The following is a 72,089-nucleotide window of genomic DNA, read 5'->3' on the forward strand; positions in this document are numbered from 1 at the left end:
CAGCTGCTGTGGGCTGACAGGAATGACATGAGAATCAACATGCAACATGATCACACCGGTAAGTCTTATCGCGCCGTAATGGGGGGCACTTAAGGTTAGATTTATAGAAAGCTCATTAACTATTTTGCTGTGGGGTTAAATGTTGTTATTTTGGTGCATATTTATGCTAATTTCCTTTACAAGTTGTTGTCAGTAAGATGTGCGTGACCAGTAAAACCAAAATCTAATGTCCAAAATTAAAAAAACATAATGACCACTGTCTTAACTTTAGGCTGACATTAGTGGACACATCTGTGGAAAATAGACAGACAGACAGACAGACAGACAGACAGACAGACAGACAGACAGACAGACAGACAGGCAGGCAGGCAGACAGACAGACAGACAGACAGACAGACAAATAGATAGATACATGCATACATACATACATACATACATGGTGGAATAAAAAAAGTTTCAAGACACACCACCAACACACCAACAAATGGCAGCACAAGGCTGCATGCACAGTCACAGGGAGCACCAACCTTCATAAGTCAGTTTGCCAAAAGACATCGTCCTGTGAACATCAGGAGCTGTGCAACTGGTGCTATTCTGACCATGTGTGTTACCACGTCTGCTATTCTGACCACCTGTGCACCCTTTCACCGGGTTCTACTCACATGTGAGTTTCTTACAGGAAACAACATGATCTCATCTCCGCACCCATCCTACTCACCAGATTTGGCTACTGGGGACTTCACCCTCTTCCCGAAGATGAACATCTAGCTCAAAGGTCACCGTTATGACACCAGTAGGGAGATTCAGCGTTAATTACAGAAGACTTCGAAAAGAAGACTTCCAGGACATTTTCCAAAAGTGGGAGGGGACTATGTTGAAAAAGTGTAAACGTAGATAAATAAAGTACTTTCTTGTAAACAGAGCTAGTCTCGAAACTTTTTGATACCACTTCATAGATACATAAATAAACCTTTATTGTCATTGCGTAGGGCAGGTACACAGCATGAAATGCAGTTTAGCATTTAGAGTGATTGCCATTCCTCCCATTCCCAGCCATGGATCATTGTTGCATAATTGAAGCTCACAAGGATCTCTGGAGGATCTCTATTTCTAAGTGTGATGTAAGGAATAGAGTGCAAAAAAAACTTAAGTAAAACTAATAGCCAGATATGATGTGGAAATTTTCACAGAACCTCTTATGTAAATAAACACAATTTTCCATTTAACCAGCCATTAGGGTTGCACAAGCCAGTGCACTCTTAGTGCCAGTCTCAAGCCCGGATAAACGGGTAGGGTTGCATTAGGAAGGGCATTCAGTGTAAAACATGCCAAATCAAATATGCGAATCACGAATCAGAATTTTATACCGGATCGGTGGCGGTCGAGGCCTGGGTTACCAACGACCGCCACAGGTATCGTTAACCAACAGGGTACCGGTGGCTAACAGCAGGGAAAAGAGAAGTGGAGGAGAGTGGAGGTTTGGGTTGGTACATTAAATGTTGGTACTATGACTGGTAAAGAGAGAGAGGTAGCTGATATGATGGAGAGGAGAAAGGTAGACATGTTGTTTGTTCAGAAGACCAAGCGGAAAAAGAGTAAGGCCAGGAATATTGTAAGGGGGTTTAAACTGTTCTATCATGGTGTGGATGAAAGGAGAAATGGTGTAGGTGTGATTCTGAAGGAAGAGTACAGTGAGAGAGTAGTGGAGGTGAAGAGAGTTTCTGATAGGGTGATGAACGTGAAGCTGGAAGTTACAAAAAAGGTGATGATAAAGGTCATCAATGCCTATGCTTCACAAGTGGGTTTTTGAGATGGAGGAGAAGGAACAATTCTTTAGTGATTTAGATAGAGTGGAAGAAATTGTACCTAGGAAAGAATGGTTGGTGATTGGGGCAGATTTAAATGGGGATGTAGGTGAAGGGAACAGAGTTGATGAGGAAGTGATGGGTAGGTTTTAAGACTGGAGAGGAATGTGGAAATGCAGATGGTGGTATATTTTGCTGAAAGAATGGAAATGGCAGTGGTGAACAGTTATTTTAAGAAGAAGGAGGAGCATAGGGTGATAAGAGTGGAGGTGGGTGCACACAGGTGGACTAGGTTTTATGTAGGAGATGCAACCTGAAGGAGATTGGAGACTGTAAGGTGTTGGCAGAGGGATTGTGCTGGTCCGATCTTTAAGCATAAGGGAGATGTCCAGACCTGCAGTAACTACAGGGCAATAAAGTTGATCAGTCACACCATGAAGTTATAGGAAAGAGTAGTGGAAGCCAGGCTGAGGGAAGAGGTGATTATCTGTGAGCAACAGTATGGTTTCATGCCGAGGAAGAACACCACAGACACATTTTTTGCTTTTAGAATTTTGATGGAGAAGTATAGAGAAGGTCAGAAGGAGTTGCACTGTGTGTTTGTGAATTTAGTGAAAGCGTATGACAGGGTGGAGAGAGAGGAGTTGTGGTATTGTATGAAGAAGTCTGGTGTGTGCAGGTTAAGAAGAGCCTGGAGAGGTGGAGGTACGTGCTGGAGAGATGAGGAATGAAAGTCAGTAGGAGTAAGACAGAGTACATGTGTGTGAATGAGAGGGAGGGCAGTGGAGTGGTGCGGTTGCAGGAGAAGAGGTAGAGAAGGTGGAGGAGTTCAGGTTCCTGGGGTCAACAGTGCAGTAATGGAGTAATTCAAGTAATGGAGAGTGTGTTAGAGAAGAGTGAGAGCAGGAGTGATTTGTAATAAAAGAGTATCTGCAGGAGGGAAAGAGAAGGTTTATAGGACTGTGGTGAGACCTGTAATGTTGTAATGTTTAGAGACAGTGGCATTGAGTAAAAGACAGGAGGTGGAGCTGGAGGTAGCAGAGTTTTCGTTCAGAGTGATTAGAATGGACATGATTTAGCGGGACAACGCATGTAGGTTGTTTTGGAGACAAGGTGAGGGAGGTGAGATTGAGATGGTTTGGACATGTGCAGAGGAGGGACATAGGGTATATCAGTAGGAGAATGCTGAGCCACCAGGAGGGAGGAAAAGAGGAAGACCAAGGAGGAGGTTTATGGATGTGGTGAGGGAAGAAATGCATGTGGTTGGTTTGAAAGAGGCAGATTTAGAGGACAGGGGGGCATGGAGACAGATGATTCTCTGTGGCGACCCCTAATGGAAAAACCAAAAAGAATAGGAAGAAACACAATTTTTCATTTAAAGCTTCCTTCAGAAAGACACTGTTAGACTGCTAGAGTCAGCAGTTACCATGATATAGTTTAATAATATAATATGGATGTCCAATGTTTTTTATCTCTTAAACTTTTTCCTGTTTGCCATTTTTAAACCTACTATTTTGTACCTTTGCACTTGTATTCATTATGTCTGCCTTAAACCCACACTTGTATGATACAAAGATTTCCAGGAGACCTGGACATCAGATTTTCTCCTTTTAAAAGCATTTCTCAGTGGAATACCTTTTTTGAAACCAGAACTATCCAAAATACCCTAAAGGAAACAATCTCTTTTTTTAATAAATATAATCAAACAGATGATATGTAATTGATTATAATGTCTCAGAAGCAGAAAACAAAGCCAGGAAACCTGATCTAGGAGTAGGGGTGGAAAGGGATATGACAAATCCCCAGCATAAACAAAGGTAAATTCTATGAAATGTCATCATTAGACCAGATAAAACACACAAATTATGACTCAGGCACAATGATGCCAACTTCCGTGGGAAAGCAAATTACATCATGATTACTGGAATGCAGTGGTGGATGTGCATTTCACACCTACTGTAGGCCTTCAGTGGTGTCTGAATCAATCCAACTCCTTATATAATGACCCCAGTTTTCTTTGCATTTTTGTGCATTATTCCATGCATTAGAGTTTTCCTGGGGATTTGAAATGAAGGCGAATTGTGTGCTTTTTGTGCAAATTCTACAGGAAAGAAAATTCAAAAGTATAAAAAGTTCATGAAAAAGCTTAACAACTGTTTAACAACTTAACCTTTCTTGGCAGACCTTTCGTCATAATGTCCAGCTTTTCTTGAAAATGTCCTTGTAAGTATATCTGCATCCAAATCATTTTCTTCTCAAAAAAAGTTACTAAAACAACTTTTTCCCATTGTGTCCACTCCTCATAGCCAATTTAACTGCCAACAACTTACACAGTGGGGTTCTGCTGTTGGTGTTGATGTTGAGTTTATAGTGAGAACATTGAAGGTCCCCTGGCTGGTGGTACCTTCAATGTTCTCACTATAAACTCAACATAAAAATGTACAAGGTAAAAAAAGTTTCAAATGTTAAAAAAATGGTAAAAGAAGTGCAAAGTTTCAAATGTTTGCAACCAAGTTGGTGAGGCTTATCCTTTGAAGAGTGCACAAGGAGTGTCAGTTACACCAAAACGATAAATGTGAATGAAAGACGCCACAAACTTTTTAGTTCTGGCTGTTCCATAATTCTGGATAAATTATCTTCCTCTTGCTAGCCCTCTAAATTTGTAAAGTAGTCAAGCAACACAACAAAGGTTTGTAGGAATTTCTGCTTATAATTTGCATACAAACAATTCTTCAGTAGGTATTTGAAAACTTGATGAACATGTTGGACGTGTACTGTTTGAGTGGCACCATAGAAGAGAATATTATCTATAAAAACTACTAAAAACTACTGTCTGTCTAACGTGTCTCACAGCATTGGTGAAAAAAATGTGCAACAGGCATTTGCAATTCCATATGACATTATTATCTATTCCTAATGTTTTCCAATCGTACTGAATATTTAATTAATTATTAAACTGATATATAAACTACAGTATATCGCCACAGAAACTAAAAAGCCAGAAAGGTAACAATAACAGTTAAATGATGCAATGTAAAGGACAAAGAAACATGCCATTTTGAATAAATCTTTGATTTTCCTCTAAAGCTTTGCTTAATGTTCATATATGTGACTAGGACAAATGGCACCAACTAGACCATCAGTGACACAATCACAGGGGATTAATAGTTAATGTGGTCATGTAGGTCATTCTAACAGAACGATCGACACTGCCACAGTCGTCCATGGTTGAAAGACAAAGGAACAGAATTTGCTGTGGAGTACTGAGCCTCCCATGTTTCCTCATGTACGAAGTGGTATCAAAAGGTTTTTAGACTAATGGTGGTAACTGGTGCTTCAAGAGCAGAAGGAACATCATTGAAAGACGACGAGAGATCAGGCAGACCTTCAGCAGGCTCGACCCCCAAAAATGTCGATACCATTCAGCAACTTGTGCATGATGATTATCGGAGAACAATCCACCAGACCTGGCTCCTGCAAACTCCTCCCTCTTCACGAAGATGAAGATCCAGCTCAAAAATTGCCGTTTTGATGCAATTGCGGCGATCCAGCGCAAACGGCAGAAGGTGCTTGACACGCTTTGATAAGAAGACTTTCAGGACACATTCCAGAAGTGGCAGGAATGCTGAGAGCGCTGTATTGCTGTGCAGGGGGACTATTTTAAAGGTGATAGTGTGTAAACATAGATAAATAAAGTACTTTCTTGTCAACAGAGCTAGTCTTGAAACCCCCACGTATGTCAAAGAACTTGGAACTTTAAGTGTGTTACATCCGCGGTGACACAGTATGAGCAGCCATTTTAAAAAGATTTGCATGGTTGGCTTCACCTGTCTTCAAGAACCACTCTCCCCTGTTAGGTGAAACATATGTGCAGAAAATGGGGGGTTTTGGGGTCTGGGCCTGGCAAGTAACAAGGTGTTGATTTTTTTTTAGTCAGTAGCACTGAAAGTAGTGCCAGCTGCATGATTGTAATTGTTTATATGGCGAATCTTTCTGCAGGGATTTGTTTACTTAACATTAAAGCTGTAAATTTAAGTCTTCAGGACAAGCTTGTCTTGACAGATTTTGCCCTCTGTTGTTTTTTGGAAGCATGAAAAGCTGTTTTTTATTATTGTTCATTTCATGAGTGAAAAATAGCGAGGCTGGCGAGCAAGCGCAAACTTGTTTTGTGGATGTTCCACAGCACAGCTATAAATGGATAAAATGTGATTATGGTGCTGTAATTGGAATGGAAAAAAATGCGGGGCGATAACAGTACTTTTGGTTCCCGCTGGTTTCACATGGCACCACCCAGGCACTGATTATTTTCCTATAACAGCACGCCATGTCACGTTTTCTTCCTTACATAAACTGTTCTGTTATAGAGAATTGTCTACACTGTTAGTCATGGATATTTCCTGTGACACCCTGCGCCATGGCATGCGAAGCACCTTCGCATGTGAGCCGCCACATGTGACTTTTCAGATTCTCAGAATTTCTATGAATAAAATGATGTGAGACATGCAAAGGCAATGACAGCCTCCATCAACACGGCCTCTCCAGCCAAGTTCTTTCCTCTTTCCAAATATGGAGCGTCGCTTACATATGCAAATGACTTTGTTTAAATTTGTATGATATGCAAATAGTTTAGAATGCTTTCCCCGATTGTAGTGCTTTATGTTGTATTTTGTTTGAATGCTTTATAGTGTGTTCGCGTGAGCCTTCGTGTAGCGTGTGGTCATTATGTTGTTGATTGACTAGGCGAATTTTCTCAGGTTGAGCACGCACAGGGTGGTGGCATCTATTACTCACAGCATATCATCAAACTTTTGTTTAAAATCGTGTAATTTGTGACGTGCGATTGTGTACATACACGCGCTTGTCTGCAGTCTGTATTCAGGTTTAGGACAATACAAATACAACGGGAGCACAGATTTGCCTAATCGGCATGGGCATGGACGGTAAATGCAAGTCAAACAAGTGTGAAGGTACATGCAGCACGCTACATTATAAACTTTTACGTCCAGGTGTGTATGTATGAGAGAGAGAGAGAGAGAGAGAGAGAGAGAGAGAGAGAGAGAGAGAGAGAAAGAATGAAAGACAAGGGAGTGCATGACAGTATGCAAGTGCATGTATGTCTTCATGCAGGACAAAGCGATGATACGAGTCGAGATAAAGTGTTGAACTTGCATGACTTGCGTGCGGTGCCATGGCGGATCCTTTGTGAACACAGGGTGCTTCGTCGGTTCCTGGCTGTATAGAGGTTCCATCTGCATGCTTGCATGTTTGTAGCGTGACACCGCCCTGAACGCAGAGCAAAAAAGAGGGATTGAAGGTTGGCGTTTGAAGTGCAGCATGAGAAAACGAGCTACCTGCACGCCATCTGCGGCAGGAAGTCCCTGATGTGGGCAGCAGCTGTGAAGCACACTAGGCCACAAACTCCTGTCGCTCTCCTGTAATTACTCAGGTGTGTGCAGATATGGAAGGGTTTATTTTCTCAATAAATCTGTCATGCAAATTGACTGAGATCTTTAGGTTTCTAGTCCGACTGAGTTTTGTTCCAGACCAATATCACCAATAAATTGCAACATTAGCTTTGGAACACTTATATCCCTGGCGTCATACAATTATTCGACCAGCCAATCGTTTTGCATAATGCATAATGCATCAAGTTATGTAAATTAACATAGATTTTGATCGATTCTTTTCTATTTGTCAAAACAAGGTACATTAAAATATTCAGAGACAGAGACACTTTCATTCATTTTTCACACTTTTTTATATTTTATTGTACCTATAAACGTCTGTCAGTGAGACAAAATTCCTTGTGTGTGTGAGATCACACTTGGCAATAAAATCCATTCTGATTTTGATTCTGATTAATATAGAAACAAAACCCACTTATTAATCACCTGTTATGAAAGAGTCGTGTCAAGTATGAGCAACGAAATGACACCGGAGAGAGAGAGAGAGAGAGAGAGAGAGAGAGAGAGAGAGAGAGAGAGAGAGAGAGTACTTTGAAATATGGCACGGCAGTCATGTTAAGAGACGACAGGTTTTAATGGAGACAGAGTGCGTGTGAGCTCATCTGACAGCACGTGCGACTGAAAAGCACGCGAACATTCAAACAGGAGAAACGGTAAGCAACTCTCACGCCATTCACAAGTATTTCACGGATTACTATAACGCAATTAATTAATGGATCCCAATTTTTATTTTTACATTTATGGCATTTGGAGGACCTATCCAGAGTCCATTTATCCATTTATCTCCTTCATACCTGTACAACTGAGCAGCTATAGGGTTAAGGGCCTTGCTCAGGGGCCCAGTAGTGCACTCTTGGCGTCTTGGCAGTGATTTGAACTCAACCTATGTATCCAAAATCCAATGCCTTATCCACAAAACTACCACCTCCGCCAATAGATATATCTTTATATATTATTATATCCTTATGAGCTTCCAAGTTTGTGGAACAATTTAACTTTGAAAAGAAATAAATAAATAAATAGGAATATTTATTTATGAATGTCTCAAAACCACTCAATGACATAATCTATATGAAGAAATACCTGACTAGTGGATACCTGACTAAAAGATTTTGTTCACATTTACTGTTATAATAACCTCCACTCTTCTTGTGAGATGTTCCACTAGATTTTGAATTGTGCTTGTGGAGATTTGAATGAGATTCATTCACAAGGCTGTAAGTAAAGTCAGGAACTGATGTAGATGAGGTAAGGAGGCCTGGGGTGCAGTCATGACTCAAATTAATCCCGAAGGTGTTCGATAGGGTTGAGGTCAGAGCTCTATAGCAGGAGATCTTCCACTCCAACCCATGTAAAGCATATCTTCATGGAGGAGTTGGCTTTGTGCAGAGGGACATTGTCATGCTGGAACAGGTTCGGGTCTCATAGTTCGAGTAAAGAGAAAATTTCATGCTTCCGCATCCAAAGACATTCTATACAATTGTGCACCTTTAACTTTGTGGTAACACTTTGTGAAAGAAACACATATTGCTGGGACACTCAGGCGCTCCAATACACACACACACACACACACACACACACACACACACACACACACACACACACAAATGTAATTAGAATTTGCTTAACCGTGGTACTGTGTTCACAGAAACCATTTGAGGGCATTGTATGTGAAAACATAAGTGTTTTTTTATAGTGTTTATTCAGGAGTGAATTTTTGAGTCAGCTCCAGTTGGTCACCACTGGTCAGGGGAAAAAAGTCTCCTGAGAGCAATTCACCAGTGTGCTCATTAGAACTGCAGATTTTGCGTGAGAGCAAGTCGCTCTGTCGCCGTGTAACAATGGTTGCGTGTGGAAGCGCCTATCAGTGCCATCCATCTTGCTGTCAGACACGGAGGTGTCGTGAACGCCGCAGCTTTTTGCTGACTTGTGCATTGAGAAAGAAAGAGAAAGAGGCACGAAAGGGGGTTGGGGGGGTGGTTGCATACAAAAGAAAGACAAAAGAGGCAAAAAACCCTCAGGGGAGGTGTTTTAGAAAGAGGATACGTGTGTTTGACATGGGAGCAAGTCATGCGTTGAACACAATACCCTCCTGGTTCTGCGTGTGCGCACTCTCTCCACCTTTCCCCCAGTGCCCAAGTCGCACCCCGCCTCGCTTAGCGGACTTCCAGGAGCTCCCCTGCCTGGTCTGGAACAAGCACACATTTACCGTGTTAATCATTCATTGGTGTCCCGCCGTTGCGTGCAGACTGTGTTTGCTCGGTCAGTGCCAAAGGGTCAGAGTGGCTGTGGAGGGGGAAGAGGAGGACACACATTCACTAACGGACTGCTCTTTTTATCAAAACAATCTCTGGCGCCTTCTGGTTTTTTGGTGTACGCACGCTACTGGTGTGTAAATCGTAGGCTGAGCAGTGGTTAAAGGGGTTTTTTTCCGAGAAACTCTCAGGATGAGTTAGAGTCTGAACCGTGGGCTCTAGACACTAGAGCAATTGTTCTTCACTTTTGGCAGAATAAATACATAGACTGTGTTATTTAAAGTTCATATTTCAACTTGCAATTTAAAAGTGCACATAAAAAAAAATGGGAAAAAATCCATCCTAGTAAATATGACCAAGAGTACTACTAGCATGTCAACACCAATCAGCCATAACATTAAAACCACCCATTAATATGGATTGCATCTATACAGTGACACCTATCCAGGAACAGTCCGTTCTCAAAGTTTTTAAAAAGCAGAAAAATTGTCAAGTGTAAGGAACAAATTGTGACGGATAGAACGCTGAGTCAGAAAATCTGAAAAACAGCAGATGCTTGGGAGTGTTCTTAGTATGCACAACTTAAAAACTTTCATCCAATGAAGGACAATTCATGAACCAGTGAAAGGGTCATGGGCACCACAAGACTCATTAACATACATGAGGATGAGTAACGGAATGACAGCTAGGTCAGAGCACCTCCAAAACAGCAGGTGAATGGGGGTATTCTTGGTATGCAAAACTTAGAACCTTTGGTCCGTGGAAGGACAATTGGTCAACCAGTGACAAGGTCATGTGTGCTCAAAGTTTATTATGAAAAAGGAGGATGAATGATGACTTGATGGTTTGGTCAGAGCAGCTCCAAAACAGAAGGTGTTTGGGGTGTTCCAAGTATGTAGGACTTAGATCCTTTGGTCCATAGAGGAAAATTGGTGAACCAGTTAAAGGGTTATGTACACCCCAAGGCTCATTATTGTATGTGAGGACCTAAGGTTAACCTGTCTGGTCAGATCCAACATAAGAGTTCCTGTAGCACAAATTTCCCGAAAACACAACGCAACACAGATTTCTGTATATATGGAATGTAAGAATCAGAATCAAGCCATGGCCAGGTGTGTTTTTGTCACTTACATGGAAAAGAGGACCAGAAGAGTACTAGCTCTACTGGGAAATCTTGAGTCGTGGAATTTATGTGGGTTTTACTGTGGAACGTACTTCCTACCTAAGCATTGTTGCAGACTGCACATTTCTGATGCACAGATATTATCTACCACATAATCCATATGAACAACATAGTGGGTGGTAGCTCAATGGTTAAAATGTTGGACTGATCAGAAGGTCATGAGTTCAAATCCCAGCACCACCAAGCTGCCACTGCTGGGCCCTTGAGCAAAGCCGTTAACTCAGCTGTATAAATGAATACACATATACAGTATGTCATTGACACTCTGCCTGCACCACCTCTGTTTGCAAAAATGTATTAGAGATCTTAAAATATTTTAATAGAATATTTTACCACTGTTTGATGTACAAATTGTGAACTTGTCAGCCTTGGCTGTTCCTCCAGCTAACATGGAACAGTGATGCTTGTTGCAGTTCCGTTTGAAACCACTAGGTGTAATAATAATTCTTAATAAATCATTAATTTAAAAAAAATGGAGCTAAACATCTTTACAATGTTAAAAAATTTACACAAAAACAAAAACGTCAGCTGAAACCTGTTGAACTGTTGTTTTCATTCTGCCTTGTTTAGTCATTTATCTAGACCAATGTAAGCAAAGAATTTTATATGCAAACGTTTGCACTCTCAGTGGTTCATGCCAGCACAGTTTTAATAGAAAGGTGAAAAAAGATATAAATGTCCAATACACTTACACTCAAATTTAGTAACTGCTTTATCCTGGTCAGGGTCATTGTGGATCCGGAGTATATCCCCGAAATACTGGGCGTAAGGCCAGTACAAGAGAATACACCCTCGACATAATAGCAGGCCATTACAGGGCACCGTACACATGCATTCATACACTGAATCAAACCTAGGGGTGATTTTAGCATAGCCAATCCACAAAGTAGCATGCTTTTCAGAAGTGGAAGGAAAACCTATGAACCTGGAAAAAACCCAGTGTTGCAAAAATAACAATGACAATGAACTAGAGGTCAGAATGGAAATAAAAATGTCGGAGCTGACGACTTGCAGCACATTTATCTCATTTATACAATACAACTTACTGTGTTAAGATAATGGCGTATGCCAAATACCATAACTGTAATGTAAGTGTTGGCCTTAAAGTCCCAATTTTGCCCTTATCAAATAGAATTAGCAAATAAACAAAATCTAAAAACTTCCTCACTCATTGTTGCACTATTACGTAAAAATAAGAGAAATTATTTTATATTTTTTTGTAAATTTAATAAATATTTCAAATATATCCCAAGGGTGATAGTGTTCAGGTAACATATTCGAACTTAAAAAAAAATGTTGGATATTACATTTAAATATGCAAAATTAATCATTTATAAAGTATTTTAATGATTATTAGTGTGACCCTGATGAGTTACTGGCAGTGAGTGAGTATGTTTAATGATTATACTAGGGTTTTTTTTGTTTATTATTAGAAAAATGTCTGAGCAGATGAGCACTTGGTCGGGTTACTCTTTGAATCTTTGTAAAACTTATATAATATTTTATTCGTAGAAAAAAGTCAAAGTAGTGCACTTGAAGGGTGCAGCCCACATCTCTCACACACTTTTTAAATGGCTGTGACTTTGACGAAGTGTCTAAATAACTTCATTATAATTCGTTCACAAATACCAGTTAGACCATGATATAAAAAAACATGTAAAATGCTGTAATAGGAGTTGCCTGATTAGGTGCTATTTTTGAAGGCATCCAGATAATTAGGTTCAAATTCACCTTAATTAACTATTCATTCACTCAAAACCAATTTCCTTTCAACAATTACATTTGACTGCAAAATGGAAAAACACTACACTGTCTGGACTAAAAAAAGGACTAAATGTGCTTTTTGGAAATCCCATTCCACATTTAGTTTCCATTTACTGTTATAATAACCTTCACTCTTCTGGGAAGATGTTCCACTAGATGTTGGAGTATGCTTATGGAGATTTATGAAGATTCATTCAGCCAAAAGGGTGTTAGTAAAGTCAGATACTGATGTAGATGAGGTGAGGAGGCCTGGGGTGCAGTCAGAGTCCCAATTCATCCCAACGGTGTTCAATAGGGTTGAGGCCTAAACTCTATAGCAGGAGATCTTCCACTCCAAACCATGTAAAGCATATCTTCATGGAGCTGTTTTTTTGGAAAGTGGCATAGTCATGGTGAATAAGGTTTGGGTCTCCTACTTCAAGTGCATATGCTTTACCTATAATGTCTTTCATTTATTCTTTCATTTGGGTCCCTGGTGGTCTAGTGGTTAGGATGCGGCGCTCTCACCGCTGCAGCCCGGGTTCCATCCCTGGTCCACCAACCCCAGCCACTCTTAGTGCCGGTCCCAAGCCCGGATAACTGGGGAGGTTGTGTTAGAAAGGGCATCCAGTGTAAAAACATGTGCCAAATCAAACATGAGGATGATCCGCTGTGTCGACCCCTAATGGGAGAAGTTGAAAGAAAGTTTTTTATTTATTCTTTCGTTTGAAAATGGTGGTCCCAATGCTATTGTAATGTTCAATCCCAGATGAAAATCTGGCAAGCTTGGAGTTATGTAGCATGCAATCTGAACATCACACAAAAATTATACTTTTAAAATCTTACAATATGGATATCTTTTCTTGGTATTATATATATATATATATATATATATATATATATATATATATATATATATATATATATATTCAAACTCATCAAGCCAATAGAAAAAAAGAGTGTTGTGAAATATCCATGTTACAAGGGAAAGTAAATATTCTGTACTTTGGGTTTGGACGATTTAATCAGATGTAAAGACTCACTTTATGGGTGCATTTATGCTAGGAGTTTCCCCCAACCAAGGATTTTAATAGTCGAATCAGACTGATTAGTCGTCAAATTATATCGGGCTGGACGACGACGACGACACACGGTAGTCGTAATAACTAATCCTCATAAGATTTTAAAACTACGATGTACAGAACATCATACAAAGTAAGATGTATAAAACCATTTTGGATCATTTAACCGCAGAAATCCCACACTGCAGACAGGATTTAAATTTCACACGTCTTCAAATCGAATGAAATCGGTCTAAAATCTAATGCAACACCAATGCACTGGAAAACAATCAAAAATTATAACAGAATTAAAATTTAACAGAATATGTCTTTACACAATCTTTTAAAATATTGAAATCCCTGCTGTGAGGATGCTCCTGTTTCAGTCACGGATCATGAAAAGTGAAAATGAAATCGGTAACGTAGGTGGTTGGATTTATTCACGCACATTAATGATTTTTATTAAAAGCTTCTTTCTTTTTACATATATTTATTTACAACATTATCATAATAGGCCGTATTTTAACTTATTGGGAGAAAACCTGTAGTTCTATGGAAAATCAGACATTGAGCACCCCCATATAACCAAAATGGCATGATCCATTGAGACTGTGAGATTGATAGTCGATTAACATGCCTCCTATAAAAGGAATGAATCATTGGCTATTTGGTATCACCCCTAATTTACACACTTTATGTTCTAGTGGTAGCTCAGTGTTTAAGATGTTAGACTGCTGGCCAAATGGTTAGTTCAAACCCCAGACCCACCAAGGTGCTCCTATTGGGCCCTTAAGCAAGGTTCTTTAGCCTCAGGTGCTCAGTTGTATAAATGATAAATTGTATAAGTGATAAATTGGAACAGTGTATTTTGTCCAGTGGAAAAAGAGTTCTAGCTGCTTGTTTTACTAAAAGTTGTGTAATTCTTAGTGCTGAAGAGGAGAAAGAGGAGGAGGAGGAGATGTAGTAGATGTAGAGGATGTGTTTTGCTGTAAAGAGCGAAGGCTGGTTAAAATAGGGGGATTTTGAGTAACCTGCTAACCCTGATTCTTAACATAACAAGACCCCTTATCCGTTCCAGGATGTCCAGAACATCTCGCCAATGTGTGTGTGTGTGTGTGTGTGTGTGTGTGTGTGTGTGTGTGTGTGTGTGTGTCTGTGTGTGTGAGCGCATCATCCAATATTAGGGAAAAAACGCTGAAGCACTAAGTATGGACCGAGAGTTCTGGTATGTGCGAGAGGTTCACGGAAAGGAATGTATAGGTGTCGCAGGAAAAGGTGAAGTGCTGGAGTGTGTTTCCTGTCCGTGCTCCAGCGTGGTGCTTTACAGCTCCCCTGTCTGTGCTGCTTTGGAAATTTGATTTCCTTTTAGGTGACAGGACGGCCGATGAACGGCTCCAGTCAGGAAGCATCCGGGATACGTTTTCATTTACAGAAACATTACGGCTCATTGTGAACGTGTTTACTGTCTCACATTGCGAACGGGATTCTGTGCCGTGCCGTTTTATAGCTTTCCCACCTATTTGAAGCATCTAGAGTTTGGGGGTAAACAAGTTTTCCGAGGCCGAATGGCTTTTCTGAAGCTTAATCGCTCACAACTGGTGTACAACAAACTCTATTCACATAAACATATAAACAGGGGAAATATTTTGAAATATTTTATGAACAAATGTCCTGATATATTTTTTATATATTATCCTTCTTTGCAAGCCCTTCATTTTTTCTTTCTCTTCAAGTCAATAAGACTGTAGATTGACATTACTGAGAAACTCCATCAGGGACTTTTTAAATTGCTTCAATTTTGGAAAGAAAAAGAATGAAAACTTTTGTTAGAAATTATGCAGAAATATCACAAGCATACGGCATCTGTAGGTGAAACCAATTATAAACTGAAGTCATGTAGCTGAGGGTGAAGAACCCTGACTTTTCCAGCCATATGTGGATCTTCACCAAACTGTTGGAGGCACACAATTGTATAGGACGTCTTTGTATGCACTGAAATTTTCCCTTCACTTGAACTAGGGGACGTAAACATGTTCCAGCATGACAATGCCCCTGTGCACATAACCAGCTTTATGAAGATATAGTTTGCATGGGTTAGAGTGGAAGATCTTCTACTATAGAGCTTTGACTGCACAACAGTCCTCCTCACCTCACCTACATCACTACCTGACTTTACTAACACTCTTGTGGATAAATGAACACAAATATCCACAATGATACTTTAGATAGATAGATAGATAGATAGATAGATAGATAGATAGATAGATAGATAGATAGATAGATAGATAGATAGATAGATAGATAGATAGATAGATAGATAGATGAGGGGGGTGAGACCTAAAACAGCACTAGAACAAAAGTCACATTGTTTAGAAGAGTGCATATCCTAAATAAACTGCTGTCACTGCAAGGCTAGGATGTACGCTTTCCTCTTTCTCTCTCTCTCTCATAGTCTCTCACTCTCTCGTACTCTCTGTCTTGTTGTGGGCATGAAGCCACAAGAAACAGCAGATCTGGATTCTCACACTGCCTGTTTCTCCTCCTACTTTGGCATTCCTTTTGCTCTCTCTCTCTCTCTCTCTCTCTCAGTCACTCTCACTCCCGCTCTCTGAGCCTGCACTGAATCACCATGAGCCCAAACCTGTCATTTAAAACAACCACCTGAGGAAATGTGCAGACAAAACGCTTCCTAAATGGCAATGTTAAGCAGACTGTGGCCATCCTGCAGCAACTCTATCGCAAGGCTCTTGCAGAAAACCGAAAAGCATGCATGCGTTCACAGGAGACGTTTTAGTGTTTTCTGTGTATTTTAGGTCATGTCTTTCAGCGTTTTGTGCAATAAATCTGCCATCAGCTCCATTATCTTGTCTTTCAGGTGTTAACTGCCAATTCCGATTTGACTCCGATCCAGTGCGAGACAGAACAACCGGCAGCTGTTAATAAAGAGCCACAGTAATTATGACGCACATGAAAGTCCTGAGCTTGTGAGCCTCTGGCTGTTGTGCTTCATCTTTAGAGGCCTGAATCTTGGGAAAAGTGGCTTCACTGGCTTTAAAACATTCGGTTCGGGCATAAAAGGTAGTAAAACTGTGCGAGAATCAACAGGCAATAATTCAACTGCAATCTGCTTGCTCATTTATTCTGGGTTTTTTTTTATATCCCTGACTAAAAAAAATTAAACTTTGGACAAGCTGCTTAATGTCTGCCCAAAACATCATTTTCAACTGCAGACATGTGATGTAATAAATATTGAGTACATATATGGGTATTAGGAATATTGACTATTAATAAACATTAATAGAACATACAATATCTGGACAAAAGTAGGTGGACTAACCATAAGATTTGTATGTGCTTTTTGAACATCCCATTCCACATTTAGTCCCCATTTGCTCTTATAATATCCTCCAGTCTTCTGGGAAGGTGTTTCACCAGATTTTGAGGAGATTTGTGCTCTTCAGCCACACGGGTGTTAGATATAAAGTATTATAAACTTGAGCAGGCCTGTGTGCAGTCAGCGTTCAACTTTATCCCAAAGATGTTCAGTAGGGATGAGGAGCTGGTTTTGTGCACAGGAGCATTGTCATGCTGTAACAGAGTTCTCCAGGAAGCAGACCAAGACCTATTTACACACACACACACACACACACACACACACACACACACACACACACACACACACACAAACACACAGATGGTTATTTTGATGGTGTTGTCAGTAACAGTAAAAAGACAGAGAAGATACCAGGGTCCAGAGTCAAATATACACTGATACAGAAAACATGAGACCAGAAATGTCAAGTCAAACATTTTTTTTATCACCATTAAAAAATATGTATATGATGCATTCACAATAATGTATAAGCTGTTATAGAAACAATAGTGTATCCTAGGAAGAGATTTAATGCTTGATGTGTATGATTAAGTGGCTGGCCAATCAGGATTGAATCTGGACTTGTAATCGAGACTCGTACGCGGGACTCAAACTCACTTGAGCTGCATCGGTAGGTTGAGCTTTAGGTTAGAGGGAACCAGCCTCGAACGAGAGAACGGGGATTTTTTTCTGGTTTGGTATTTGCAGTAAAACAATTAGTGGAACCTGCTGAATGCTGTAGGAATTCAGTACACACACACACAAACACAATGCAAGCTTGCATGCAGAGTTAGCAGTCCACACACACACACACACACACACACACACACACACACACACACACACACACACACACACACTCATAATGCAAGCTCGCACGCAGAGTTTGCAGTGATTACACACCCATACAATGCCGGCTTGCACGCAGAGCTTGTAGCAAACACACACACACACAAACACACACATACACACACAATGCTGATTGTTTATAAGGACTAAAATTAGTGCAAAAAACAATATACAACACACATATACATATACACCCACACACCACCACATACACCCACACACCACTACATACACCCCCACAGACACACACACACACACACACACATCTGAAACAGCGTGTAACGCAGCCTGAACAATAAAGTGACTGAAGGTTCGAGAGACAGGAACAGGTCTTTATGTTCTAATTTGCGGATTAAATCTGAGTCAGAGGTAAACTATTAGCTTAAAGCTCTGGGTGAAAAGTACAGAAGCAGTTTCCTTTAGAACACACCAGCGCTACCTCTACTTGTTAACTTTGAATAATTACAGTTTGTCTTTATAATCACTGAAGCAGGGTGTAAATGGTGTTTGTGTAAATGTATTAATCTGCTCATAAATCAATGGATAAGACCTGAAGTTCTGATCAGATGGTTGAGAGTTCAAATCCAAGCACCACCAGGTGACCACTGCTGAGCGTTTGAGCGAGGCCCTTAACCCCCAACTGCCCAGTGCATAAACAAGATCACTGTAAGCCAAATGCCATTAATATAAATGTAAACAATTTACCCCATAGAGCTTAACATTGGCTGTGTAGCAAAATAAATGTATTTTAGTCAGAAAAAAGAAGTTAGCCAAAAAAATTCCATAAACAGATTTGGAAGAAAGTTATTTAAATTATATTAGAAGTTCCCAGGTTTCTGCAAGGGTCTATACCTGGAGAAAAGACTTTTCACATTCCAGTAATGAGGCCTAATTGATTCTTGCATCAATGCAGCCTGAAAGATAGAAAGACATGTACATCACAGCAAAATGAATTTTCTTCACATTTCTCAGCTTATTAGGAAACTTTAAAGCACAGGGTCAGCCATAATACAACACTTTCTTCTGTATAGATATTAAGATTAAAGATTTGTTTGCTGTGCAGAATTTCTTTCTTGTGGAAACTGTGGTAAGTGTATGAGGCCAATGTGTGATCTGAACAAACGCAAAGCTTCAATCAATGTATTAACTGGTGTTTTTTTTTCCTAATTAATTTCGTGATGTAGACCTTAGATTGGAATTTAAATGTAAGAATTAGATTAAATTTAGATTTAGAATTTAAATTTAGGATTGAATTAAAATTTTGATTGTATTTCAAATTTTGATTTAAATTTGGGTTTTCATTTGGGTTTATATTTATATTCAAATTTAGGGATTATATTTAGATTTAGGATTTAAATTTTTATTTAAATTTAGATTGAGGTTTTAGATTTACATTTAGTGTTCAGATCTAGATTTAGGATTCAGATTTACATTTAATGTTCAGATCTAGATTTAGGATTTAGATTTAGTTTTAGATATTGGATTTTTATTTAGGATTAGATCTAGGGTTTAGATTTAGATTTTGGGGACTAGAATTAGATTTAGACTTTGTTTAGATTTAGGTCTTAGGTTTAGCTTTAGATTTAAGTCTTAGATCTAGATTTAGGGTTTACATTTATATGTAGAGTTTTAGATTTAAGGCTTAGATTTAGATTTATGGTTTAAATGTATATGTACGTTAAGGGTTTACATTTATATTTATACTTAGGTTTATATATTTGGAATTAAAATAAAAAATAAAAAACTATTACACATTTGTGCACATTTGATTTTACCCTACGGTTTTGTGCTTACATTTTCCTCAAAAATAAAAGGGCCGCTCTTCTCTGCAGTATCCCAGCAGCCTGATTGTCAGATATGGATGTGGATCAGGTGTGCTGGAGCAAAGCAAACAACGCTGAGGCTGTCAATCACTGCAATATTGGCGAGTGAGGAAAGGTATGATGAAGACGTGAAGACAGTCTGCTGTGATTGGCCGATCTCGGCATGGTGTGTATAATGCCCCTCCATATCAAGTGTGTGTGTGTGTGTGTGTGTGTGTGTGTGTGTGTGTGTGTGTGTGTGTGTGAGAAATGAGAGGGGTGACATTAATAAGCACTTCAAAGGCAGCAGTGAGTGAACAATACACCACTCCTACAGCAACAACCGGGAGGTGATGGTTCTTAACTATGAATGACAAAAGTAGTGATAGTTATCTCTTTCTCTCTCTCACACACACTAACACTCACACACACACTGCTCTAATTTAGCCTCTCCCACATTCTTGTACACCTTCTATGTGAGTCTGTCATTATACAGAGCTCTTGGACCATAGCGAAGTTAATGTCAAAATATATATATGCGAGGATATGGTTGGCATTTAAAAAAGAAACACAGCGCAATTTTTTATTTAGTTACCTGCATTGTAATGCGTTATAAAGCATTCCCAGGTTGTTATCTGATTCATAAAGTCGCCTTTATTTACAAAACACAATTCAGCATTACAGGTGATGGAATATTACCAGTCAAGCACAAAAAGCATCAAAATATTAGAGTCAACAGAGATGCTGTGAGTCACCTCGGAAATTCTGGTTTCTATTGCAGAAGTTCAAGTGTCTATTCAAGTTTATGGACCTAAGAATTCAGAATTATATATATATATATATATATATATATATACAGTACAGACCAAAAGTTTGGACACACCTTCTCATTCAAAGAGTTGTCTTTATTTTCATGACTATGAAAATTGTAGAGTCACACTGAAGGCATCAAGGGCTACTTGACCAAGAAGGAGAGTGATGGGGTGCTGCGCCAGATGACCTGGCCTCCACCTGAACCCAATCAAGATGGTTTAGGGGTGAGCTGGACCACAGAGTGAAGGCAAAAGGGCCAACAAGTGCCAAGCATCTCTTGGGGAACTCCTTCAAGACTGTTGGAAGACCATTTCATGTGACTACCTCTTGAAGCTCATCAAGAGAATGCCAAGAGTGTGCAAAGCAGTAATCAAAGCAAAAGGTGGCTACTTTGAAGAACCTAGAATATGACATTTTTCAGTTGTTTCACACTTTTTTGTTATGTATATAATTCCATATATAATTCCACGTGTTAATTCATAGTTTTGATGCCTTCAGTGTGAATCTACAATTTTCATAGTCATGAAAATAAAGAAAACTCTTTGAATGAGAAGGTGTGTCCAAACTTTTGGTCTGTACTGTATATATATATATAATGTATATTTATGCCCCATGAACAAGCCTGGGGTGACTATGGTAAGGAAAAACTCCCTTAGATGTTATGAGGAAGAAATCTTGAGAGGAACCAGACTCAAAAGGGGAACCCACTCTCATTTGCGTGACACCAGGAGTGTGATTATAAATCATAAAAACACTACAAACATTGGAAAGTGAGAAATATCATGAGCACCTGTGTGTGATTATGAGTAATGTCCTTTCTGTCTTGTGGCACCAGGTGCTTCTGAGCAACTCATAAATCTTAGAACATCTGAGTTCATTAGAGATTCAACACAAACTCTTGCATACCAGAGCCTTTACATGTTTAATAATGAGGAAATAGAAAATTGATTAAGAAATTATTTCATGTCTGAAATCTTCATGAAGTGGGACTCAGCGGGAGCTGGTACATCTCTTGGTGGCTCAGAATAATCACAGGGTCGGTATCTTCTCTTTGAAGGTCTGAAATCTTCATGAGGTGGAACACAACTAGAGCTGCCGCAACCTCTGTATGCCTCTGGATCATTGCGAGGTCGGCTTTTTCTAACTTCATTAGAAGTCTCACAAATGGAGCTGGCCCAATTTCTGGATGCTTCGGGATGGATAGAGAAAGAGAGTGCTGGAGCAGAATATTACAACATAGAACTCCAAGATTAGCGGTGGTGTCCTTGTATCGGTGTCTGTGTAGTTTATTATATCTGTTTGGTTTCGTTTCGGTCTATAGTTTGTACTTTTGCAGCATAATAAAAAATATTGTCCACATTTACATCTGCTGTTGCTAATATCATGTGACATCCATAATGCATGATTATCAGTACCACATAATTGAAAATGATGCATTTGCAATGTCAAATTGTACAATGTCCTTAAATATTATGTAACAATGGGGATACCTAATAATCCATGTTTATCTCTCTCGCTTTTGTTTTCTCTCTTTCCATCCTGATCCATCCTGATCCACACCCTACCTCTAGAAGGCCTTTTTTTAATTGGAAACCACTTGCTGCTGCTGAGGAAGGTTCCAAGATCCATTAGGTTACTGTGAAATGTCCAAATTAACTTCATGAAGATGGATTAGAATTTTAATTAATGGAAACACTGTGACAACCATGATGCATGGTGGTATAAATAAGTACCAAAAGTGTCTGTGGTTCTACATTGCATTACATATTGCATCCATTATCTCACCTTTCCTTTCAAAAGTTTGACTTTATTTCTAGACAGAATAAAGAAGTTTGTAAAAATCTGATGAAGAAGTGTTGGTGTGATGTTCTGTGATATCTGCAAAATGTATGGAAATATTCCAATTTTATAACCAAACTACAAAGTTTGACACTGATCTACAGAAATCCTACAGAAACTGTTTTTGTTTTCTCGTGATCATGACTTCATTTTCTCATGATCTCGACATGACAAACATTGTTTTCACATGACCATGACAAATGGTTATGTTATTCATGATGCTGCAATGATGCTCTCTGTAGAACATGCTCTTATGCCGAATACACAGAAAAATGAAGTACCGATCACGAAGAAACGTTTGTTATGTCAAGATCACAAGGAATTGAAGTCATTTTAACGAGAAAACAACTTTTGTTATGGCTGGGAAATTATGCTGTGATTACGAGAAAACAACTCTTGTCAAGTCGAGGTCACAAAAAAATGAAGTAGTGATCACGAGAAAACACTTAGGACTTCAGTAATGATCACAATATTAAAAAAATAAATATTATAGCAGTTTGCATTTCCGTTGCTAAAGCATTTAACAGACATTCAGATCTGTTCCAGAAGTCGTTCCAGAAGTCCTTCTGTTAACTTCATTTGGATAATTTCCAGCTGGATTAGTTGCTGGTTGAACTGTTAATGTTTCGTTGAAAAGCTCCATCAGTTGAATTATAGATTTTTGCTCTAATAAAGATAAGGACCACTATTCAGTCTTCCTCTCTGGTTTATACAGGTTGCACACAAAGGACATGTTACAATCTCCATGCTGCTTCTCACGCCTGTGATAGCCCATAAACCAGCATAAAAGAAGGGCAAGGCAGTGTGTGTGTGTGTGTGTGTGTGTGTGTGTGTGTGTGTGTGTGTGTGTGTGTGTGTGTGTGTTCCAAAGATAAAGCTTAGATTGAGCTGATATGTGATGGCTCGTTGCCTCTCTATTCTCAGGTGAATGCTTTTACAGACCTAAGACGATAAATTTAGAAAAGCTGCAGATGTGCTACGTGTCCAAACTGGCACACACTGCTGTTTGCTGGAGTGAGAGGAGCTGGAGCGCACGTAGTACATACTTCTAAGGATCTTAAGAGCAAAAAAAATGGTTAAAAAAATCCTGGGCATTGAATTTCAGACTGAAATTCTTTAAAATATATATATATATATATATATATATATATATATATATATATATATATATATATATATATATACAGTGAGGAAAATAAGTATTTGAACACCCTGCTATTTTGCAAGTTCTCCCACTTAGAAATCATGGAGGGGTCTGAAATTGTCATCGTAGGTGCATGTCCACCGTGAGGGACATAATCTAAAAAAAAAATCCAGAAATCACAATATATGATTTTTAAACTATTTATTTGTATGATACAGCTGCAAATAAGTATTTGAACACCTGTCTATCAGCTAGAATTCTGACCCTCAAAGACCTGTTAGTCTGCCTTTAAAATGTCCACCTCCACTACATTTATTATCCTAAATTAGATGCACCTGTTTGAGGTCTTCAGCTGCATAAAGACACCTGTCCACCCCATACAATCAGTAAGAATCCAACTACTAACATGGCCAAGACCAAAGAGCTGTCCAAAGACACTAGAGACAAAATTGTACACCTCCACAAGGTTGGAAAGGGCTACGGGGAAACTGCCAAGCAGCTTGGTGAAAAAAGGTCCACTGTTGGAGCAATCATTAGAAAATGGAAGAAGCTAAACATGACTGTCAATCTCCCTCGGACTGGGGCTCCATGCAAGATCTCACCTCGTGGGGTAAGACCTCGTCTTAGTATCAAGTTATTTACCTTATCATGTTTTTTTTTTTTTAACATTTTTGACATTAATCAAATACTTTCTTAGAATATTATGAAGGAAGTTGAAAAATATATATATAAAAAAGTGAATAGTCTATAGAGAACAATTTATTTACTTCTTATAAAGCATATACATAATAAATAACTTAATGTATATAATCTATATAGAACAATTAATTCCTTTAATTTATTTGTAAGTATTTTACAATATTTAGAAAAAAATACAAAATCGATTTTTTGTAATCAGTCTAGATTTTTTTCTTGCAAAATAATGGTTTTAGGAATATTACAAATATTTTATTCCTTAGGACAAAAAGGAAATTTGTTCATGCCTTTCAAAAAGGACAATTTGTTCATATTTCTTCAAAATGTTCTAACTGGGCGCCAATCGTTCTGGCACAGCCATATGTTTGAAGAAATACTCTACATTTTTCTAAAGTAGCTTTAATCAGAATTACTTGTAGTTAGAACAAAGCTTCTAGATATTTTCTCTGGTTGTTTGGGTTAGATCATTTGTTTTGCTCGTTTTTTATTTAGGGTATAATAATTCTAGGCAGTGCACTTGCTGTAGCTCTGACAGTCTCTGTGTATGTCGTACACCTTGAGGATCAGGTTTGATGATTGAGAGGACAAAATGTTCTCCCGTTTCCTTCCAAAAAGATTTCTGTTGATTTTTAGTAACTTGCTGCAGGGTAGATAATCGTGTGATCCAAACTTGTGCAACCATATGGTGAATAACGCAGATTATTTCTCCATTCAGTAACAAGGTGTGAAGTACATTAGACAGCAAGTATGTAAGCAACAGTGAGCTATTTAGAAGTGGATGTGTTGAAAGCTGGAAAAATGGGCAAACATTTGTGATGGAAGGGTGCAAGAGTGAAAGGGAAAGACATTCATGTATTTGGTTTGAAAGAGGCAGATGTAGATGACAGGGGGAGTATGGAGATCCGCTTTGGCAACCCCTAATTGGAGAAGCCAAAAGAAGAAGAGAGAAGAATAAGGATCTGAGTGACTTTAACAAAGGCCAAATTGTGATCAATAGATGACCTTCTACAATGGACATCTTTAGATCTGGATAATAGAGAAATGGAAGAACGTGGCTTGGTCTGATGAATCATCTTTTATTTATATATCATGAGAAAGATGAGCCTGAAGAGGCACTGGGTGATGTTCTGCTGGGAAACCTTGGTGCATGAAATTCCGTTAATGGCCTCTTTCAACAGGGGCATCCACACTGCAAACATCTTTCAAGAATGAATTGAAAAAAATGGCAAATAGTTCAAGATGTTATCACAGCCTCTGATTAAGTGGGATGTGCTGGACGATGATGTCTGATACATGGGGGTCCGAGCTTGGATCTTACGAGACCTAAAGGTGCCAGAAACCAGGCCTCGATGACTCAGAGATGTTTATGTAGAAACAGCTGATTGGTTGTTTTATAAAAGTAACATTAAATATTTAATATATTCATTTAAAACCAAAACTCACAGATTACAGGTAAAAATCTAAAATCATTAAGGGAAATAAAAAACAATGTAAAATAAATCTTTCATTTTCTATTCTTGAAACCCAGTGATTCCAATCAGATCAGGTTCCACATAGAACCATCATACAGCACTTGGCATCAGCTGGATTATCGCTGACATTGTATATAAACAAATGATCCAAAACCCATGAAGGTAAGTGTTTTGGGGAAAAGAACAACTTTTTAGATGATTCACAGTAAAACACTTACTGATTTTCAGTCTAATATCTTGTAGATGTAAATAATGGTAATTGACACCTTCCTGATTCAATAAGAGTCTGTCATTGAGACAAATTTGGAGGTGTTATGGGGACAGAGCTCGGGTTACTGTCTGTGTGGAGTTTCACATGTTCTTCCAGGTTCTCTGGTTTCCTCCTGAGACATGGATTGGCTGAATGCTAAACTATGCTGTGTGAAAATGTGTGTGTGTGTTTACTCTGTTTCTAAAAAGACCTTGGCTACACAGAGACCAAGATAAAGCAATTAAAATGAATGAATGGTTAATGTTCTCCAACTTTAGCACCTTCTTTATACAGGAAGTAGAAAGTGTTCTATGAGGAGACTCATTGAACAAGTCGAGAATCCTGGAGAACATGAAGCGTTTATGATTCCTCATTAATAACCCCTATCACGGAAGGCCTGTCAGCCATGCAGAGTTTATGAGCGTGTACCTGGATGCCATTAACAGATTGCGAAATCCTTCTTATTGTGCATGACAAGGTATGTGTGTGTGTGTGTGTGTGTGTGTGTGTGTGTGTGTGTGTGTGTGCGTGCGTGCAAGATTATGTAACCCACAACTGTACAAGAACAAGAATGTAAACTTATTGTATGTTAGCGGCTTGAAAGGAAGTCTTAGATTGAGAAGGACTTTTTTTGGTCACGTGACGCTCTTGCGCAATATGTGCGTGTGGATATCCTTTTTCATGATTTCTGTTCAGGAAACGGCTTAAAAAACATGTCAATCAAACAACCATAAATCCCACGCTTCGGAATCGCCTATTTATCTCGCATCTATTTTACAGAATTTGTCTGTCTATAAGCAATAAATAAGTTATGAAATTTACATATAAGAAATGATATTAAATTCAAGTGGTTTAGAAATTATTGGCACCCCATCAATTTTTGCTGAAAACAATAATAGTATTTGTCCTGGAATCTCTAATAATCAGGTTGGAGTCACCTGTGAAGAGTCTTAGTAACTCTTTAATTAAATATAGTTCATACTTTTTATATTTATGTTCTTAATTTATTTTAAGCATTTTCCTGCTTATTTGGATTTTTGTCTCTTTGGAAAAAATTAATTCTACAATGTTTTCTCCTCTTTCAAGAGGCAACCATGTTTGAGACAGTAAAAAAATCTTGGTAAAAAAATGGCAAGTAAAAACTTCACATTGGATTAAACATTCAATTGGATTAAAAAAATTGTATAAATTTTACTGTTACTTCAGTATGTTTTAATGTTGAATTTTGTAGCCAGTTTTTTTGTTTTTCACTGATATAGAATTTAATTGTGCCATTGACTCGGGATTATGGATTATGTTTCCCACAGATTACTGCAATTCTATACATCATACCATGTTTATTTAATTCATTCTGACTGTAATTTACATGTGGAAATATACTCACACTACTCTTTGTTGTTCATTTGATGTTGTTGTCTAGACATGAATGTTATATTCCACGTTTTCAGTTTGCATTATTATGTTTTTATAGAGTTTAGTTCTTTTTTTTTTTTTTTGTAAATAGTTTAATTTTCATTTGTTGCATATTATTAAACTTTTCCTGCACTTTTTCAACCTCAATAGGACACTACTCAAAAGGCTTAATTTTATTTTTTCTATTTTATCTACACCCTCAATTTCAAAAAGTTGGGACAATGTGCGAAATATAAATAAAACCGGAGTGTAATCAATCTCATAAATCCATATTCTATTTACAATAAAACATAAAGGAAACCATATCTTATGTATACTGTAAATATATACCATTTTAAGGAAAAAATACACTCATTTTGAATTTGATAGCTGCAACAGGTCTAAAAAAATGTTGGGACAAGACAATTTGTGTAGCATCATGTCTTCTATCTGTATACATCTGGGAACTGAGGAGACCAGGCGCTGAAGTTTTGGGAGAGGAATGTTGTCCCATATGTGTGTGATACAGGATTGTAGCTGCTCAACAGTTCTGGGTGTTCTTTGTTGTATTTTTAGTTTCATGATGCGCCAAATGTTTTCAAATGGTGAAAGGTCTAGACAGTAGGCAGGCCAGCACCTGGACACTTCTTCTACGAAGTCAGACTTTGCCTCTCTAAGAAACACTATAAATACCTAATCATCTTACTGACATGTTGTCAAATAACTTAATTAGTTGCAAAACTAAACTTTCACCAGATCTTATATTTTAATCACACTTAGTTTTTCCAGACTTTTGTTGTCCCGTCCAAACTTTTCTGAGGTGGGATGCAACCATCAAATTAAAAATGACCTTTTTTTTCCTTAGTTTTCTATGCTCTATTGTGAATAAAATATGGGATTTGCAAATTATTGCATTTTTTATTTATTTACATTTTACACATTGTCCTAACTGAGGTTGGGGTTGTATTGGTATTATAGTGGTGATTTGGGATAATGGACAAAAATTAGAAATAGATTGCAAATATTCATTTTTTTTTATGTCATAAATTAGTTCTATCACTTTATCCCTAATGAGTGGACCAGTGGTGACAGAAGCAAGAAAACTTCTCAACTCCTTGAGATGGTGAGGAAGAAACCTTGAGAGGAACCAGACTTATCTAGATGGCCACCAAATGTCCATTCATTATAGTTCCATCATTGCTCACTGTCCATAACCTGTTCGCTGACAGACACATGAATGCACATCTGTTCGTGCAATTGCAACCTTAGGCATTTAGCAGACTGTTTAGATTAATTACAGTCCAAATACATCTTAATGGTTTTTGAGTTAAACCCTCCACAGTAACCTCATGGATCTTTACGCTGTCCATGTGGAACCGTCCTCATCTGGACTAAGTGGTCTCCAATTGAAGAGAAATGTATCCAGATTTAGAGCATCAGGATGATTCTGGTGGCTCTGGAAAAGAAAGGGACAGGGTCACTGGTATCTCAGGAGCATGTGAGAGAAAGAAAGGTGAAGAAATAATTATTTATTAATTTTTTTTATAGCAGTTGCTTCCCACATCCAATGCTCTTATCAATCAAAGTCCTCTTTAAAATAAACACACATTCTGTTTCCATTTATTGAGAGCACACTTGGTCTAACTTAATGTCTTATTCCACAGACACTCTAAAGTAAGTGAACACTCCCATGTTCAATGTAATAACCACTCAGACAGACATGAAGGAAACTGAACATCAGATAGCAGACAGTTAAATCCTGTACATGAAACAGTACATTTGATCCCTGTTAAAAGCAGACTATGTTTTCATCTTTTCCAGGCAGCAGGTGGTTGGATCCAAACTTCATCTACCCTCCAGTTTAACCCTCCAAATTTTTCCTTGTTTTTTTAACAATGCTCCTGTTTTTCTCCTGGGTAATACTTAATAAGACAGGTTGGAATATTAGCTGTGCTCTTACAGCTCTCTTCAGTGAAGCAAAGATCTCTGAAGTGGAAATTTTAACCACTGAACATGAGTAAATCTGCCTCTACAATATTTTTTCAGGTGCGCTTCTTCTAGAAGTGTCTGTTAATGTTAGAGATTCTATCCAATCAGATTTCAGACATAGCATCAAAGGGGCCAAAGGAATCTGTGGCACATCTGTGGATTTTGAGTTGGTGGCACTGGGGTCATCTAGCAGGCGTACAATTATGTGTAAATTTTTACGTCCTTTGACTGGATGGTCAGAAAGCGTGCGAGTCAGAGCTAGCAACCCACATCAATAGCAAACCTGTTCCAGCATGACAATGCCCCTGTGTATACAGATGGATGGATCGATAATTTTGCAACATTTGGCAGATGCCCTTGTATCATTTATACAAGTGGGCAGCTATGGGGTTAAGTGACTTGATCAGGAGCCCAGAAGAGGTAAAGGAATTCCTTAACTACTAAGCTGCCCATCTCCTTATATATATATATATATATATATATATATATATATATATATATATATATATATATATAGAGAGAGAGAGAGAGAGAGAGAGAGAGAGAGAGAGAGAGAGAGAGAGAGAGAGAGAGAGATAGAGAGATAGATAGATAGATAGATAGATAGATAGATAGATAGATAGATAGATAGATAGATAGATAGATAGATTCAGACCAATTCATTTTAACAAATCTATCTCATCAAAGTATTACTTGATTTTCTTTAGGACAGGGACAGCAGCAGAGGCGGACAGCGGCAGGGACGGACGGCGGCAGGGACGGACAGCTGTGTGCTAGTATTATTTACAGAGAAGTGAAAGACTCGCTGTGATTTACATTCTGTCTAAACCCAGAAGGATTTTTTTTTTTACACGCCACCTTTGGCACGACAGCACTTTCATTCAGCTCCTACTGTTTTTGCATGTGAGGAGCTTGAAAAACACAAGCCCTAAGGCTCTTACATTATGATGTGCAAATTCCCCTATGGTGTCAATAAAAAAATGAAACTGGTACAAATAAGTAAAAGCTAGAATGACAAACACGGAACAAGATGGGCCACGCAGGATGTAAATCAAGCCGAGTCCTGAAAGACGAGTGGATTCGTTCTGCGTGTCAAATGGCAACATCATAAATTAGAACTTCAGAGGCCTAACGTGACTTTCAGATTATTTGGAAAAACATCATCCGTGTGGAATTTTGAACAAGGTTTCTTAGAAAAGGCGTTGTTTCATGTGTTACCAATCATTTACTTCATTTTTTGTTTTGTTTGTTTGTTTGTTTACATATTACTGATAAATCTCCATGTTCTCTCTTAAAACCCTTCCAAAAATACAAATAAAAGTACTTTTTCTTGGGTCTGAAGTTCTTCCATTAAGGGCATACGTACACTGTAGTATACACTATATAGACAAAAGTTTGTGGACACCTGACCATAAGATTGGTATGTGCTTCTTTTTGAATATTCCCTTCCACATTTAGTCTGCATTTGCATTATACTACATTATAACCTCCACTCTTCTGGGAAGATGTTCCACTAGATTTTGGAGTGTGCTTGAGAAGATTTTTGTGTTTCATTCAGCCACAAGGGTGTGAGTAAAGTCAGGTACTGATGTAGGTGAGGTGAGGAGGCCTGGGGTTCAGGCAGCATTCACATTTATCCCAAAAGTGTTCAATAGGGTTGTAAGTTCTCTAGCAGGAGATCCCCCACTCAACCCATGGCTTTGTGCACAGAGGCATGGTTATGCTGTTTGAGGGTCTAATGTTCAAGTGAAGGGAAAAATCTTATACTACTGCATGTAAAGACGTCCTGTCCAATCTTGTGGTAACAGTTTGGAGAACCACCACACATGGCTGAGTGCCACACATTTCTTAGTATTTTTGTCCATTTGGTGGTACATGGTAAAATTTTAAAGAAGAACTAATAGATTCTATGCTAATTAAAGTAAGAGTGGAACTGAGAAGCTACTGAGAAGTATTAATTGATTCTGGGTCACCTCAATTTAATGATTTAATGTGTGTGTGTGTGTGTGTGTGTGTGTGTGTGTGTGTGTGTGTGTGTGTGTGTGTGTGTGTGTGTGTGTGTGTTTTGTATGTTTTTATTTTTATATCTTTGTGGGGACCAAATGTCCTTATCTGAATGTATATATTGTGGTCCATGAAGAAAATGTTTGTGTGATTGTTTTTTATTTACAAGAAAAAAACAGAACAGAATTTTTCTTCTGGCTACCGATCTCAAAGTGAGGTTTAATCTGACGCTTATTCACGGAACGTCTCTGCAAGGACAGTATGAGAAACTTGTGTGTGTTTGTCGGTGTGTGTGTCAATGTACAAGTAAAAAAAAAAGCAGCTCCCCTGATCCAGGAACAGTTCATCTCAGAGGTTTGCTCTGAGATGAACCGAAGTCATCAGCAGTGACGTTGTTTTTTTCTCACACACTTTAATTTACACTCATGCTTTTTCTTGTAACTACTCCTGTAAGCGTTTGCCTTACTATAACCAATTACATAACTCTCAGTGGGCTTCTTGAGTAAACTAACGTGTGTGTGTGTGTGTGTGTGTGTGTGTGTGTGTGTGTGTGTGTGTGTGTGTGTGTGTGTGTGTGTAAAAGACAGCAGGGTTTGGGTTTATCAGGCCCAGCGTGCAGTAGCGGCCTTATCAAAACAGAAAGGGGTGTGTGTGAGTGAGTGAGTGAGTGAGTGAGTGTGTGTGTGTGTGTGTGTGTGTGTGTGTGTGTGTGTGTGTGTGTGTGTGTGAGAGAGAGAGAGAGAGAGAGGTGTGTGAGTGAGTGAGTGAGTGAGTGTGTGTGTGTGAGAGAGAGAGAGAGAGAGAGAGAGAGAGAGAGAGAGAGAGAAGAACAGATAGAGACAGACAGAAAGAGAGACCAAGAGAGACAGATAAAAAGACATAGAGATAGAGATAAGAGAGAGAAAGAGACAGAGAGAGAGAGAGAGAGGTGGAGAAAGAGACAGAGACAGAGAGACAGAGAGAGAGAGAGAGAGAGAGAGAGAGAGAGAAAGAGAAAGAGAGAGAGAGAAGAACAAAAGAGATAAACAGACAGAAAGAGAGACAGACAGAGAAAGATAAAAAGACAGAGATAGAGATAAGAAAGAGAGAGAGACACAGAGAGAGAGAGAGAGAGAGAGAGAGAGAGAGAGAGAGAGAGGACATGAGTAGAACTAAATGACTGAATGAGAGACAGCAGTTTGGCTCAGTGATAATCTGAGCAGTGGCTCAGTCGAGGGAAGCGAAAAGAACATGAGGGTGGAATTTGTACATGATAATGTTGACTGTCTGCCACTGGCACACTGAGATATGGCACATATTTACCGTTAGAAAACAAAAAAAAGCTCTATGGCGATAATGCAGTGCGGTTTTATTGGGACATTCTCACGAAATAACCTGATATGTAGCAGTGTGTTTGTGTTACTACTGTGTATGTGTTATTACTTTATTATTATACATATAACATCCTTTTTAGATGATTTAAATGTATTTTATGATATACAATTAAATTATTAATATAAAAAAGTATACTTTTTTTTTTTTTATATATTTTATTTTTATTTTGAATGTCATGAAGGCACAAATTATACAATGTCCATTCATTCATATTTAATCACACATTTCCAAATCTAAACTGCAGATAGTGTCACAACCTCAGGTGACTGGAGGTATGAAAAGTACAGGACAATTTAAATGTACAAATAAACAAGCAAATAAGCAAACATCATCAGAACATTAATAAACATTCTGTTCTCATTAAGGTTCTACATTTACATTTGCATTTAGAGATGAGTGGAGCAGTGGTAGACGATGGAGGGATCAGTGAAAGAGTGTTGTAGGATGGAAGGATCAGTGGAGCAGTGGTGGAGGATCAAGAGAATATTAAAACAGTTTAAAGGATGAAGGGACGAGTGAAGCAGTGGTAGCGGTACGAGGGATCAGTAAAACAGTGGTAGAGGATAGAGGGATCACTGTTAGAGGATAGAGGGATCAGTGCAGCAGTGGTAGAGGATAGAGGGATTAGTGGAGCAGTGGTTGAGGATGGAGGGGTCAGTGGAGGAGTGGTAGTGGAAGGAGAAATTAGTGTAGGGGTGGCAGAGGATGGAAAGATCAGTGGAGAAGTGGTAGAAAAGGAAAGATCAGTGGAGAAATGGTAGAGGATGGAGGGATTAGTGGAGGAGTAGTAGAGAAAGGAAAGATCAGTGGAGATGTGGTAGATAAAGGAAAGATCAGTGAAGTGGTAGAGGAAGGAAAGATCAGTGGAGAAGTGGAAGAGAAAGGAAAGATCAGTGGAGGTGGGAGAGAAAGGAAAGATCAGTGGAGGAGGGGTAGAGAAAGGGAAGATCAGTGGAGGAGTGGTAGAGAAAGGAAAGATCAGTGGAGGAGTGGTAGAGAAAGGAAAGATCAGTGGAGGAGTGGTAGAGAAAGGAAAGATCAGTGGAGGAGTGGTAGAAAAGGAAAGATCAGTGAAGTGGTAGAGAAAGAAGAGATCAGTGGAGAAGTGGTAGAGAAAGGAAAGATCAGTGGAGAAGTGGTAGAAAAGGAAAGATCAATGGAGAAGTGGTAGAGAAAGGAAAGATCAATGGAGAAGTGGTAGAGAAAGGAGAGATCAGTTGAGAAGTGGTAGAGAAAGGAAAGATTAATGGAGAAGTGGTAGAGAAAGGAGAGATCAGTGGAGAAGTGGTAGAAAAAGGAAAGATCAATGGAGAAGTGGTAGAGAAAGGAGAGATCAGTTGAGAAGTGGTAGAGAAAGGAAAGATCAGTGGAGAAGTGGTAGTGGATGGAGGGATTAGCGGAGAAGTGGTGGAGTTGGTTGTGATTATAGTGTGATTATAGGGTTCTTTGTTGTACCTGTATATGTTTCCTCAAGGAACAACATGAGAACCTTGAAGGCTTCTGTGTAAATATTTACTTTGCTGTAGATCTGCATGTATAAAGATTTGTACTGCAAAAAAAAAAAATCTCAATGAAATGATTTTATAAACTACATGCTTGTCTGCGTTTGATCAATCCGAACCCGGAATGAATCCGAGCTTGTAAAATGATTTGCATTGATTTGTAAAGTCACGTCTCCTCCTGGCAAGAACATTGTTTATGAAGCAACGTGCTGTGATCGCGTGCAAAGCCTCTGGAGAGCTACAGCTCCTCTTACAGCCTGATAACACCAGGGGAACGGAAAATCCCAGCCAGATCTTACACCAGAAACCACAACGTCTTTTTTTCCTCCTCTGTCTGATGCCCTTAAATGACTTATCATTAATAATTTCATGTCAGCTCCGTAGCGTGATTTGTCATGACTTAAATAAACAATTAACTCGATTGCCTTGGGACATTGACCTCACTGCAACTTCTCGAATCAGGGTGCATTTTGAAATCGTTTGCATGAGGTTAGGATATGTGATTTCCGTATGCACATTCGGAAACGAGAAGTTTTTTTTTTAATTCTATTTTTCACATCGCGTGTCATCGGTCATGAGGTCATATTTTTTTACTTTCTGTGTTGCACAAGCATCTTTATCTTAGCCGATTGTTAAACAGCCGCACTGTTGAGTTCTCTGTTCTGATTGGCCAGAAGGTGATGATTAATTTTCAAGAAGTTAGTGAACGGCACAAAGCGAGATGACGCTGGAGACGTCGTTTGTTCATGTTTAATTATGTGTCACGTAACTGTATTGATGTGGGATTGTTCGATTGGTGAATTTTTCTGTCAATTAAAAAAAGATTGGTGGAAGGAGTCTCCAGTGTCAGGGTTTGTAACTGACACAATAATAATAATAATAATAATAATAATAATAATAATAATAATAATAATAATAATAATAGTAAAATAATAATAATGGTAGTAGAATAATAATAATAATAATAATAATAACAATAATAATAATAATAATATTATTATTATTATTATTATTATTATTGTTATTATTATTATTATTATTATTATTATTATTATTATTATTATTATTATTATTAATGAGGATGTCTGGTCATGGAAGTGCCTGGTAATTTTTCTTTTGTTTTTATTTAGTTTTAAAGCTTATTTTATATTTATTTTGTGATAAACTGATAAAACGTGACGTTCTTTATGTGGCAAATATTGTAAGCATTTGTAATCTGCAATTGTATAAAATGAATCAAACATTCTTTGGTCATCTTTCATTATTTTCTTATCCTTACAAACACTGGCCACACACACACACACACACACACACACACACACACACACACACACACACACAAGTGTATTATTTCTTATCTAAGGGTAAAATCAGATACTATCTTTGTTCCATGGCTCCAAAAATCCACAGTGTCCTGAAATGTCTGTGTTTGTTTGTTCATGCATTGCATCACATGGTTGCCATGTCTCCAAGAAACTTCAGGTAATGTTGGTGCACACACGGGTACCAAAAGTCCCCATAATGCAGATGTAATAAAAGCATCAAATGAATACATAATTCTACCAAATTACACACACACACATGCAGAGGTTCGGATTTCGACTCAAACTATCAATTTAATTATTTAAATAGAAGCATATAAAGAAAATGCTGTAAGGAATATAGCAGATAAATGCTTTCCATAAAGCCCACATGACCTAGGTTTGCTTCAACCATATCCTGTTTCCCTGGGGTATAAATATGATGCTGCACACATGGGAAAATCCCATTCTCACCCGTTACTATGGGAAAAACCAAAGTTTCAAAATCAGCCATTAAAAAACATGAGGTGATCGTAAGTGTTGCAAGAAAGAAAAGCAAATTTCACAAAATCCAGCCGAGTGTTAATTGTGTCAGAAACTGAAACTGTTTACTGTGTGTGTGTGTGTGTGTGTGTGTGTGTGTGTGTGTGTGTGTGTGTGTGTGTGTGTGTGTGTGTGGACATCCAGGGGTTTTCAGACCATAACCTCTGGATCTGTAATGAAGATGAATGTTTTGTAGAAAATGTTCAGTACTTAGTATGTGTCTGTAGATATTTATTTTTTAAATACATTTATAGAATAAACCATTTAACCATTTACATCATGTGCAAACTCAAAGTCACTTATTATATTATATTCTTTTTTGTTACTTTTGGATTATTTTAATGAAAGATGCAGAAGTTTTATGGATTTGGATGATCATATATCTATAAAGCAGTCATAGAAGATAAAGGGGGAGCAGTGGTGGAGGATCGAGGGATCAGTGGATCGGTAGTAGAGGATATAAGGATGATTGAATCAGTGGTAGGGGATGGAGGGATCAGTGGAGCAGTGGTAGAGGATATAAGGATCAGTGAAGCAGTGGTAGAGGATGGAGGGATCAGTGGAGCAGTGGTAAAGGATATAAGGATGATTGAATCAGTGGTAGGGGATGGAGGGATCAGTGGAGCAGTGGTAGAGGATATAAGGATCAGTGAAGCAGTGGTAGAGGATGGAGGGATCAGTGGAACAGTGGGAAAGGATATAAGGATGAGTAAAGCAGTGGTAGAGGATGGAGGGATCAGTGGAGCAGTGGTAGAGGATGGAGGATCAGTGGAGCAGTGGTAGAGGATGGAGGGATCAGTGGAGCAGTGGTAGAGAATATAAGGATGAGTGGAGCAGTGGTAGAGGATGGAGGGATCAGTGGAGCAGTGGTAAAGGATATAAGGATGAGTAAAGCAGTGGTAGAGGATGAAGGGATCAGTGGAGCAGTGGTAGAGGATGGAGGGATCAGTGGAGCAGTGGTAGAGGATGGAGGGATCAGTGGAGCAGTGGTAGAGGATGGAGGGATCAGTGGAGCAGTGGTAGAGGATGGAGGGATCAGTGGAGCAGTGGTAAAGGATATAAGGATGAGTGAAGCAGTGGTAGAGGATGGAGGGATCAGTGGAGCAGTGGTAGAGGATGGAGGGATCAGTGAAGCAGTGGTAGATGATAGAGGGATCAGTGGAGCAGTAGTAGAGGATGGAGGGATGAGTGGTTCGGTAGTTCAGTGGTGCAGCGGTAAAAGATGAAGCGCTCTATAGAGCAGCAGTACAGAATGGAGGGATTAGTGGAGTTAAAGAATTCTCTTTAAAATAAGTCCTGAATGAAACCTGCACTGGAACGTTTGAATAGAGCAACATTGAGAATAGGATGAAACATTTGTGACTTGTATTTACAATGATGCAATTACATTTTAAAATGTGTAAATAAAATCAAAAATAGTAATAGTAATAATAATAATAATAATAATAATAATAATAATAATAATAATAATAATGATTAATAATAATAATAATAATAATAATAGTAATAATAATAATAATAATAATAATAATAATAATAATAATAATAATAATAATAATAATAAAGAAAATAATTACTTGCTTCATAGTTATATTCTAATATTACTATTTTACATGATTGGATGTTTTTTTAATTAATAATAATAATAATAATAATAATAATAATAATAATAATAATAATAATAATAATAATAAAGAGAATAAAAAGTTATATAATATAGTAATATTATCATTATTATTATTATTATAGCAGATGAAGAAAATTCAGAGTAAAGGAGATCATTTTTATAAAACAGGTGCCAAAATATTTTATTTTATTTATTTGTATACTTTATCTCTATATTTATTTTGTTTGGCACTATCTCAACTTTCTTTCATTCTTTGTGCCATTGCTGTATACAGATATCAAGCAGCACTGCCAAACCGCTCTTTCTGTCATTCTCTCTCTCTCTCTCTCTCTCTCTCTCTCTCTCTCTCTCTCTTCAGATGCCTTCGCGTGCGTGTGCACCTGTAGATCTCTTCAACTAGTTAAACATTGGCCAGGTTGCGTGAGAGCGCGTGAACCCGAGCGCTCCGCTTCCCGAGCGCGTGCGAGGGAGGGGAGGGTGAGGGTAGAAAAGGAGGAGTTGCCCTGTCCGGTCACGGAAGGGGGCGGGGCTAGGGGTGTTAGGGGTGGGATAAGAGGGCGTGGGGTTAACTGAGTTCACAGCTCACTCATCACCTGCTGCTGCTGCGCTGAGGGCGGAAATCCAGATCACTACTATACGCCTTAATGTGCTATCGTGTTGCGCAAGGGCTCTCGGGTAATTACTGCTTGTGTAATACATTTCCGAGGATTTGTAACAGCAATACTCAGAGAGTGCACTGCGGAAAGAGGCTGTGTCCATGCACCTCTCCATACCTATCAAACATGCAGTTATTATTCTTATCAAAGAAAACAAAAAAGATTCTCTCTTTTTTTACCTTCCTCAAATATTACAATATATTTAATAATAAAAATAATCAAATATCTATTATTTTTAATAAGCTTTTCAATTACAATAATAGCTCACCTTCAAATTCATGCCCTACATTATATGAGAAATGATATGACGTCATAATTTATTTGCAGTCTTCTGTATTTTATTGGGGAATTATTTTTTTCTTGGAATCAGTTTATTTCATCATCCTTGTATAAGCTTATGATTTTATATATATATATATATATATATATATATATATATATATATATATATATATATATATAGTTTTTTTTTTTTACTTATATTTAATTGATGTTTTATAGTTTGTTTTAGCAGCCATGATTACTCTGGAGCTCTTTGAGATTTTTTTATGAATAAAGCGTGGTATTGTTATTTTTATTGCATTATAAATTAAAAAATAAAACATTGTATAACATACAATATCATAGAATTAATAAAGAAAATACTATTATTATTATCATTAATATTATTATTATAATTATTGCTTCTGTGTTTTATTATTAATAATGTTAGTACCATATGTGTAATTATATTTACTATTATTATTGTTTTTGTCGTTGTAGTGGTGGTGGTAGTTGTTTTATATATATATATATATATATGTATATAATATTACTATTAGATTTTTCTGTGTGCGTGCATGAGGTTTTTGCACTGTGGTATGAAGAACGAAGGAAAGACATTTCACTCAGTGCATGTTATGTGTATTATATGCATGCAACAATAAAGATAATGAAATCTTATTGCTGCTAAAATTATTATTTATTTCTGTAGAATTATTTCTTGGTCAAAGCTGCATGCTTCCAGTGATCAGAGCTTCTATATTACAGCTTGCAGGGGATTTTAATGAAGGCTTCTTTAATGTCTGATCAAAGCTGTCTAACAAATAGGTTCCTAATTCCCAAACCCCTTTAAAGATCACAAAGCTCTCGTGCTTTAGAAGTCATTTTTATATATAGATGGAAAATAAATATGTGCATAGGTTTCATCTTTGAGTAAATTGAGTATATATATATATATATATATATATATATATATATATATATATATATATATATATATATATATATATAGTCTTGAGCAGAATGTTTATTGATTGTATTTTATTTTTATTATAATAAAATTATATTTATTTATTTTATTGTATTAGGGTCTTTGCTTTGAAGTGCGTTGTCCCGCCCCTCGCGTGCCTGATTGTTGGGGTCCGTGCAGGGGTTTGCGTGAGAATGCGGTGGGGGGCGGCGGCTCTGCGGGACAGCTCCTATACAATCTGTTCGGCCGCAGTCACGCGAAGGCGGCGGCGGTGCTCAGGGGAGTCACGCAAACAGGACTTTCACAACAGGACGAGCGCGTGCACTACTGCCATGATCCATAGAGTTCAATGGACATGATATAAAGCAACACGCTCGAATTGCATGCATCAACCATTTCTCCTTATTATATTCATGAAATAAATGCTTGTATTTATGCATTATGCATGCTTGCATAATTTTTATTATTATTATCAAACACCATAGAGTTATCAGCGGGTGAAATCATAAAGCGTGTTTTTATTTTTTTCCTCTCCCTCCCCTTCTCTTTCTTTAACCTCTTTCCTTGTGATCTCCTGCAATCTCCATTCAAGTGTAATTGCTGCTCTCGCACCTCAAACGCTCCGCCGACGTGACGTCACCGGGCGGCCGGCCAATCGGCGCACGAGCCCCTCTATAAAAACGTTTTGTATGCTTTGAGAGTTTCATAGAAGCAGAACAGATCTGAAAGATTTTGAAGAGCTGGACCTTACAAACTTGAGCTAGGGTCTGAAAGGTAAGTGTGCTTTAGGATAGTTTTACTATTATTATTATTATTATTATTATTATTATTATTATTATTATTATTGTCATTATTATTATTACTATTAAAAGCTAGTCAGCAGAGAAATAACGTTTGCATTGATTATTTTTTATCCTATTTTATTCTTGCGTGCATTTTTTTTTTTATAAATCTTTTATTTAAAAAAAAAAAAAGTTTATTCCTTACGTGGCACATATCCAAGTGCGCGCGCTCTCTATCCTCCGTCGGGCAAAACTGCGATAAATGCGCCTGTTTGATGAGAGCCGCGCGCGCTGCTCGGTCTTTAACTGATTGAGTGCTGTGCAGACTCTGATTAATGCATGACGCAATAATGCAATCTCTTCAGAACCTGAACATGCAGTTCTGCACAAAATAGACAATAGGCTTTAAATCAGTCAGAATGATATATTTGCAAAATGCCATTTTTTTCTCTGACACACATGCAATCTCTTTTTCCCACTGTCTCTTTCTCTGTGTAGAGTGTTTTCTGAGGTGTTTTGTCCCGGAGAAAAAAAAAAAATGGTGCTTGCAGAAATCCCATTTTTAGGTCCTATCTCGGTGTCGGAGAGTCTTGTGGCCATTATAACAATATGCACAGTGTATCTTCTCCTGTGGGTCTCTCGTACCAAAATTCCTGAGGGTCTGCGGCCACTTCCAGGGCCGAAACCTCTCCCTCTGATCGGAAACGTCCTGGAGTTGGGAAGCAACCCGCACCTGAGTCTGACAACCATGAGCAAACGATACGGCCCGGTTTTCCAAGTCCAGATAGGCACACGTCCTGTGGCAGTGCTGGGTGGGATTGAGGTGGTGCGCCAGGCCCTGATCAAGCAGGGTGAAGAGTTCGCCGGACGTCCTGACCTCTACAGCTTCCGCTTCATCAGCGGAGGGAAGAGCCTGGCATTCAGCTCCGACCAGGTGGGTGTATGGCGTACACGTCGCAAGCTGGCCCACAATGCTCTGCGCTCGTTCGCTACGATCAAGGGTCAGACCGCTGAGTACTCCTGCGCCCTGGAAGAGCACATCAGCAAAGAGGGGCTGTACCTGATCGAGAGACTGCACAGCGTAATGGAGGTTGACGGAGGATTCGACCCTTTTCGTCACATCGTGGTGTCCGTGGCCAACGTGATCTGTGGCATGTGCTTCGGCCGGCGCTACAGCCACGACGACGACGAGCTGGTCAACCTGGTAAACATGAGTGACGAGTTCAACCAAGTGGCGGGCAGCGGAAACCCAGCCGACTTCATTCCCTTTCTGCGTCTTCTGCCCAGCACGACCATGAAAAAGTTCCTGGAAATTAACGAGCGCTTCAATGTGTTCATGCACAAGATCGTCAAAGAGCATTACGACACATACGATAAGGTTGGTGCGCTCTTTCAGATACGTGTACCCCAGCAGTGTGATGAGATGCTGACAAAAATCCAGGATGTTCATGTTTTCTAAATTCTATTTACAGGACAACATCCGGGACATCACAGACTCGCTCATTGATCACTGTGAGGACAGGAAGTTGGACGAGAACTCCAATATCCAGGTGTCTGACGAGAAGATAGTAGGAATTGTGAATGATCTTTTCGGAGCCGGTGAGTAAAGCTTATCAACAGTTGATTGATTCAGCCATATTTAGGAGATAAACTCTACCAAATTGATCCAATAGCTTATTGTCAAGCGTCCCGCATGGCTCTGTACTCATCATCATATCTTTACAGGTTTTGACACAATCAGCACAGCTTTGTCCTGGTCTGTAGTTTACCTTGTGGCCTATCCTGAGATTCAAGAGCGACTACACAAAGAGCTGAGTAAGTCCAGTTAATATTTGTTAAGACAGACACTCCTGTTCTTCGAGTGAATGAACGCATATGATGAGTCATCAAATGAGACAAATTTAAGTCTGCCCTTTTTTTTACTTTGTCTCTTCTGCTTTTGTTGAACAGAGGAGAAGGTTGGAATGGACCGTATGCCAAGCCTGGAGGACAAAACAAACCTGATCTATCTCGAAGCTTTCATCATGGAGATTTTCCGTCATTCCTCCTTCCTTCCTTTCACCATCCCGCACTGGTATGTTGCTGAAATATATATATATATATATATATATATATATATATATATATATATATATATATATATATATATATATATATATATATATATACACACACACAGCAAATCCTGCCATTTAAGTCTGATAGTTATTGAGTCAAAAGTAAAAGATGATAGGGTTTATTATCAGAAATCATTATCAGATTATCAGAAATCAGTTACTGGTTCCATCCAGAAGATCCAAAAGAATCAAAACACTAACGATTGTTTTATTTACTTTATAGTGTATATATGTATATATGTATGTATAGATAGATAGACAGACAGACAGACAGACAGACAGACAGACAGACAGACAGACAGACAGACAGACAGACACTCAAAAGGACAACTTAAACTTCCTGACTCTAGAACTCAAATTCTAACACTGGAGACTCCTTCCAATTTGTAAAACACAGCTTTATTATATTAATAATTCTCGCTCACAGGACTAGTGTTAGAGCTGCTGAAACTGCGCAATCAGAACCAAGTGTACTATCCAGCTGAGACGTCATATTTATTAAATGTTTTCTTTTGCAGTACCACGAAAAGCACATCACTGAATGGATACTTTATTCCCAAAGACACATGTGTCTTCATTAACCAGTGGCAGATCAACCATGACCCGTAAGTTCAACCTTATTTTTTGGAGAAATCAAATAAGGAAATTGGCCTGTCTGGAATGTTTCTTATTGGGAGTTTCAGATTGATCATGTGGCCCGGAGTGTATATATTAAAATCTATTCTCTTGATTTTCTAGTCACTAATGTTGAACATTAGCAGTGAGCTTCTACACCAGCTTAGCATCAAATTTCAATTGTACAAATGTTTGTGCTGTTGCATGTCTTGGCAACTCGTGTATATATGAGACCGAATGGCGTCATAGAATATGATTTTATCGATTCCGATTTCACAGGGAGATTTGGAAAGAGCCTTCCTTGTTCAACCCCGACCGCTTCCTCAGTGCTGATGGCACTGAGCTCAACAAGATGGAAGCCGAGAAGGTGATGATCTTCGGCTTGGGCAAACGCCGGTGTGTTGGCGAAGTCATCGGCCGCTCTGAGGTCTTCCTGTTCCTCGCCATCCTCATCCAAAGGTTAAAGTTCAGCCCCATGCCAGGGCAGATGCCAGACATGACCCCTGAGTACGGCCTCACCATGAAGCACAAGCGCTGCCTATTGCGTTCCAAGCCATGGCCTGGTTTCGAAACTCCTTTAAAAGAGAAGCTCTCATTTAGTACAGTGACACAATCTAAATCACAGTGCTGTGGCTGAAATGTCTGACGCTTATCAGTCTTAAACGCAGTTCAAAATTTTCTCAGAATGTAGTCACCAAGCTGCCGGAAGAACAATTTATATGATATTGGTATAGACGCTGTGTTTATATCTAGTATTATAGGTATTTTGTATCACCTAGGAATTGAGTCGTGGCTAATTCCAGGCTGTACCTCAGGTACCATGCTGCAGTGGTTCTAAATCTGATTCTGTGTAACTTATTTTAGCACGAATCACAGACAGAACGAAAAGTGGCTGTTTCTCTGATTAAGCTTCATTAATATAGAAAAAATATATGCAGTATGTTTATTTTTTAAACATGTTCAGTACTACTGACTGTTTTCTTAGATGCTACGATATATATATATATATATATATATTCAGTATACAAAGAAATATATAAGGAGAATCTTTTTTTTTCCATGAACCATAGCATCAACTGCTTTGGTGAGCAACACTGAAGTTCGTTTCAAAAGGATATTTAAGCTTCATCCCAAAATGTGATCCACACGCTCATGTGCTGTATTACTGACCAGTCTTCTAATGTGCCTTGTCTTCTGTTCGGACGCTATGCTGAAGTTTTGTATTGAGTTAATTTAGCGATTTATCTCAGAGATATTGCTTTCGAAATAGGTAGAACCGATAAGCCGCTGGTTTTAATTTGTATATGTGTGTATATGTGTGTGTGTGTGTGTCTGTGTGTTGGAAAAATGAAGGAATTGAATTTATATATAGTTGTAACTTTCTGAAGTAGGAAATGAAATTCATTATAATAATTATGCTTTTTTTTTGTACTCTTGCTGTTGCGTGGTTTTGCCACTCTTGGATTCATTGGCTAAAATAAAAACTAAGAGATGAATTTATAACCAATCACCTGTCTGTGTTTTTACTTAAAAAATGTTAGTTTGTATCATGGATTACAATAAATGAGTAAGTGAGAACCTAAAAAGACAATTCATTAATAATAAACCTGGTGCTACACTAAACAACATAGAGCTACAACACACAACATAAAGCTATTTAAAGTGCAATCGAGTGTCAACAGTGCAGACAAAAAACAGTAAAGACAGACACCACAAGACAGTGTGGGACATATACACAACACGAGATAGCGCCAACATCTAAATATACGCTATGTATCATCTAAATATACAGTACTGTGCAAAGAAAACTATAAAGACTATAACTGAGAGTATATGTAATCAAACACAATGCAGTGAAAAACCGCAGTCGAGAGGTGCAAAAAACAGCATGTAAACAGTATAATATAGATGAGTATAAATAATAAATGAATCGGATGAGCCGCTGTGGCGACCCCTAATGGGAGGAAGGAGAAGTTAAATAATAAATGGATGGTGGTGGAATGGATTGAGATGAGTAATGAGTGTGTGATGAGTTCAGGTTGTACAGTTCAGTAACACACAGTTGAGTGTGTGTGTGTGTGTGTGTGTGTGTGTGTGTGTGTGTGTGTGTGTGTGTGTGTGTGTGTGTGTGTGAGTTTCACTTCAGTTCTGTGTATTGAGGAGCCTGATGGCTTGCGGGAAAAAGCTGTTGCACAGTCTGGATGTGACGGCCCGAATGCGTCGGAACCACTTTCCTGATGGTAGGAGGGTGACGAGAGTGTGTGTGACGGGTGTATGGGGTCGTCCACAATGCTGTGTGCTTTGCGGTTGCAGTGTGTGGTGTAAATGTCCACGATAGAGAGGAGAGAGACTCTGATGATCTTCTCAGCTGTCCTCACTATCCTTTGTAGGGTCTTGCAATCAGAGACGGTGCAGTTCCCAAACCAGACAGTGATGCAGCTGCTTAAGATGCTCTCAATGGTCCCTCTGTAGAACATGATCAGGATGGGGGGAGGGAGATGGGCTTTCCTCAGCCTTCTCAGAAGGTAGAGACGCTGCTGGGCTTTCTTGGTGATGGAGCTGGTGTTGAGTGACCAGGTGAGGTTGTCCGCCAGATGAACACCAAGGAATTTGGTGCTCTTGATGATCTCCACTGAGGATCCATTGATGATCAGTGGAGAATAGAGAGTTATGGGAAAACAAAGTGGTAGAACGAATCAGAGCTGCTCTTACAGTAGCATCCCAAATAGTTTCCTCTACTAGCACTAATTCTTTATTAAACTAAATCAAACCAATTCTTGTTGTCGCCGATTTTTAGTTAAGTCTAGCTAAGTGACTAGTTGAGTGTTGAGTGTTTGGCCCAAAGCATAGGATTTTGCATCATCAAGCTATTTGTGACTTGGGAGATGAAGTCATCCTGAGAGAGACCACACCTAGGTGGATATAAGTGATTAGTCTGAAGAACTGTGTATTTCTGTGCTGTAATAAGTTCCTACTAGAAGACAAGAGGAGACAAAAGGACATGTCACACACACACACACACACACACACACACACACACACACACACACACACACAAAGGCTCAGTTTTTATCAACTTTGTTTGAGCCACTTACTCAAACAAAGCGACTACAATAGAGTCAATTCAGAATCAGCTGACTCAGTTTCTTAATCTTAAATGGTCCTGCAATGGTTTATGTAAAAATACAAAAGTATTTGCTTTCAAATGTACTTAATTATTCAAACTACAATGATTTAAACAATTATCATGTTTAATCACAAGACTATTTACTTAATCGAGTAATTTTATGTGAAAAGACTCGAATGGTACTCTCAGCACACTGATCTATTAAAAGAATGATATTAATGAGTCAAACACTGATTGATATTTATTACAAGTCAAGTCAAGAGTCAAGAAGCTTTTATTGTCATTTCAACCATATATAGCTGACGCATTACACCGTGAAACGTTCCTCCTGAACCTTGGTGCTACATACAACAACAATCACAGAAAACAGAAAACACAGGGCTCAGGACTACGGACGAAAAACAGAAATGATCATGACACATCACAATCACAAATGACACAATGATCATGAGTTCAAAACATTAGAAGTCAGAGTTAAAAGTCAGGAGTTCACTGATTGCTTTTTAAATGTTCTGCTTGCTGTTGAACTGATGCTGAACTGTATGTTGGTGATCAGTAGATTCCACCAAGCGCCAATCAAAACGAGTTTAAAACAAAGCGAGCTCTCGACCCTGATTGGTGGATCGCTGTGGGTTTGACCAGTTAAGTTTTTATCCACTCATAAATAAAAAGGAACGACTGATTTCACAAAATTTAGTGAGAGTTAAAGTCTCCCCAAATGGAAATACTTCAGTAAAGTACAGATACGTGAAAGAGCTACAAATTACATTTACTTCATTACTGTCCACCACTGAAAAGAATAACGTTGTAAGTGCAAATAGCAAAAGAAGGTTCTCAACAATCAAGAAAGATCCAGTTGAGGTGGTTTAGGTTGAGTTTGGTGGTAGAATTTTGGTCCAGTTTCAAGAATGTTTCTGTATTGACTTGCTGGAATTTAGTCTTATATTTGTCTCAGTCTGAGCAATCTGGCTAAATATGGTCATGGTCTTGGACTGAGAGTTTGTATAAATAATGTTCTGTGGTAACTTAATTGTATTTCTGTTGTGGCCCAAACAATTCTGCACGAAATCTTTTTCAAGAGAATGTGCAATTGTTATGTCTGGCCTATATAAAATTAAATTAAATGCTTGGCTTCAGAACAGATTTCATGGTTTGGATTCGATCTTGACTTGGCTTCGATGTCCTAAGCCTCAGATTTAACTCGATCTTGGACTTCTAGGAGAAAGAACGATGACAATTTTTAACTACAAACCTTCTATAAGGTGCCTCTTGTTTGCTCTAGACCTTAGAGCTGGCTTGTGAAGAATCTAAATCTTGTCTTGGGAATATTTGGGGGTCTCCATGAGGATCGATAACCTCTGGTTTAGATGGAGAATTCTGGATTAATTTTCTTAACTTGCTGTTCAACATGTAAAAATGGAAAGAACATGAATGAAACAAAAAAAAAAAACCTTGCTTGATTTCTGTAAGCCCAATGTGAGAACTGTCACATTGTTTGTTTTATCATTAGGCCATGAATGTAAGACAGGAGTAAATTGTTATCACTATTATGCTCTTATGAACACACAAAGATGTTTATTAGCAGATTCAGAGCGCAGCCATTCAGGCCCTCACATGTACAAAGCCACAAGCCAAAATCATAATACCATGACAAGTAATAACAGTGTGAATTAGGGCACGGTTGCGTCACGTTTTGGCCGTGGCGCGTATCCGTGCGGTTTCATGCTATTAATTTGTTGAAGGGGACGTTGTTGATCCAGCAGACTTTAAGCCCACAGAATCACAATGCTTTATGGGAGGCTGAAAGCACACAGATTCACCATGTAATCTGTATATTCAAACAGTTGCAGTGTGCTGCCAGTGTCTTGTGTTTACATAACATAATTGCTGTGTACTCAGCTTGCACAGACGTATACACACACACACACACACACACACGCACATGGATCCTCTCACGATCGAAGCATTACGACCCGATGCATTCTCTTGTTGAACTTTTGCTTGTGACATGAATGGTAGAAATGTGAAACCATGTAGATCACTGTCACTCCTAAGTCCTGCACTGATCCCAAGTGCTTGCACTTTTGTCAGAAGATAAGTGGCTTTGTCAGGACTGAAGGTACATGTTGTGCTTTAAACATCCTAATCCTGCACCAGCACCTAATACAGGTCTGTCACAGGTCTAATACAGGTCTGATTTCATTTCAGAAAAGACCTCATAATGTCACCAGGAAATGATTATATGATTCACACTGAACTGTGAGAGACTCCATATTATACATTATATTTCACATTTCCACTTGTAGACCATATGTGTTTATTTATTTATTTATGTTGTAGTGTTTTTTTGTATTACACTTTATGTGTATAATATGGTTTTAAAGATTTTTTTTTTACACATGATTAATTTATTTTAATGTGATTTTTGTACATCTATTTTTGCATTCTTTCTTAAACATGTATTCATTTATTTTTATTAGATTTTTAGAATATATTGAATATAGAATATTTTGGCTTTTTTTTTTTTTTACCCATTGTTAATAAATTTTTATGCGATTTATTTACATCATTTCTTTTACACATTTATTTGAGTTATTATCTGATTTGACCAGTCACTTGAGTTGAAAGTTTCTGGGTCTCTGGTTAGAAAGGTTTTTATCTATATTTCTTTACAGCTGCTCTGTGGCACAGTGTGCTGTGTAACATACAGTATACAGTGTGTTGTAGTGTGCTAGATCTAAATGATATAAGCTTAGTTTTTTTTTATTCTGGGATTAAAAACATGCAAAATAATTTAATTTCATGAATGTATTAATTTAATTAAAATAAAAACTACATAAAATAAATTTAAATCTGACAAAAAAATACTGCAATTTTCAAAGTAATATTTATGTGTTTGTAATTGATTGATGATTGAGTGTAATCATATAAAAGGAAAAATCAGATATCTTCTAATCCTCCAATGGGTTCTGTCTGTGGAAGGTTCAAGAGTAGAACCCTGTATGGCTTTGATAATAAATAAATAAATAAATAAATAAATAAATAAATAAATAAATAAATAAATACCTAATTAATAATTACTGCACATAATAAAATACACAAATACTGTAATAAATATTACCTGGACTAATATGAAAAAGTTACACGACTACATATTTGTGTCATGACCTCTTCCCTACTCTAAACAGACACAAGTATTGGGGCATCTAAATTTTTCCATGGCAGTGAAGTGGCCTGCTATGGAGCACTGACCTCAATCCTACTGAACACATTTGGAATGAATTGGAACACTGACCACACCTCAGGCCTCCTCACCTGCATCAGTACCTGACTAACACCATTGTGGTTGGAAATGGAGGTTATTATAACAGCAAAAGGGGACTAAATGTGGAATGGAATTCAAAACCCACATAACAATTTTGTGGTCTACAAACCTTTGGCGTTATAGTCCAAGTCGTCTCTAGAATCATTTCTGTACCTGTTTAACACTTTTGTAAATGTGCTCTTTCATGAATCTATCAGTACAGAGTTTGGCATCAGCTATTCTAAAATCCCTCCAGGCCGTTGTATTTCCCATTAGGTCATTATATTTCACAGCTCGTGAGAGTGTGCTAATTGAAGCGCTGAAAGAAATAACTGCCTTTATTTATTCAGTAGGTCTGCGCTCGGGTCTGTTATCGCATTGTGGAGCCTCGCCACGGTGCTATCAGGGGTTGCTGTTGGCATTTCCTCCTCGGGGCTGATAGCAGGGCAGAAATGGCGTCCGTGACATTCCCATAGCGTGCTAACTGCCTATAGTGAAGTTCCTCTTTGTGCTGAGTGTGTGTATGTGTGACTAAGATCAATAAACACTCCTCCTCACGCTGGGTCCATTTCTAAAAAGGGAGGTTATGCAAGGACCGAGGTTATGCGCCTCTGTGCCGTGCCCCTCCATGTCCTCTCTGTCTCTCTGTCTTTTCCTGGACAGGAAACCGACCCCCCCTTTCCCTCCTCAACACCCCAGCACACACACACAGGAAGTTCAGCGAGTCCCAGCGAGCCAAAGCAAGCAGGTCATATCGATTGTGGCAGCAGTGTTTACCTTGTGGCTTTTTTATAATTCTAATCTACAGCCACTTGGCCGGACGCCAAAGGGCTCCGCTCTGCGCCGGGCCGTGGTGCCGAGCGCAGGGGCCGTTCCTCGGGTTTCACACGCAATGCCAAGCCCCACACACACACACACACACACACACACATACGTATGCGTGTTTGTGTTTGCGTGTGAGCGAAGGACCTATCAAGGACGCTTATCTCAAGAAATTATCTGACACTGATCTTTCCGTGAGAGCTAAGGACAGTTTCTTTTTTTTTTTGGCCTTCACAAAATATTTCTGACAGTTTTATTACTAGAAGAAGAGATACTTATGGTTAGGTCATAAAAATGTCATCTCGCTCACTCGATTATTTAAACCTACCTCCCACGGTTTCTAGTCAAAAGTTTATACAAGTTGCCATGTTTGGGCTTTGGTGCCGTATTAATCTGTGTACTTCCTTCCTGTTAATGAGAGCTGTGTGACAGGGAGGAGCTGGAGATGAATGACAGAGTTTTTCATCTGTCATTCTAATTCTCTCTGTGTGTGTGTGTGTGTGTGTGTGTGTGTGTGTGTGTGTGTGTGTGTGTGTGTGTGTGTGATGGGATGTGTGAGAACATTTCCCCTCTAGCCTGATCAGCTGTCACTGTCACCTGCACAGCTTGTTTTGAAATTGCAGCACGTTTGTGTGTGTGTGTGTGTGTGTGTGTGTGTGTGTGTGTGTGTGTGTGTGTGTGTATGTGAGACTGTATGCTTCTGTGTGAATGAAGTTCACAGGTTTCTTAAGAATTAAGTGTGTGAAAAGGCAACCTGTGACACTGTGACACTGTGGCAATACAGTAATTGTTGGTTGCCTGCCTTATACAAACAATAGGGAGAGATATAATGTATGCTCATTTCGACTGGCAGAAAAACTGTGTATTGTGTCAGGAAAGGCCTTTGTGCGAGTGTCAGGTCCTGACTGACACACTGCTGACATTTTCAGGTCAACACTTCTTCAAAAGGACGTGCAGCAACACCTGAGGATAAAAAATGCATTTATCAACACAGAAGACTCAATGTTTTATTATTATTATTATTATTATTATTATTATTATTATTATTATTATTATTTGCTGGACTAAACACTACCTGAATCATGACTTGATTATAAGAACCATGTTCTATTTAACTATCTGTTTTTGTCCATAAATATAAACTATTATTACATTATTATTAATTTTACACAGGAGTTTCTATTCCATCAGATTACAGCCGTCACATGATGTTTTGCCATAAGGACCTGCCATAAGGCCTTCAGAAATTAACAACATGAGCTTTTGTTGGTTTCATATCCATGTTGGAGGAGAAGCAGGTGGTAACAGGTTGTAGCTCAGTGGTTAAGGCATTGTACTTTGGATAGGAAGGTCACAGGTTCAAATCCCTCCACCACCAAGATGCCCTTAAACAAGGTCCTAAAGCCTGCCCTCCTCAGTTGTAATTCGCTCTGGTTAGGGGGCGTCTGCCTGCTGTTGAAGCTATTGTTGTAACCAGATTTCAAGTTGGTCACTCTGGGTCCATCTAGCAGGCATATAAGAATTGTGCAAGGCAGAGCTCGCAAACTGCATCTGTAGCAAACTGCACAAGCTCAAATATATTCGTGTGGATTTAAAAGCTGTTTATTTTTGTCATTTCACAACGAATGAGTGATTTGTTCACAGATACAATCACAAGGACATCTACAAGAACTTTTCAAGAGAAGTTTTGTGGACATTGTGAAGAAAGTTTAGCCAAAACAATTGAAATTAGATGTTAAGCTTTTTAACGATCCGTTTATACTTTTGCGATTTTTCCCATAGAATTTGCACAAAAACACAAATTTGCCTTTATTTCAAATCCCCAGGATAAGTGTAATGTACAGAAAAAAAATTGACAAAATTGCACAAAAAAACCTGGGGTCATTTTATGAGGTAAATGTTGATGCTTATATTAGGGATGATGTATGGGGGTGGTGTAGCTGCGGTTCCAGTGAAAGGAGACTTGTGCTCACTGGGATTCTTGCTTTAGTAATACCATTCATTCTCGCTGTATGAGCTCTGTTATACTGCATTTCTGTATAACATTAATGGTTTCTATTGCTATAGCATCATAATGATTGTATTAAGAGATTAATTGATTTAAATAGGACACCTCTGAAGGTCTAGATGTAAAATACACTGATGAGTAGTAGAAGTAGTAGTAATCATAGTAGTAGTAGTATTTTTATTTTTATTTTTATTATTATTATTATTATTATTATTATTATTATTATTATTTAATAAACCACACCTACTGGAATGAATTTGCATTATTTGTGTTTTTGTCTCACACTCTGCTGCTACTTATTTATCATTCTAGCATTATGCATAAATAATTTTGCATACCACAGCGTTAAATCAAATCCAGTCAATCAAAATATATATTTTTATAACGCAGCTCTGACATTAGTTCCATCTGCAAGAATTGCGCAATGAAGTTTTCCTGGTAATATGACAAGACTTTTTTATTTGCTTAAATATTTCAAGAGGAAGAAAAAAGCACTAGCCTGGAGATGTTTATAGCTGCTATAACATAAATTATATAAACAATGGGTTTTTTATGGGGAAAAAATCTGATGGCGAGTTGCTGTGATATAAATAATAGGAATGAAACACACCAGGAGCATCATGCTTTGAGTAGAAAATAGCAGTAATAGCCTAAAAACAAGTGCCTTATTTCTTACACAAACAATGCACTCAATGAAATTTCCCTTGGTGTTTTATTATATTTAATTATAATTTTACATATGAAATTCTGCCAAAGTCTGAAATTGGTCTTATGACTGACTCTCAGATCTCTTGCTTGGATTAGAAAGGAGCACTCCCTGTATTAAAGAACAGTACATCTGAATTCAACAGTAATTCACAGTTCTGAACAAAAGGTGTTGATTCATATCCAATAACAGCGGCTTCTGCACAAATTCTGGCAGCATGAATAAGATTATTATAACATTATGACATTATAATATTATGACCGGTGAGTTAATAACACTGATTATCTCTTCATCATGGTGCCTGTTGGTGGGTGAGTAGCAGCAAGTGAACATTTTGTCCTCAAAGTTGATGTTAGAAGCAGGAAAACCGACAAGGACCAAATTGTGGTGGATAGACAAAAGGGTCAAAGCATCTCCAAATCTGCAGCTGTTGGGATGTTCCCGATCTGCTGTAGTCAGTATCTATTAGGGGTGTAACGGTACACAAACATCACGGTACGTACCTCGGATTTTAATTTACGGATCCGTTCAATTTTGGTATAGTTAGAGGGAAGAAATGCAAAACATAAAACCGCTTGTCATTTCTTTATTAATGCAGTTTATTATTATTTTAGTTTCAATTTGTGATCATCAACATTTTAACAGTTTACATTTGTAAAACAATTAAAATAAAATACCTGCTTGGATAAATAATGTATTAAATAATATTTTTTAATATTTTATAAAAAATAAAACAACTCTAATTAATACTGTACAATACATATTTCAATATATGGATTAAATTGAGTAATCAATTAAATCGGAACTAATAACATTGATTAAATAAAATTAAATAAAAAGAAACATTTTATAATTTACATTTGTTAGACCCTATTTGTATAATAAAGGTGTGTGTGTGTGTGTGTGTGTGTGTGTGTGTGTGTGTGTGTGTGTGTGTGTATGTTTATTACTATTATTATTTTCTAAAGATATGATCTACTTAACTGTTCTACATATTTCAGCATACTTTAAAAAATGTCTTCCTTTCATCCTTCATTCATTAACTCCCTCGATATGCGGAATTGTTGGGAATTTTCCTGAAAAATTCTTGAAACAGGACATATCGCTATGGATTCTTTAGCTTTTTAATGCATATTTCTGGTACAGAATGAATAGCCACAGTGACATTGTGCTAACTGTAGTTTCATTTTTAATTAGTTTTTTTGGCATTGTTGTGTATGTTTTGAAGTTTAATAATAATTTTTAAAAAATGCACTCAAAGTGCAAGGCAAAGATTAAACAAACTTGCGGTCCGCCACTTAATACATTCCTGAGGGAACTCAGATTTCAACTATGTTCCGCACGTAAAAAGGATTGCATGCAGGCTCATTGAGGCACGTATGGAGCGCAGGCTGGTCCGTGTCTTTTGATTCAACAGACGAGCTCCTGTATCTCAAATTGCTGAAAAAGTTGTTAATGATCGACAGGTCACGACTGTTTTGGCAGAAAAAGGGGGACCAACGCAATATTAGACAGGTGGTCATAATGTTATGGTGTGTATGTTGAGGCAAGAAAGAGCAATGAGAGGCTGATGAAGAAACGGCTATATAATTATACAGTAGCTGCTGTAATGTCAGTGATAACAGGAATTACATTTCACGGAACATTAAAACAATCAGTTGAAATGTTGAGCTTCAGGATCTTGGGTTTGAGGGTTTCTTGAAGGTTCTCCAGTTCCCTTCCACTTATTTTTTTTGTTTGAATAAGTGTACGAATATGTCTGTGTGACGATAAAGCGCTCGCTGAATATGCATGAGCTGTTTCCTCAGTGCCACTGGAACCCCTCATGTTCTCCGTAGGAAACCTAGTGTGTATCGATAGCACAAAAAGTCCACTTTTAAGGTTTTAATCATGCATTGAGGAAGGCTCGAGGTGACGCCTTATAATAATGGAGAATGAAAGCACAGGGGCATCAAAAAGGTATTTAAGGATAACATTATGCATGCATAGAATACCTTATATATTATATTATTTTTACATTTTGAAGTTAGCCATCCAAAGTCACCTAAAATGCACTTTTTCTTTCAACATTAGTTGGATATCGTGAAAGACAGTGCTTGTTTCTGTTTCTTTTCTTATGGCATGATTGAAATTTACTTGAAGTGAAACATCAACTCACCTCACCTCACCTCACCCCCACGTCCCCCTCCTTAACTCATTTCCTTACAAATTTCTCATGAGAACAAGTTAGCGTGCTCTCGCTGGAAAAAATCTTGCTTTCGGAAATGCAGGAAAAACCCAAAAGTGATGTTTTTCCCCTTGCAAGGTTTTTGGTCGGATCACGTTTTCTACGCAAAATGAAAGAGGAGATGCGATAAAAAAGGGTGTAATTGTCACACTCAGGTGTTGGCAAGCAGCGCAGTGTACAGTAAATCGGAGGGTTTTTCCGGTTGTAATGCACCTGACTCTGCTTAATAATCAGCCGACACGATCTGACCCACTGTGGTAAGAAGCCACTCTTTGAAGGAACTCGACACTGGAAACCAAATGTTCCTCACTCTCACACACTCTCTCACACACACCTGAAGGCTGTTCATTGATTGAGTTGCTTTGATTTGAGCAGGTTGTGATTAGTCAGTGATTGATTAACAGGATGATATTAATACATGAGGTGTGTGTGTGTGTGTGTGTGTGTGTGTGTGTGTGTGTGTGTGTGTGTGTGTGTAAATACACACTCTTCATGCAGCAGAGTTGCATTTTCTCTCGCGTGAGAGTGCAGGGCGGCTGGCTGTGACAGGAGCACTCGCGTGTGACTGCTCTCTCTCTCTCGCTCTCTGCGGTAGCGTGAGAGCTCAGCACACATGGGGTTGAACACCAGGTTTTTCCAGTTTTTTTTTTTTTGTTCTCCACTTTGCTTCTTCTTTACTTTTGCTTTGTTTGAGAACCCATCCGTACACGGGACCGTATCTCAAATCCGCACGGGATCCATTGGCGTTCTGATTATTAGTAACGCAGCATCGTGTGGAGGAAATTCGAAATTGGTGCACAGGCCATATTTTGTTAAAAGGGAATGCACAAGAACAGTATGGCCTTCAATAATGTTTTTGTTCATCATGTACTGATACTGTATGTACCTCAATGGTCTCATAGTTGCCACATAGGTCCTTGCATATATGCATTCTGTCACTAAACTTAGAATAGCTTTTATACACATCTCGGTGTGTGACTGATATTCCCAAATCCATATTAAAGAGACTGAAAAAGTATGAGTGAGATGAGTTTTTAAGTTGTTGCTAATTCAAACAAGCAATAAAAGCGTTTAGCAATGTATATAATCTCAGAGACTGTTTCAAGTTTCAGGTGAATTAAAATTATGTACATCGATCAGACATAACATTATGACCACCTGCCTAATACTGTGTTGTTCCAGTTTTAATGCCAAAACAGTCGTGACCCATCGAGCATCAACAGCATGAACTTCTTTAGCAATTTGAGCTACAGGAGCTCGTCTGTTGGACCAGCCTTCGTTTCCCACGTGCATCAATGAGCCTCAACCGCCCACGACCCTGTCACTGGTTCACCACTGTTCCTTCCTTGGAGTACTTTTGATAGACACTGACCACTGCATACCAGGAACATCCTACAAGAGCTGCAGTTTTGGAGATGCTCTGACCCAGACGTCTAGCCACTCACCCAAGTGTCCATTTTTCCTGCTTCGAACACGTCAACTTTGAGTTGTCCTTTGCAAAATGTCACCTGCTGCCTAATAAATAAATCATGTGCCATGAAGAAAAGATAATCAGTGTTATTCACTTCACTGGTCATAATGTTATGATGTCATAATGCTATGCCTGATCAGTGATATTTATATTTATATATGTGATTTCCTTTAAAGTTGTATGTTTCTGAAAGAAACATACAACTTTACGCTTCTCTCTAAAAAACAGCCAAGTTCCTGGAGGTGTGGCTGTGGGCGGAGCTTAGGAGTCACAAGCACGCACAACTTTTGTGGAGCGATCGCCTTCGAGCTGTGACATCGCTATTTATAAAACAGCAACAAAAACATTATAGTTTTAAATAAACTATAGCGAACGATCCAGCCGTGCCCATCTGATCCAGAATTGGATCCCGAGTCTGAAACTGAACATCAAGAACAACAGCAGCAACAATGACTAGAGCAGGACGTGTCCATATGGTAAGAACAAGGTCCTCCTACCCTCCCATCCATAAACACACTTCTGATAGGTGTGCTCTTGCTTTTGTTCTGGTTGCTGGGCAACAGAACTTCTGGGAGAAATACCCATACATGGAATTACACGTCCATACGTCCAAATCTTTTAAAACTTTGACCATGTTTAGCATGAGAATCTAACTCTCTTATTTACAATAATGCACTTGGAAAGACCTGGGCATTTTACTGCCCGCAGGCCACATCCAGCCCCCTGACTACCCTTGACCGGCCTCTACCTGTAATGATGATGTAACAGCGACGCCTATTAATTTTTGATCGGTGCACAAAATACAATTACTATGGTTTTTTCTTGTTTTTTTCAAATTAACGTCATTAGTGCGCTTATGCACATCAGCGAATGTGTTGGACAGCTTCCAAGAAATCAGCTTTTAGCCCTCAAAAATGTCAAAGAATGCAGAGATATCCAGATCCAAATCCAGATACAGATCCTCTCTCAGTTAAGGATTATTTTCGCATATCCACCGTAAATATTCAACCTGACTTCAGTGCACAAGTTCAAGCCCAAAACAGGTTAGATTTGTCTCACTGAACACAAAACGAACCGAAGTAAACCAAAAAAAACCACTGGGTGCACTTATTTCTTTTTTTGCATAAATTAATGTGATGTTTGTCTTTAACAACTAGTTAATAAAGTTATGATGCTATTTTTTAAAATGCTATAACAAAGGCCAATTTTCTAAATTGTTTTTTATAAATATTCCTTAAATAGTGCAATAATTATGAGCACCACACATGTTTGATGTACTGTTTGATTGACTGTGTGACATATTTGGTTCACTGTTCTTTATCAATGTGATAATAGCTGATGCTGCAATTTTTTTTTAGGGTATGATGCTCATTTTTAAACACCGCAAAAAATTAATATTTTCTAAACTATTTTTGTGAATATTCATTAAATATATACTGTACATAATTATATTTTCCGCAATTTCTCACTGTAATGTTTTATTTACAGTTTCTTATATTGGAATATCATATATATATGAACTTAATTACATATTTAAGTATATATTATATATATTTTCCGGCCCACTAAAGCTATTCAGATTTCTCATGTGGCCCTTTTGGAAATATAATTGCCCACCCCTGCACTAGAGCAACTTTTTACCCAAAGGAACATCTCTGGTGGATAATCAGGCTGATAAAACTGCGGTGATGTTTTTTTGTAAGGAGACATTATATTTATTTAATTTATGAAAGGAGTCTCTAGTGCCAGTTTCTAGTTCTGTTTCTTGGTCACATGATAATGCAGAATATTTTTTTCAAATTCTTATTAATATTATATGTTAAGTTGAGAAAGAACAAGAACCTCATTTGGAAACTAACTAATGGCAAGTTGCTGATTATCTTAAAATTCATGGGAATCCGCGGCAGGACGAATGTTCGGGAACATTAGGAATAACGTTTTAAACTATGTTTTCACTAACAAAAATTATTTTTAAAACACATTATTTTATTAAAGTGACATAATGTTTAGATGAATTTACTAAGGTACAATGGGGGCTGCAGGGTGCATCCAAAATTTGCAGATTTTCTTAGAACGTAACCCTTCACGAGTTCCAGGGGATCACTGTATAGCGATACAGTAGCTGCTATAAGGTAAGTGATAACAGGAACTAGATTTCAAAATAAATGCTGCAGTATAAAAGGAATGAAACACTTATGTATGTGTATATATATATATATATATATATATATATATATATATATATATATATATATATATATATATATATACACATACATAAGTGTTTCATTCCTTTTATACTGCAGCATTTTTTATTGGTTCAAAAAAGCATCATACTTCCTGTCTATTAATAATTTTAATGTTGCATGAAATCTAGTTCCTGTTATCACTTACCTTATAGCAGCTACTGTATCGCTAATCAGTATATATAGCGTATATATATATATATATATATATATATATATATGCTGTTAATTGGGCGAGATTTTATTTCTTATTGAATTTTGCTTCACGTCGTGCTGTAGTACAACACCCTGACGTTGATTATTTATGAGAACAGCACACTTTTTAAGCATCTTAATTCTTACTAATTGCCCCATTGTTGCTCTTTGTTCTGGAACAGGAGGCTTCACACCATGTTGCATGGGATATAAAGTCTTTTGTCTGATTTCCAGAGGAAAATTTTTGCTAAATATTGTTTATATTTATTTCTATATCTTCTATATTTCAATATTAACACTATTTAAGTTTAACAAAACTAAATTTTATAGAAAGTGATGTGTAATTCACATGTTACTGTAAGTTTGTTTGAGGCGGTGTCGTTCTCAGTGATGGCCTTGAGTCAGCTACATTAATTAAATGACTCATTTCAAAATTCAAAGCTGGATTTTCCCAGAGAAACTAAAACTAAAACAAAAGTGTACTTGTGGTTTTGGATGACCCTTTTTTTTATCTTAACATCATGCTGGATAAACCAACTTCTGCAACACTACCCTTAACCACCACCACCACTACTGTCTCTCAGAAAAACCATCTTTGCTAATTTTGTTTAAAATTATATTAATTTTGAAACTGATTGAAACTGATATTTTCAAGTGTACCTGTACTGGTGTAGACAGGTTATAATTCTACATATTGACTGCTAATTAATGATTTTTCAAATATTAATTAGCCTGCAACAACCCTATTGAACATCTTGGAGATTAACTGAACCACTGACTGCACCCCAGGCCTCCTCAACTCACCTACATTAGAACCTGACTTAATTACTTTCGGGCCTTTTGTGGATGAACGATAACAAATCTTCCGAAGCACACTCCAAAATCTACAGAAAAAACTTTCCAAAAGATTGGAGATTATTACAAAAACAAATAGGGACTAATTGTGGTAGGTTATGGTAAGGTATGGTATGGTATTGTAGGATATCGTATGGCACGAATGGTCAGATGTCCAAAAACTTGCAAAAGTTGCCATATAGTGTCGGTTGCATTTTTACACATGTTTAACATCTTTGTACTGTATAGAGTATGCTGAATTGTATGTTGGTGATAAGTAGATACCACCAAGCGGCCAACAAAACAAGTTCAAAACAGAGCTTGTCCTCTACCCTGATTGGTTGCTTGCTGTGTGCTTGAACAGTCTTTATCCACTAAGTTAAGTTTTTTCAACTAAGTAAAGTTTTATCCACTTATAAATGAACGAATGATTTCATAAAATGTAGTTGAGTAGAAAGTAAAATATTTGTCATTGAAATGAGGTGAAGTTGAAGTAATTCTCCCCATATGGAAATACTTCAGTAAATTACAGATATATGAAAAGCTACTTAAGTACAGTAACAAATTACATTTACTTTTTTTTTGTCAACCGCTAGTCTCCCTTTTTTTTTTAATCTTGTGTCTTATTTTATACTAAGTAGTGTTGTTTGATAATGTCTTGACCTTTGCCTGGTTCTCATTTACATTTATGACAACTGAATTTGATTGTTTGCCTTTAATACAAGACAATGACATGACATGACAAACTAAATACTTCTTAGGCACAGAACAGTAGCCATTTCACCAAGTTGGAAATTTACATGCTTAAATAGTTTAGAATTGTTTAAAATACCAGATGTGCAATCTGAGATGCAAGTCTACATGATTAAAGCTGATTCCAACATTTTGAGGAGGCTCTTGTTAGGCAAACTAGCCTCCTTTAGTAACTTAGCTGCTAGCATGATGTTATTGTCTATTTGTCTTCAACAATCTTTAATGAAATGCCAAATTGGGTTTAAAGCAGGTTTACACTTCCATTGAAACAATGTGCTGCATTTTAGCTTGTACAAACTTTTAGCTTTTTATATAAACCATTTTTAATTATAAAAGATATCCAGAAGGCATTTGCACAACTATAGTCGGGACAGGGTCATTACGCAATAGCAAAAACTGCTTGCTCTCGTATTCTTGTGTGATTGTTGTTGTATTTTTGTGTCTGCGCTTGTGAGGTTTGCTACAGTTGCGAGTTGCGAGCTCTGACTAGTGCACTCTTTAACCACCTAATCAGAGGACGTGAAAATGCCAACATTACTGGACGCCTGCTAGATGGCCTCAGAGTGACCAAGTCAGAATCTGATTTGTTAAAGCGACAGCTTCAAGCAGCATGTACTGTAAGCTATAGGTGCTCGCAGGTCCTTGAAGAACAACATGTGATGTGACGGCTGAAATCTGATTGGATAGAAACTTACCTACACTTACACTTCTAAGAGCAGCGCATCCGAGAGAAAAGCTATGAAAGGAAAAGAATACACTACTGGGAATAACTGAATACATTTATTTCATGGACAAAAATATATTAAAAAGTAAGTCAGTGATTCTGAAAGAGTGTAGGCCAGTAGAAAAAGCCTTGCTGGCCCAGTTGGCTGTCACCGATAGAGACATATGCCAGCAGACCTGCAGATGTAATCACAACCAAAATGTAGTGTGTTATATCGTGTCAGGTAAATTATAAAAATTAATAAAATCTAAGTTCATTTCAATTTCAAAAAGTTTGGTTGTCGCTCTTTAGCTGCCGGAACCTTCTCACACCTTAATTGACCCGTTTGTGTGCTCACTGTCTTGCATCCTCCATCTTTCCCTCCCTTCCTCTCTTTTTTTCCTCACCGCCTCCATCCTGTCTATTTTAAGAACGATGGCATGCGAGCTAAGTCTGTTGCTAAGCTAAACATGGCGCTTATTTTGTCCTTTCCTAGCCATTGATGTGGAACTGGCTATGGATATAGAACACGTAGGCATGTGCGTGTGATGCTATCAAGCAAAATCATCGCCACACACACACACACACACACACACACACACACACACACACAAAATACTTCCACAGGCCCTAGACTTTAGAGGGAAATATCGCAAAATCACATCCGGCCCTAAAAATAGCAGATAAAGAGATCTCGCACTGGTGGGTCCAGATGAGCAGATAGCAGCAAAGACTGGGACTCCCACCATGACACAACACTCAAGATGGCCGCCCTTGGCTCCAGTACACACAATGTGCCTGTGTTTAGATCAAAAGTAGATCAGATCAGTAACTTCCAAGCTTTTTCTTATGTGGCAGCAACCCCTGGAATACACACATACACACACCAGCCCGCATCCATGTGCTGGGTTTGTTATTCTTTCTCATTCCGCTTATAGTAACATCTATTGCTTTAAAAAAAAGATGGACAGATAAACAGTTCAGAGTACAGAGCCAAGGCATGGACCTGCCTTTCACTTTCAATTATGCAATCCATCCGCTATGCTCAGAGCACTATGCGAAAAGACAGCACCACTCACGCACAGGAGCTAAACAAGCATTTGTCTTAAAGTCAGTATAACCGCTAAACCAATCTGTGTGTAATTACAGCCTCGTTACTCAATTAACAGAGCTAAAATTGTGTCATTAGGGCCCTTTCATTAGAGATTAAAGCAATTCAGTCCTTAATGGCAAGGAGATCACTTCCTGCGTGTTCAGACTTGAGTGTATTTTGCATGTATTTCACATGTTTGTTGATACAGATGTGATGCTGTCTGTGTATGAGAGTGTGTGTGCATGTTTGCACGTTTCTTGTCAGCAGAAGAATGGCTTTGAGGCTGCTTCTTTGTTGATGTAATATCAGGATCTCTGTGCACACGATCACGTTCGCAGTTTGAACCAAGCCAACTGGGGCAGTGTGATCTAATCAGACCTGCACATACCTGAGCGCTCCTGATCTGTATTCGCCCAGAAGCCCCTCCCAAAATTATGATGTGAACTCTTTTAACAGCTTGCTGATGAGTAAATGTTTATATTATACTGTTCTAATAAGTTTTTTATGAGTAACAATATTTGAAACATACTGTATCTGTAACATGACAAGATTGGTTTACATGTGTATTCCTCATGCATATAAAGGCTTCAGGATAATTAACACACTGTAATTATTGATTCATTCACTTTGAACACAAGGCAGGACAGAGCACCTGTCATCGGACACCATGTGAACACTAATGTACATTTAGAGATCAACTTACCAGTGTGTATTTTTGGACAAGACCAAAGAACTCTGAGGAAACCCAAAAGGAGAACATTATGCAATGAAAAAGGGGCTGTGAGACTGCATCCATATGACATATCTGCAAGTATTCACAAATAATTTATAACATTGCACGCATTTTAAAATGCATCATGATTTTTAAATCAATAGAAACAAGAGCATAGCAATTTATCTGCTCATTTAGAGCCTAATAATTAGTGAGCCAGCCAGGAGATGGTAAATAACTAGTAAGTAATTATTATTATTTTTGTTCTGAATCATGTATTTAGATGATACTTCATGTAAGGTGAAAGAGCTTTGCACACAAAAATGTACAAGTTTCTTGTTTTTTTGGTCTGTTCACTTATATATTCTACAAATCGTTGAGCTTGTCAGGAGCTGCAAATGAAGGGAAATCACAAATTTAAAAAAACAACTCAAGACAAATAGCTATTCCAAGTTCCAAAAATGCTCCTAACAGAACATACCAACAAAGGCTATAAAGCATATTTCATACAAAATCAACCAAATCAACTTACTGAATTGGTGAACCAACCACGAGCTGTTAAAATAGTAAAAGATATTTTTTCTAGTTCTGAATGTTTGCTTCATGTGCTGCTTCATGTGAGGTAACCTGGATACTGAACATATTTTATTGAATAGAAAAACAGGATTCTTTTGTTCATCTGTCTGTTACTTAGTAGCCTGCCAAATGGTGAGCCAGCCAGGAACTGCAAACATTTTCCCAAAATCTTGCATAGCCACTACACTGCATTTCACTTTCAGTAAACAACTCGGTAAATACAAATAAATGTAGTGATAAATTTATTGTATAAATGCAAACATACAAACACCTGTGTGTTAGCAAACACCTGTGTGTTAGCAATTATAACAAGCCACACTTATCATAAGGATAGCATGAAAGAAAGAAAGAAAGAAAGAAAGAAAGAAAGAAAGAAAGAAAGAAAGAAAGAAAGAAAGAAAGAAAGAAAGAAAGAAAGAAAGAAAGAAAGAAAGAAAGAAAGAAGAAAGAAAGAAAGAAAGAAAGAAAGAAAGAAAGAAAGAAAGAAAGAAAGAAAGACCAATACAGGAGCATGGGCCCCATGTAATACTCTGTCTGAAATATATTGTAATAGAATGCATTTTCCATAAATGTTATGTTCTTTATGGCACTGAATGGCCATTAGGGGGGAACAGAAGAGAGAAATTCAGATGGGAAATAGAAGAAAGGCTGAAGAGGTGAAGTGAGTTGAAAGCAGTGTTAAATGTACAGAAAGTACTGTCTTAACCTTGCTATCTGCCAACACTAATCCTCATCCTGTCCTACTCTATAATTACCAAGTGCACACACCGCGCCTGCCTTTTACATAAACAACTAGTCTCTCTCTCTCTCTCTCTCTCTCTCTCTCTCTCTCTCTCTCACACACACACACACACACACACACACACACACACACACACACAGAGACTCGTTTACCCATTATTCCCACTCACAAAGATGTATTCACACGCAGCAACTGATTTGCATGCCCATAGGTGCACTCGTTTGCACTTTCCCTGCATCATCACACAACTCTGACAAACACACACACACACACACACACACACATTGCAATGAATCTGAACAGGTACAGAAATCTTGCAGTACAGTACATAGCTCACAGAGACATTAGGAAGCAGTTTTTGCCCTTTTGCACTGACAAACGAAATTGTATGTATATGTATGTATATACATATCCTATTCATCATATACATGTTTTTGTCTGCTTGACAGGACCATACAAATGTGTGTATCTTGTATTAGAGCAGTTAAAATTTGTGTTTTGAGTACAATTCTCTCATACTGATCACTGGATGTTCAACATGGCATCTCATGGTAAAGACTCTCTGAGGATTTGAGAATTAGAATTGCTGCTCTCCACAAAAATGGCCTCGGCTATAAGAATATCGGTAACACCCTGGAACTGAGTTACAGTACAGTGGCCAGGTCATACAGAGGTTTTCCAAGATGGGTTCCACTAGGAACAGACCTCGCAAGGGTCCATCATAGAATTTGAGTACTTGTCAGTGCTCAGACTGTACACCGCACACTGCCACAAGTCAGTTTACATGGTTGTCGTCTCAGAAGTAAACCTCTTCTGAAACTGGCTCAGAAGAAAACCTACAAACAGTTTGCTAAAGACAACCTGTCCAAGAGCATGACTTACTGGAACCATGTCCTGTGGTCTGATGAGAGTAAGATAAACCTCTTTGGCTCAGGTGTCCAGCATGTGTGGCGTCTCCCTGGTGAGGAGAACCAAGAATACTGTGTCTTTCCTACAGTCAAGCATGGTGGTGGTAGCAACTTTCTTTCGGCTTCTCCCATTAGGGGTCGCCACAGCGGATCCTCCGCATGTTTGATTTGGCACATGTTTTTACGCTGGATGCCTTTCCTAACGCAACCCTCCCCAATTTATCTGGGCTTGGGACCGGCACTGAAAGTGGCTGGGGTTGGTTCCCTGACTGGGGATCGAATTTATTTCTTTATTTTTCATCTTCAGCATGCGTGCAAACTGAACACGAATTTCATTTTAAGCAAGATCAACAAGACCAATCTCGACTCAGAATCTATAAACAGCTTCCTTTTAATAGGTATGCTCCTAAAAGCACAGCGTTTGAAATGATCTGTGAAAGAGAAACACGGGATTACTGGAACGACGCCGAACTGATTTGACATGCCGCAAAACGTGTATAGAGTGCATCGCTTTTCATTGTGTAACACGAACACGCTTCCGATGACTCACTGCCAGTAGCAAATACAGTAGTGTGACTCATGTAATAATGTACTGAGCATTGTCTCGGTCCATACCTGCATGCTCTGCAGCCCTGCTGCCAAAATCCAAGCCCTGCACTGCAACATTAATGCATCCTGCCCTCCTTAGCCACACCTGACTCAGCTCATGAACACAGTTAGCGCTAAATCTGTGCTTTTCAGGTGGCCTGTGACCTGATGTTTGTATGTTCTTATTATGTTTAATTAAGTTGAAGGTGCGAATTTTCATTTTGAAAGGTCACAGGTTTAAAATCTCTGAAACAAAGCATGCCCAGCTTTCCTCTTTGAATCCTGTCAATAAAAGAAAGCTAAGCACATAAACAGTGGAATAATTATCATTAGTGAAAACTAAAATGCAAAAAGTTTGTCTCTTAAAGACACATAAATCGCAATCCTGAATTCTGTTGCTCTCATTAGATAGATAGAGGAGAGGGTTAAGAGCATCAACAGTAGTAGCTTCACAGTGATGCGGCTTGAATCCCGGACATTTCCGATCATTGCAAAATGTACTTCTTTCCTAAACAGTTACCACATATTTGGAGACACAACTGTATGGTATTTCTTGTATCCTTGTATAGGACATGCATGCGGTATCATGAAAATTTCCCTTACTTCAACTAAGAGATCCAGCGTGACAATGCCCCTGTGCACAAAGCCAACTAAATAAAGATATGCTTTATGTGGGATGGAAGATGTGGAAGAGTTTGAGCGACCTGTAAAGAGATTAAACTATTTAACACATTTGAAATGAATTGGAACACATCTCAGGTCTCAGTTCCTGACTGAGTTATCACAAATTTATACAAGCACACTCAATCTTCCCAAAAGAGTGGAGTTTATTATAACAGGAAATGCAGACTAAATGTGGAAAAGGACATTCAAAAAGCAGTCTTATGGTGAAGTGGATGGCCACAAACGTTTGTCAGTTGTTGTATGTTCTTTGGTAATTTGTGCATTGAAGGGTTAAACTTGGTTGCAAAGAACCAGGTTTCATGTGGTATAAAATATCATTGGTAAGAGAAGGTGGTAGCTCAGTAGTTAAGGCATTGGCTTATGGATTGGAAGTTCACAGGTTCAAACCTCAGCACCACCAAACTGCCACTGCTGGACCCTTGAGCAAGGCTCTTACGTCTCAACTGCTCAGTTGTAAGTCGCTCTGGATAAGGGTGTATTGTAAATGGTAGTATAACGATGATTCTAAATGTTCTGTTTGCTATTATTAAGGTGTGAACACATTAGGGATAGAAATGACTGTGTACAGTGACAGTGAAGGCCTGGACTGTCAGAAAGCCACAGCTGAACTCGCTCAAACCTGGACTACTCAGGATTCTTTATTTCTAAGCTTAACGTACACTGGATGAAAATGTGTTGACACCTGACTGAAGATCCCAATGTGCTTTATGAACATCCCATTCCACATTTAGTCCACATTTGGTGTTATAATATCCCCCACTTCCTGTTCTGGGAAGATGTTACACTAGATTTTGTGCATTCATTCAGACACAAGGGTGTTCAGTCAGCATTCACATTCATACCAAAGGTATTCAGTAGGGTTGAGGTCAGATCTCTATAGCAGGAGATCTTCCACTCCAAACATTGTAAACCATTGTCATGCTGGAAAAGGTTTGTGTCTCCGAGTTCAAGTGAAAGGAAAATTTCATGCTACTGCATTCCAAAGGCATCCTATACAACTGTGTGTCTTCAACTTTGTGAAAACTATTTGAGGAAGAACTACATATAGTGTCTCACATTGAATTAGCTATGTGCTATGCTATGATAGGTGTGTAATCTCCCCTTTAGTTTAAATATTTTTGTGCTTGTGGACTGAAATGTGACTGCACATATTCCTCTGTCTATTGGGCTCAGTACAGCTGATCAGTGTTTCCTGTCATTAGCATAACTATACATAAATCAATGCATGAGAGGGTATTGTGGACATGAACAATGAGACATAAGGTTTGAATAGTTCTTTGATGCTTTGTCTGGTTGTGTGGTTAAAATTTGCCGAACCTCACAGACCGTCTACTTTCTAGAAACTTGTGACAGATGCATCAAGGTTTAATGAGGAACCCTTTTTAATTGAATCGCTCTGGTACATAAGCGATTCAATTAAACTGTACATGGCCTGAATAAGCATTCTGTTCCCATTCTCTTAAGCTTGTTGAACATCATGCCCACCACATCTCCACTCTCCATCAGTAGAGTTGAGGTCAGTGTTCTCTGCAGAACCCTTGAGTTATTTTACTCGTACCCTTACACACCATGTTTTCATGGAGCCGGAACAGTGTTTGGGTCTCCTGGTTCTCAGGATCAACCACAACATCATCAGTTTCAATCTTTATGGATATAATCAAGGACAGAGAAATCTTTAAAAAAACATTTTTTTTCTGCTCTCAGAGACCTGTAACTGCAGCAATGGTTCATGCATGACCTGAAACCTACTACAAATGGAATGGTTTGAAAACCAAGGACAAGAAAACCTGACTTTTGCAGCCAAATGTGGTTCTTCCTCAAATTGTAAAGGATGCAGTCACGTGAAATTTTCCCTTCACTTGAACTAGGAGACGCAAATCGGTTCCAGCATTACAATGCCCCAGTGCACAAATCCAACTCCATGAAGATATACTTTACAGAAGATCTCCTGCTCACTCCAAAATCTAGTGGAACATCTGCCCAGAAGAGTGGAGGTGACAGGACAGGGATTAAATGTCAAATGGGATGTTCAGAAATCACATACCAGTATTACGGGCAGGTGTTTGTTCATATAGTGTATTTCTAAACACAATAATATCATCCAACCTTAAACACTCGAAGCACACAAACACTAACTGTTCTACACAGTAATGTCATCGGTGCGTCTCATTTCATGGATGCCATTTTATGGTTATAATTATTTTGATTATATTGAACCTTCTCTCTCTTTTTTGCACCCCCCCCTTCTTTCTCTCTTTCTTTGTTGTAATGCCTGAAAGACGGCTTCCAGCACAGTTTATTTTACCGAACATTACCCTGTCGAGCAGGTTCAGCATTGCGTGCCGTTTTGTAGAGTGGGTGTGTGTGTGTGTGTGTGTGTGTGTGTGTGTGTGTGTGTGTGCGTGTGTGAGTACAGGTGGTTGTAAAAGTGTTCGTGCGTGTGGCGCACACACACCCACACACACCACCCTAAGAGTGAATGAGCGTGTGTGTGTGTGTGTGTGTGTGTGTGTGTGTGTGTGGGTGTGAGACAGTCTGTTAATGAATTAGCAGGGAGTTGGTGATGTTTACTAATGCAACAGGATGGATGGATGGATGAAATGCAAGGAAGTCCAAAGTGCAACTCGGTTATGATGTGCTCAGGATTGCATGACAGGGAGCCGTTCACGGTTGCAAGCTTATCACCTTGCGTGTGTGTGTGTGTGTGAGTGTGAGAGAGAGAGAGAGAGAGAGAGAGAGAGAGAGAGAGATGACTTGTGATATATTGCCATCTTTGGTTAAGGGATGATAAAAGGACAAGATTGAGATACAGACATGAAAGAGATAAGACTGTAGGCCTCACCTCCCTCCCTCCCTCCCTTCTTCTTTCTCTCTCTCTTTCTAGGTCTCTCTCTTTTTTTTTGCTAAATCTTTCTCTCAGTCTCACCTCTACTCTTATTTTCTCTGTCTGTCTGGCGCTCTCAGACACTCGTTATCTACTGATCTGTCTTTCTTGGTGATATCTTTTACTATCTCTCCATCTTTCTGTCTCTATTCACAATGGCTTTTTCTTTTATTTGTTTTAGTCTACTTTTCTTCAGTCTACTTTTCCCTCTCTCTTTTTCTCTTTTTTGGGTTTTTTGTTTGACCCTGTTTCTTTTTTGACATTAAATGTCTTTTCTTTGCTTCCTCCTGTCCTCGTTCTTCTGAATGGAACTCAGGTTTCACACACCTGCTTGTCCGTTCTTCTGGTAAGCAACCGTGAGTTTTCTGAGGTACCACATGTGTGTGTACAGTGAGCTGGCTCAGGATTCTGATGGCCGATTTTAGCAAAGATATGGAACTGTCTGAGAAGAAAACCTCAGGGAAGTGATACACCATGCGTGGCCCACATCTGCAGAAGAATAAAAAGAAGAAATAGGAGGAGGAGGAAAAGCAATCGAGGAGAAGTAAAATATAAAAGATGATTAACGACAATTAAAACGAAGTAAGAAAAGAAGAAGAAGTAGATAAAGAATAAAAGGTAGAAGAAAAGAAGTCAATAAAGAAAACATAAGAGGAGGAGGAGGACAAGAAGACAAAGAGGAAAAAAAAGAAGAAAAATAAGACACTATAAAAGAAGAGAAGAAGAAGTAAATGAAGAAGAAGAAGAAAAGAATTGAATCAAGAAAAGATAATAGGAAAGGAGGACAAAAGGAGAAGAAAAGACAATGTAGAAGTAATATGAAGAGTAGAGAAAGAAGAACAAGAACAAGAAGACAATCAAGAATAAGTAAAAGGAAGGAAACAATCAAGCAAAGGAAGACAAAAGACAAACAAGAATAACAAGTAAGAGAAGGAAAAGGAAAAAGGAGAAAAAGAAGAGGAGGAGAAAGGACAATCAAGAAAAAGTAAGAGAGAGGAGAAGAAGAAGAAGAATATCAAAAGAAGTAAGTGGAGGAGGAGGAGAAGAAGAACAATAAATAGGAGAAGAAGAAGAAGATAATCGAGGAGGAGGAGGAGGAGGAGAAGAACAAGTACAGAGAAAATTCAATCAAGAGAAAATTCAATCAAGATCAAGTAAAAGGAATAGGAGAAGAAGAAGAAAAAGTAGACACTATAGAAGGAGGAAGAGGAGAAAAAGAAGAACAAGAACAAGAACAAGAACAAGAACAAGAAAAAGTCAATCAAGAAAATGTAAGAGTAGGACAAGAAAAGGAAGAAGAAGACAATCAAGAAGAAATAAAAAGAAGAGGTAGGGGTGAGAAAGGGAAAAGAAAAAGAAAAAAGGAAGACAATCAAAGAAGAAATTGAAGGCGGAGGAGAAAAAGTAAAGCAAGACTATCAAGAATAAGTAAGAGGAGGAGAAGAAAGAAATCAAGAATGAAATGAAGAAAATGTATTTAGTGATGAATTCTACAGCACACTCCGTGTATTTCTTTTTTTATTCTACTTTTCTTACACATAGAAACCCCTAGAGGGCACTTTAGATTATTTTCCTGCAAAAAAGAGCAGCCACTGGGGCACTTTATCACACCTCCTCCAATGTAAGGACACTCTAGTCTGCACTCCATCGGGCTTTCTTAAACATAGAAGAACACTAGAGGGCATTTTATCCCTTTTTTTGTTTTGCCTTTAGGGCACATCATCACATTTTCCCTGTTGTAAAGGTACTCTAGAAAACTTTTTTGCATTTAGCCGCCATTAGGGCACGTTTTCTCCATTGTAAGGGCCCATTAGCAGACTGCAAGCCCTAAATGGGCTCCTATAGATGGCATCTCCACCCTATTGTGCACGTTATTTAATGTTTTTTATACTTCAATGCAGCCTAGAAGAGCATTTGATCATGTTTTTCCATACCTAAAGATTATTTAGCTTGGGGCACCCTGGAGCGCATTTCATTCCACTGTATTCTATTTGAAAACCAGCCTCTAGGGCACTTTATTGAATGCTATTTACTGTAAAGCAACCAAAGTGGGCACTTTATTGCATGTTACCTATCAGACCTGAAGGGGTCCCTGTCAAGATATGAAAAGAAAAACCTACATTTGCAGCAAAATAGTACCAAAATAATAATTACTTTGGAATGTGCAAAAGTTTCTTGATCTTAAATTCTGAGAATGTTTATCCTACTTCACGTTCAAATGTTTTGGCACCCCTTCAAATCAACTTCCGCCAACATCAAGAGATTCAAGATTTTTCAATGTGTCATGAACATAGATATACGCACAATATAACTCGCAGTGAAATAAAAACCCGATCGGCTGCACAGAAATCAGGCATTAAAGAAAATGTATGTAAATATATAATAGAAAGGAATAAGAAAAAAGAGAAGATATGAGAAAATATTATATAATGATAAGGTGGTATTTAAAAAATAGTGCAACAGATCAAAAACAGTAGAAACTCGCGTTCCCTGACCTCGATTACGCTGGATTTTATGAAATTATTTAGATCATTGACCTGGTTTTAAATTCAGCCTCTTCACAATTTCAGTTCTGTGACTGACTGTTACATTTATTTCCAGATTTTTCCTGATAGATTTTGTA

The 72,089-nt window shown here is 38.3% G+C and overlaps 1 protein-coding gene and 1 long non-coding RNA gene across 2 annotated transcripts in view; both read left to right on the forward strand.

Annotated features, from left to right (window-relative positions):
* LOC124395335 overlaps window positions 1-725 on the forward strand; it is a 2,760-nt gene extending 2,035 nt beyond the window's left edge. The window contains exons 2-3 of the long non-coding RNA XR_006927608.1: window positions 1-58; window positions 680-725. The exon at window positions 1-58 is cut by the window's left edge and continues 58 nt beyond it. This is a non-coding gene — a long non-coding RNA (uncharacterized LOC124395335). The remainder of the gene's footprint in view (window positions 59-679) is intronic.
* A 39,287-nt stretch (window positions 726-40,012) lies between these two features.
* Window positions 40,013-44,390, forward strand: LOC124396001 (cytochrome P450 1A1). Its single transcript, XM_046864926.1, has 7 exons — window positions 40,013-40,143; window positions 40,650-41,529; window positions 41,624-41,750; window positions 41,877-41,966; window positions 42,102-42,225; window positions 42,787-42,873; window positions 43,163-44,390. Exons 2-7 carry the CDS (start codon window positions 40,690-40,692, stop codon window positions 43,518-43,520), a joined length of 1,626 nt encoding a protein of 541 aa, XP_046720882.1. The 5' UTR covers window positions 40,013-40,143; window positions 40,650-40,689; the 3' UTR covers window positions 43,521-44,390.
* The last annotated feature ends 27,699 nt before the right edge of the window (window positions 44,391-72,089 follow it).

This window comes from Silurus meridionalis, chromosome 13 (genome assembly GCF_014805685.1).
Source record: "Silurus meridionalis isolate SWU-2019-XX chromosome 13, ASM1480568v1, whole genome shotgun sequence".
NCBI classification, from domain to species: domain Eukaryota; kingdom Metazoa; phylum Chordata; class Actinopteri; order Siluriformes; family Siluridae; genus Silurus; species Silurus meridionalis.

Coding starts and splice junctions, on each gene's coding strand:
- LOC124396001 (XM_046864926.1), top strand. CDS start 40,690: ATGGTGCTTGCAGAAATCCCATTTTTAGGTCCTATCTCGGTGTCGGAG. Junction 41,530..41,623: donor ATTACGACACATACGATAAG/GTTGGTGCGCTC, acceptor TTCTATTTACAG/GACAACATCCGGGACATCAC. Junction 42,874..43,162: donor TGGCAGATCAACCATGACCC/GTAAGTTCAACC, acceptor CCGATTTCACAG/GGAGATTTGGAAAGAGCCTT.